Below are 72,089 nucleotides of genomic sequence, written 5' to 3' on the forward strand. Positions count from 1 at the left end.
AAGTATGTTATCATCCAATAGTTTGGCGAATTATTCGTGTGCCATTTCTAGTGAAAGGCAACAGATATTAGTCAGTGACCTAAAATTGATTCATATTATCTTACATCGAATGGACTTTTATCTACGTTCCATCTCTATTTGTTCATCTCTAAGATTTCCCTCCTATCTCAATGACAGAGACACGGTGCATGTCTCTAGAAATGTGGGAAATCACATAAGTGCATGGAGACAACTGTTTTAGCTGCAAAACCCCACCACTTTCTGTAAAGGATCATATCCACTCACCCAATGAGCTTTCCCTTGGCCTCTATCAGACAAGGTTCATTGCCATTTTAGGCTAAACCTTTCTATCTAGTAAGTGCTGACCCGTCATATCGTGGAGCCCAAGATATCGTGAAAGAGTCTTTTATTTTAGGATAGGCCTCTCCCACATCGGTCTATGATGCCCCTATCATCTCATGAAGCAATCCAACCGACTGCATTAGCAAAATGGATAGCCCAATTTTATGGTGCATCTCCACCCACCGATTCAGCCCACCTTCATGCTAATGACGAAAGGCCTTTAGAGAATTCATAATATGATATCCCTATCACTTGCACTTGTATTAATCTAGAGGGAACAAGTAAAATAGTCCCTAGGTCTGATTTAGGTCATACCAAAGTGGCTCCCATTGACTTTGGGGAGGAAACTGATTAGGGGGTCCATTGAAAAGGGAGATCATCCAATGATCTGAGGGCACCATGGCAATGATGTGCATTCAACCATGGTGTTCGCAGAGAGCCACATATGATTAAACATGGGCCAAGTACTTATGGCCCATGTACAAATCACATTCAGCACATCACAAACATTCACATAATCACAAATTGATCCAATCAATTAATGGCTTATAAAACTCTAATTAATTTAAGTTAACACACAATTAGCCCACTAAGCTTCATGAATTATCCAATAATATCATCTATGTATATGGGTTGAATTGCAAAAGGCAATTTGACTTGCAATTTGACCCATATAGCAGTTGGGCTGATGTTGCTTTAACTTAACATAAATTAGGTTTTACAAGGGAGGGCCGAATTGTATCATGTGATGGGCCATCAAACCCTTATCCCATAACTGAATTTGAGCCACCTAAGACGTGACCCATGGGGATGAGATCAGACCCCACTGAACCATGGGTTCGGTCCAGCTAGTTTGGACCAAACAAGGTCAATTCGGCCTAGGTTTTGGTGTCCAAAACATGCTACAATTCTCAAGATTTCGATATGAAATTATTAACAGCTGAATATTAACAATCAATCATAGCAAAAATAAAAAATCTTGGGCTGCAAGTGTGATGGTCCAAATTTGATCCGGACGAACTGCAAACCTGTAAGAAACTGTTAATCGCAGATTGCAGATTTTTTCTACAAAATTTCTTCTTCTCCTCCACGCATTCCAGCATGTCTTCCAATGTAAAAAAAAAATAGAAAACCCTAATTTTCAATTAACTACATCAGAATAAATCCTAATACATTTTTTCTAAAAAAAATTATTTACAAACCAATGATCAAATAAATAAATAGTAGGTTGCACAAATCTTGGTGCCAATAAAGAATTCAATCTCCATCACACATACAACCCAAAATTCAAGAAATAATAATAGAACAATTCTAATATTATAACAGAATAAAATAAAAATTATTGCAAATCAAATCGCCCAAAAATTGAGAACCGATTTCTCAGTAAACTGCAAACTACGCATATCGAGTAGAACGGTTCTATCGGTTTTAGTTTAATTTCATATCTGATTTAATTCCGATTCAAGATTGAACCTTTGGCTCTGATACCACTAAAGGAAGGAGAAATCCATCATATGGATGGCTGAACGATGCTAGATGGTTTGGCGAAATTTCAAATTTTTTTTTACCCTTCCGGGAATCGTATTCCCTAATTTAGAAAAATCATATTTTTCAAGGATCATTCTTCCATCGGAACCGAACCAAATCTGAAACCAAAAGGAAGGGAGAAGAATACCTGATACAGATTCCACATGTGTAGTTCCCAAAGTGGGTGTTCACGCCCAAAGTGGGTACCAAAACCAGCTTCCACTGAAGAAGGTGCAACCTCGGTTGAAGCTAGTTCAACAACACAATCCTTCAGCAAGAACTATAATCCAACAAATTGGGTCGAGCAAGGGAGGTGAGCATGAAATTATTCTGATTTTTCTTGCAAAATCAGAAGTGAGAATTGATCTCTATCAGTCCATGAAATGGAGAACGAACTGGGTTTGTATGGCGGCAAGAGTAGAAGGAGAGAAAGAGTTGAGAGTAGTGTTATCTAGAGCACTTCACCCTCCTCTATTTATAAACCTTAAAGATCAGCTCTCCTAATCAAATTAGGAGCTTCCTAATCCAAATCTTTATTTGGATTTGGACTCTTTAAGTTGATAAGACTTATCTTCTTATCCTAAAGGCTGATCCAAACCCATATTCACCCAAGTCACAAGACTATTTAAGTTGTCATGTGACTTCTTAATTAATCCAATTAATTATGGGCTTTAGGTCCATTAAGCAAGTAAGTCACATCCCTAGTTAGTTACTGGCCAATTTGACTCTCTTTGTATGGTGTGGGACCCCAACAATGACCTCACATAAGCCCATATGGGTTCTACCTAGCTTCTATGAAAAAGCCTGGCCGAATTCACTATTAAGCACAGTGAACCCCTGAGTCCATTAGCATGGGATCTTAATGGGCCCAACATTTACATTAAATGGTCATTGAGTCCAGCCATCCTATGAAGGCCCAAGGACAATGGAATTAAGTGAGATATAGCTCATCAGGTAAAACAACCTTAAATGGTCTCTTACACTTAACATCTCAGCCTTTATGATCAACCACTATCCAACAGGGAAAGACCTCTCCCCTAGCTGCAAGGTGAAGTGTTGCACTCTCTCCTTGGATGGGTCCTAGGAATTAAAACCTTTTGCAAACCTTTTTCTTAAAACATAACAATAATATTATCATATAAATATATTTTGCAAAAAAAATCTCAAATAAATTTGAAATCGACCGCTAGCTGTTTTGGTTTCCATCAGAGAGTGCAGTCCCGATCATTCACTTTGTCTGACAAAGGGGCTGATCCTATCACTACATGTGATCTTTTTCTTTTTTTTTTTTCAAAAATAAAGCAGCCAACTTTTCATTAAAGTAAAGATTGTTGTACAGTTGAAGATAACATTGGGTTATATGTTATCTTAACCTGGCCTTTGCATGCTAGATAGGCTAACATATGAGCAGCCTTGTTATAGTTTCTATTTATACGTACAAAAACAAGTTGTTCAAAAGTAGATAAAAGTCTTGTCAATTGTGCACAATGTAGCTGTTCAAATACTTCTTTGGCTGACTTTTATCTTGCAAAAAATCGATCACTTGCACGGAGTCATTGTGTATCATTATCTTCAGTATCTTGAGTTGATTGGCTACCTTTAAGCCTATGATTAAGGCTCAGATTTCCACATCATAACTTTCGATGGCCTAACATGGTTCTCCTTCAGCAAGACTTGTGCCTCCACCAGAACATTTGATGATGAAAGCTCATCCTACAAGACCTGAGAGTGAGTTATACGATCCATCAATGTGAAGTGAGGTAAGAGTGTTCCTTGTCATGCTCATTGAGGTGGTGGTGTGCTTTACGATTTCAATACACTGTCCTTGATTGGATTGATACTTCGACATTCGAAGTATGATATCCTTTGGGGTGATGTTTGTGTATTAAAAAACAAATTCATTTTTGGCTCTCCAAAGAATATATAAAATAATACAGCCTTTTCCAATAAGATGACTAGCCTCGTGTGATGACAAAATTTTTTATAGTCATTCCCACCAATTTTTTATGGAAACAAAAGCTTCCTCTTCCTCGTTAATGTCATCTGGGTTCAGTCCCACCTGTGCCTCACACCAAACCTCCCTTGTGAAAGTGCATATAAAGATAATATGCGGAGCTGTTTCATTGCTAGCTTTGTAGAATGGGTAGAATATTTCAGGAGGGAACCATTTCTTGCACTTATTTTGAGTAAGAAGACCATTCCACACCACTTTCTAAATAAACATTATGCATCTGTAGGGGATGTTCAACTTCCACAAGTCTTTCCAAGGGAAATGTGATTAAGGGGGTAATGGTTGTTGGCTTTCAAAGACTCTGTAGGCAAACTTCACTGTGTATACCCCCGAGGTATTACATTTCCACAAGATATTATCATGATTGGACTCCGTGTTGGGGATGATTTAGAGAATATGAGAATAGGTTAGTTCATCAAAAAGTTGGTGGTTCCAACTCTGATCTGGGTTCAATAGAGATGAAACATGTTGATTTCTATGGGTCTCAAGGGTTGGATCTTTTGGATATAGAATACCGCCTATGATAGTTGGTATCCAGGGATCCAAAAGAATTGAGATGTCCTTACCTGAATTGACTTGCCATAATATATTTGGTTTTAACTCTCTTAAAAATTTGAGTGTTGAATGCCACCATAGTGATGAGTTACGAGTGTTTTTGACCTGGAATGGGCTTTGACTTGGGAAATACATTTGTTTAATGAATTGTTTCCACAATGTGTTGGGGGAGGAGATGAGTCTCCATACCTGTTTTTCAAAAATTGTCTTATTCATATCTTTGACTTTTTCAGAAGCCTAAACCTCCAATTTGTTTTCCTTGGCTACCTTTTCTCCAATGGATTGTGTATTTTGACTTATTTTCACCTGCTTGCCACTAGAAATCCTTCATCAACTTGTTCAGTTTCGAGAGTGTTCCTTGAGGAAGAATTGTTGCCTACATGGAGTAGATTGGGATGGCTTGGAGGACTGCCTGGATCAAGGTTGTACGGCCTGCTTGAGATAAAAATTTGGAGTTCCAAGAATTGATTTTGGAGATCACCCAGTCCACTAAGGGTTGATGTGTTGATATCCTATTATCTTGCACACCTATTCGGGTGCCCAAGAATTTTGTGCCTTGTAGGGGATTTCTGACCTTTAGAATGTGAGAGATGAACTTTCTATGGTGCCTCGGAACATTGCTACTGAACATGATGGAATATTTCTCATAGTTGGCCTTTTGCCCGGAGAATTGTTCAAATGCGGATATGATTTGGCCTAAAGCTCTAATTTGTGATAGATCCACCTTGTAGAAAATAATACAATCATCTACAAATAGTAAGTGAGTGATACTCATGCCATTCCTACAAATCTTAGCTCCCTTGATGAGGCCTTCACTTTCGGCACACACTAATAACTGTGCTAGTATCTCCTTTCCATTGATAAATAGATATGGGGAGAGGGGGTCACCTTGTCTGAGGCCACATTTCAATTTGAAGTGGCCATAGCATTTACCACCTAGTTTGACAGAGAAAGTTGGAGTGGAGATAAATTGATAGATCAATTGGGTCCATTTTGTTGGAAAACCCATGTTTTGGAGTGTTCCTTGATGAAGTGCCAACCCATTTTATCAAAAGCTTTTGACATGTGTTATTTTAGTGCAATGAGTCCCTTACCCTTTTTTTTGTTTTCTCATGAAGTACAATATCTCCTTAGTTAGTATGATGTTGTCTGTTCTTTAGAAAGCCAGATGGAAAAGGAGAAATGATGTCTTCTAGAACTAGTTGCATTGTGGAAACTAACCATTTAGAGATGATTTTGTAAAGCAAATTATAGAGACTGATGGGTCTAAAATGTGAGGTATCCATAGGTCATGAGTCTTTGGTATAAACATATGGTTTGTGTTGTTGGCTTCCTTGGGAAGATATTCAGAGTGAAAGAAATGTAGTACCAATTGATGTATGTCATGACCCACAATGTCCCAAAAATGCTGATAAAAGAAGGTTGTGTACCCATCTGGGCCTGGTGCTTTATGAGGGTGCATCTGTTTCACTACCCAAGTTACTTCTTCAAAAGTTGGGGCAATAAGAGGTTATCTTTGTGTTGGTTTGTGAGGATTGGAATTAGGATTAAGGAGAGGAGGCTGGTGTTTAGGTTCTCATTGAGTGCTCCCACATCTTCCATGGAGTTGATAAAGAGTTGAGCAATTTGCTCTTTATTGCATGTCCATTCTTCTATTGGTTTTCTCAACCACTGAAAATTTCTTTGAATTGCTCTCTGGTTTGTTGTTTTGTGAAAGTATTTTGTGTTCTTGTCTCCTGCTTGGAGCTAGATTTCTATGGATTTCAGTCTCCAAATTTCCTCTTCTTTTCTTAATCAATACAAATATTGAGCTTGAAGGTCTTTGAGTTTTTGAGAATTTTTATTTTGCATTTGAAGGTCAAAGATTTCTCCTTGTAGTTTATTGAGATGATCTTGTATTTTCCCCAAAGTATGATGGTTCCAAGCTTGAAGATTTTTTTTTGCGCTCTATGAGTTTTGTGGCTATTTGAAAATGTGAGGATCCTAGTATGTGAAACTGCTAGTCTGAATTGATGATGTCTCTACAGTCTTGGTGCTTTGTCCAAAGGGTAGAAAATGAGATTGTCAGTTTGTTGTGATAGGTTTTGTGAGCAGATTGATAGGAGCATGATCCGAGGAAATGATGGGCACATGGTGCAATATGGCGTCTGTGTATAGATCTATCCAAGAGTATGTGGCACAGGCTCGATCAAGTCTTTCTTAAACCCTGGCTCGTCCATGTTGCATTATTGTTATCAAGAGTTAAGGCTATTAAAATAATTGCTTTTTAGGGTGAATAACTTTTTCAATACTTTTGAAAATAAGCTAATTTTCCCGTACCAATATCATGTGTGCATTTTGGGTTCCATGTAGCACCACATTGTGGAGGGGTCCACATATATCGGTTTATCAAGCCCTTGCTTACTTGCTACATTTTCAATTTAAGCTACTTTTTGGTTTATAAGTTTAAAATCCTTTCCACTTGTCCAAATTAAGTAATTTTAAGATTTTTTTTTATGTTTTTAAATAAATTGAACTAAATATATAGAAGGGTAAAGTTGTCAAATTCCAAATGTCATGACTCATGAGAATGTAGTTTGTATTCTATGATGATTTGCCCCTTATATCAATAATTTTAAGCCTACTCCTCCTAAGACCTAGAACCAATATTTGATAATGGACATAGGAAAATTTATGATGCGGGAAAGATATGGTATGGAAAGAGTTTTGATCAATCAAAACCCATCCACGAATTTTGATAAATAACACCTGATTTGCTATACCGTTTATGATTTTAATTGATTGGTCAGATGTTTTTTGGATATCATATCCTTTATATATCTTAAAGTATTACAACCAAGAGAAACAGTTCAAACCAATAATTTATTACTAGACAGATAAGGTCAACCTCACCAACTTTAAATTGCTAAAACCTTTTGCTAAAACTTCCCCTGAAGTTTTGCTAATTACAATAATCTCTCCTGAACTTTTTGACATAATTGCAAGTAGATTCCTTGTTGTAATTATCTAACAAGAGGTATGAAAATGTCTAAATGCTTATACAGTTATTTTTTACCAAAAATGTTTATTTTTCAAATTTTCTCTTTTCCCAAATTGATTTATTTTTCAAATTTGTCCTTTACGTCAATCGCTCAAAAGTAAAAATTGCAACTTTAAACTCTCTTTTTTTGTTCCAAATAAAGTTTGTAATGGTTGCTTGTTTTTTTATTTATTGTAGAAACTAGCCACAATAGTAACTATGTAGGTATTTTGGATACTTTCATGCATTTTGTTAAAGGAGGGGTCTACTTGCAACTGTCAGTAAGTACATGGAAGATGATTACAATTACCAAACTTCAGGGGAGGTTTCAGCAATTTATCGAAAAAAAAAGAAAATAAAAAATAAAGATAAGGTAATGAGAAAGAACTAATTGTCTTATTCAGATATTTTACTTTGATTCAAATATGCAAATTGCAAGAGAACAGAAAATCACTCAGCCATTTCAACACTTCTACACATACAATATATAGCACAGAATCATCCTATTTGTTAAGTAAAACAACCACAAATTCACAATTCAAACAACATAACTAGTATCATCAGCCACTCTATCGGTTCATGCCCTCTTGCACGACTGGAGCCATCATCAATCCCTGGTTCTGTTTCTCTACATTACCATGCCAGCCTGCAGACATCCAAAGAACAAAAACAAATCGATATCAGATCAGGCGTTTGAGATAGCTAGCCATAGCAAGGCAAAAGGGAGAATTAGCAAATTAATTAACCTAAAGTGAAAGAATGGTAGGATCCATCTAATGGATGCCATAAAGGTTGCGGAATGGGTGGGCGAATTTCAAAAATTTTCCTACCTTCTCCCAATTGGGAATCATATTCCCTAAATTTAGAATACAATATTCAAGGATCCTACTTGAACTATAATCAAACCAGATCTGTACCAAAAGACAAAAGGGAGGAATATACCTGATCCGGAGAAGCACTATCTCCCAAAGTTGGTGTTCATGCCCAAAGAATGCTCCAAGATCCGTTCCTGCTGAAGATGACACAGCTGTGGATGGAACGGAACCAGTAGGGTGCGTCCTACACACTGGATCCTTCACAAGAATCCTCTGGAAGTACTAAACACTGAATCTTTTTCAGTCTTTCTTGCAAGACTGATGTCAAGAACAGATTTCTTGACTTTCTTTTTCTGCAGAGATCTAATCTTGCAAAAACAGATGGCGGCAGCAGGAGGAGAACTCCAAAGGTGAAAAAGCTGAACTGCTTCTTCTTTCTTTTTTTGGAGTATGAGATCTGATCTCAATTCGTAGGAACCTTTCTTGCGATTTCTCTTGGTTCGAAATCTGTTGTATTTCTCTCCTTTTTGGTTAGGGTTTCTCCTCCTTTCTTCTTGATTAAGAAACCTCATAATTAGGAGTTATCCCAATCCAAATCAGTATTTGGATAGGGGATAATCTTAATCCTATCTGCAGATAAAGTTAGCTTACTCCTGATCTTATCAGGAGGTTACCAGATTCAAATCTAATTTGAATTTGGTCTCCAAGAGTGGATAAGGCTAAAGGCCCAATCATTTTACTAACATTAATCTCAGATTCACCCCAAGGATGGGTGATCATATCAGCCCACCTCGAAATGGGCTTCTGGCCCATTAAGTGTTCAGTGTCTAATTACTTTTCAATCTGCTGCCCAGTTGGGCTTCTTTGTATGGTGTGGGACCCAAGCATTGATCTACACACCAGCCACATGGGTTCGGCCCAGCATTTAATACAAGGCCCAGCCGAATTCACTGAAAAACTCAATGAACACCTTGAGTCCATCATATGGACCCTATGGGCCCAACACTTACATTAAGTGGTCCCTGGGCCAAGCCATCTTATAAAAACCCAGGGACTGTGGGCAGGTGCAAGATTAGCCCATCAGGTATTATCCTCAATGGTCTTACACTTAACCTCTCAGCCCTTAATGATCAAGCACTGCCCGACAAGAGAGGACCTCTCCCTTGGCTGCAAGGAACAGTGCCGCACTCTCCTCTCACATGGATCCCGGGAATTAAAACCATTTGCAAACAATTTGAAACCGTACATATATATATAAATATATTAATTTTGCAAAACAAAATTCCAACGATTGAAATCAACTGCCGGCAGTCTGGTTTCCATCAGAGAGAGTGCATTCCCGATCATTACCCTTTGTCCGACAAAGTGGTTGATTCTGTCACTATGATCACCCACTCAGATGAATTCTCAAACTGCCCCAACATACCTAGGTTTTGATCCCCGCTAAGGATCTCACTGATTGGCATATCAAAGGCAGCCTGATCCAACACCTAGTGAAGTGTCATAATCGAGTCTAGGGGTCAGGTGTAACTTTCCAGTTTTGCCCATCTATCTCCAAGGTCCAGGGCAAGACTGAAAATCTGGTCCAGTTCAAGGATTCAAGTAATTCTATACTGCATGTGCCTCGGGTCTTACCCTGGTGGCTAAGACAGGCCATCCCAACACTTGGTGGCACACCAGTATCAGCCTTGGCAGGATAAATCTCCCCAGACTTATCCAATGGCTGTGAACATTTAAAACTAACACGAGTCTCTATAAATGTCCAGTTTTAGGGTTTTACACAGAATTAAACCAAACAACATGAATCAAACATGCACTTTATTTATTTCCACTAAATAACAAAAGTACATCAAATCAGATTGAAGCTAAGGGCATACATAAATTGTCTAACATAAAGACATGTCGAATCCACGGTTTTTGAGCTCTCTGTACTCTTGACACAGGGCGCATGACTCGCAACAGCAATGAACCAGGCAGTCAACACAAGGGCTCTCCTTCAACAAATACTGCTGCCTCAGCTTTGAGCGATAGAAGCATGAGTACAAGAAGGGACAACCAATCACGAACGAGATAAGGGTGTAAAGTGCTCCGTTGGTTCCACAGGCTGCACTCATCCCATCTTTATTGTTAGCATCATTTCAAATTCGGAAAACCAGAAACCCAGAATTCACCACTTCATCATCATCAGACCAGTTTGATTATTATACTCACAGGAGGTTCCTTTGTCGATTATCTCCGAGATCTGGCTGAAGGTAATGCATGGGCACCAACATGTCACGCAACCTGTTAAAAATGGTGGAGAGACATCAGATTGTGAAGAATTAAATTGGACGAGTTTAGAGAGTAAAGAAGATCAGAGCTAGATAACCCAAAATTCTTACAGTTCTGAACATCGTCGAAGCAGTCGCAGAGACCAGTGAACCAATCGACTGGGGCCTGAACTTGAACTGGAACGGCAGGCGGGAGATTATTCTGACTGTATTGTTCTGCTTTTCTGAATACATCTTTCAAACAATCAAGACTCAACACTACTTCAGAGAGGTTTATTCAGCTGAAGATAGAATGGAGGAGCTTCGAATTGGGAATATATAGGAAGAAGATTGAAGCCAGGAAGGAATAGTCAAGTTTGGCGTGACCGTATGGGGTCTGTTTAAGAGAAAAGGAACAAAACCTTGCAATGCCAACAAAGAAATATATAGTTCTGCCATTAATTTACCAGGTTTATAAATACAGCAGGCAGTAGTCGATTCGTCTGGTGAAGAATAGCGGAATCTAAGCAGTAAGCAGCTTGATCTTGGCCTATAAAATTTTGGATGAATTCAAATTCCCCAAGAGAGTCATTTTTCTGCAGCATTTTCACATAAGAAATAAAGAAAAGACGGAGGGATTTCTTGGAAGTTCAGGAAGTGCACCAATGCTTGAGGGTTCAGCATGATAGTGTTGTACAAATCGAACACGCAATGGTTGGGCCCTTGGTGAAGTCTGGGTGCTCCTTGTTGTATTACGGATGGGTCCCAAGTCAAATTCAGGGGAAATCAGAAATCAAAAGATTTGGTTTTCTATTAATTAATGGGTATTATTAATTTCCTTTTTATTGGATCGATGGATGGCATGCTCATGTGTTGGATCATTTGGCTGGTTATCCAAAGAAAGCAGCTTGTTTTTATTAATCAAGACTGAATTCCCTCCTTTTGTAGGGCCAATGTGGAGCTGGGCTTTTGTTTTGTTTTTTTACCCCATGGGAATACACAATGGGGTAACTCATCCCCCAACCCTTGGTGCTAGGGATGTTTATTTGGTCGGTTTGGTTTAGAAATAGAACTTAACCGATATTTTGGTTAGATCACTTTTATAAATCGAATCAAATTGAATTAAACTTCAAACCGAATCGAACCAAACTGTATACAAATGAGTTCAGTTTGGTTTTAATTCAGTTAACTTGGTTAGTTAAAATATAAATGTATTTTATATTTATATTAATAATTATTATTAAAATATATCATTCTTTATAATTAAAATATGAATATATGTATTTATTTTAGTTAATTTAAATTTTTATTTGGTTTGATTGATTTTTTTTCTCAAACCAAACAAAAAATTGATAATTCTAATTTCATAAAACCAAATTGAACCTGATGGATGATGATTTGACCCGACCACTTGAGACAATGACATGTGGACTTGACTCAACACGAGCAACAGTTCAGTACCACAACCTGACTGCGACTAAGTAACGAGCCTACAGGACAGCTCGCTACGTCATAGCTCTCTACAATGCGAGCTCAAGGTCCCCCGAGCTACTGAAAGGGAATACTCCAAGACTATCCCAATCACGAGATAGGGTAATCAACTCGCTCCAACACTTATGCAGAAAGACTACCCCAAAGACAATCTTGATGAGGGTCACCTCAAAGTACCCCTGGGAGCTTGCTACAAAGTAGCTCGCGACAAGATAACTCGCTATGCGATAGGGTAGCTCGCGACTAAGAAACGTGATGCTCTCAGGAAGCTTCTATCTGACAAGACCGTACCCGTCAGACTGCACAACATCTCTTGACTGACGGCGCAGTCCCTGCCCATTCGACAGACTGTACCCACGTCTCTCGACAGATGGTGGCGTGCCTGTCCTCCTGGGACGTGTCACCCATCCAATTGGGTAGTACCTTGCAATGGTCACCTGTGAAGCCCTGGCAAGTAACGGCTGCGACAGAAGCCCAGTGGCGGTTATGCCCAATTTGATAAGAATGCCCCTATAAAAGCCTCTTAGTTGAAGGGGAGAGGGATCTCTGATCTAATCTGATTTTGAGTCATCTTACTTGCTCTCGAGCTAATTTTGAGAACTCAGTGATCTAGCGTGACCTACACTCTTAGCCTCTTTACGCTCTTTACTTTCTCCCCCAGCGTTCTAACTTAAGCTTCAGAGTATTCCCGCCAGGCAAATCCCCCGAGAATCCTTCACCTTCTTCTTCTTAGGTGTTGTTCGTTGCCAGCTAGGATCCAGTCAGCAGCCAGCTAGGAGTGCTCGGATCGTGTCGCATCATTTGGCGTTGTCTGTGGGAAACGCTTCAAAAAGCCTTCCTCTAAGCTTTTACAGTTTCCTTTTCTAAAAACTTAGCATTCATGGCTTCCTCCAGCAATGCCGGACGTGGTGCCAGCTAGAACGCTTCTGGGGAGCAGCCCCAACTTCCTATTGTCTGTATTGGGCAGTTCACCGTCCCCCTCTCCATGGACAGAGTTCCCAGTTTGAATGTGCCTCTCATAGTGGCACCCGCGGTCGCTCCACTCCCTTCCACAGTTGGAGCAACCTTTGTTGAACCCTCGATTGTGCCCCCAGCATCCAACCCGAACCAGTTGGAGGACTTAATGCAGTGCATGCGAGCCATGCAAGCTCAAATGCAACAATTTCAACAATTCCAACTCTATCAACAACAAGTGTTGCACAAGGTTTCCCAATACTAGTATCAACAGCAGTTTCCCTCTTTGCCTCAGGCCAAGCCGTCACTTCCCCCTCGGCATCCGGCCATGAAGCAATCTAAGCCCTCCCGCTGGAGTGAACGACCACATCGGGGAGAAGCCTCCTAATCCCAGGATCCCACCAAGAGCCAATCCTCTTCCCATAGCCAAAAGGAGAGGCCGACCACCCCCGCCTTACAGCCTATGGGCAGGTCAGGGGCCTCCCAGCCAACCAAGCCCGTATCACCCCGGCCTTCACGGTTCATGCTCCCGCTCGCAAAGAATTCACTCGAGGTCCTGGCCGTAGACGATAGGCAGGGCCCTTCAGTTCAGAGCCACCACCAGCAGTCTGAGCCCATCGAGCTCGGTGACACTAAAGCATCAAGCACCAATGCCGAGCCAACAAAGCAGCAGCGAAGACGCCAGCGAGCTCGTCGAACTGCTACCTGAGTCTCTCTCGAGCTCAAAAGAAAAGAGGAGGTATGCTCAGGTGAAGTGAAAATTACCCCTCTCCTCTCAGTTTCTTCCTCATTATCTCCAAAACTCCTTGTTGTCCCCATGCCAAGGGACTTCAAACTCCCTCCACTAGACAAGTATTATGGATCCTTGATCCAAATGATCATGTGGACGTCTTTAGTCCCAGATGCACTTGGCAAGAGCCAGTGAATCCTGCATGTGTGTGGCCTTTTCCACCACCTTCAAAGGGGTAGCCCGCACATGGTACCGTAACCTCGCGCCTAGTTTGATAAGAAGCTGGGCGCAGTTCGTGCAAGTTTTCATCTCTCACTTTGCCACTAGCAAAAGGTGCCCGATAACTCAGGAAAGCCTCCTCAACATAGTTCAAAAGAAAGGGGAGTCCATTCAAAGTTACATCAAGTGGTTTAGCGACGCTTGTTTACAGATACCTGACATGGATCCCGCAGTTCGCCTCACCACAGCCAAGCGAGGTATCATCCACAAAGAGTTCAAGTGGCATGTAGTTGTCAATCAACCCAAGACCGTGACCAAGTTCCTCAAGCTCGTAGACTGATTCATAAGGACGGAGGAGGAAATCAACTAGAAGGGCAAGCAGGTCCTTGAGAAAAGGAAGAGGGAACCAGAGCTGATAGCAGGAAGAAAAAGGACCAAGCTCGGGGGTCAAGGCCAAACCAGCCTTTCCGAGCTCTAACAATAGAAAGGGACTACACACCCCTCAACACAAAGCGGGCCGAGATCCTCATGGCGATCAAGGACGCTCCATACGTGAAGTGGCCACCTCGGCTGAAGACCGACCCTGGTGCCAAAAATAAAAATCTATGTTTTAGTTTTCATAAAGATCACGGTCATAGCACCGAAAGTTGTAAAAACCTCCGCGATGAGATAGAAGAACTCATTCATCGTAGATATATGAGAAATTTTGTACAAAATAATAATAATAATAATAAAGTAGGTCAGTAAGGGGAGCAGAGTAGAGATGCTCCCAAGTCCAACAGGCAAGTGGAACAACTGCAGAAATAGCCCCCCGAAGAGAGACCAGTTCGGGGGACCATCCACATCATAGTTGGAGGCTCGATTGTGGCGGGCTGTACCTCAGCTGCAGCTCGCAGATCAGCTCACGAAGCCGCCAGGGAAGAGTAGAACCCCTCAAACAGCCAAGGTTGGAAGATCCCATCTTCTTTACAGAAGATGACAAGCACGGGGTCCACTACCCCCATGATGACACGCTCATCATAAAGGTGAAGATCAACGACTTCGAAGTCAGGCGCATCCTCGTTGACTCAGGCAGCTCAGCAGACATCCTCTTCAAAGCAGCCTTTGACCAACTATAGCTCCAAGAGAGCGACCAAAAGCCTGCGAACACTCCCCTGGTAGGCTTCAGCGGAGAGGAAGTCAGGCCCCTGGGAAGGATTACAGTACTCGTGGAGGTCGGTACTTGGCCTAGCATAGTGAGGCTCAACCACGATTTCCTAGTGGTCGCAACCCCCTCCCTGTATAATGCCATAGTAGGTCAACCGATTACCCATGCCTTATGGGCTGTGGTTTCCACCTACTACTTGGCCATGAAGTTCCCCACGGACTTCGGAATCGGGATAGCGTGAGGTGACCAGCTTGAGTCTTGCAAATGCTACGTCGCCGCCCTCAAGGGAAAAGCCAATGTGGCCAATGACCTTGAGTTGGAGTGACCTACGGAGCAGAGCGAGGAGCGAGCTATGCCCATAGAAGAGACCGTCTCCATCCCAGCCTCGGCGGAGGACCCTATCCGGACGCTTCAAATTGGTGCTTCCATTGAGGAGCCTCTGCGATCTAAATTGATACGCTTTTTACTTGAGAACTTAGATGTTTTTGACTGGTCCGCGGCAAAAATGTCTGGCATAGACCCTAGCATCATCTCATAAGCTTAATACTGATCCTGTAGTTAGGCCCGTTAGACAGAAGAAATGCAACATAGCCCCAGAACGGTGAAGGGCAGTCGACAAGGAGGTCGGGAAGCTCCTTGCAACCAAATTTATCAGGGAAGTCCATTACCCGAGATGGGTCACCAACCCCGTTCTGGTGAAAAAGGCTAACGGTAAATGGCGCATGTGCGTCGACTACACCATCCTAAACCGAGCTTGCCCAAAGGACTGCTTCCCACTTCCCACTTCCCAAGATCAACTGTCTGGTGGACGTGACTTTGGGGCATGAGTTGCTGAGCTTTCTGGACGCCTACTAGGGCTACAACTAGATCAGGATGGACCCGACAGATGAAGAAAAGACTGCCTTCGTAATTGAGCTCGGCCTGTACTGTTACAAGGTCATGTGCCCTTCGGGCTAAAAAATGCTGGGGCGACCTTTCAAAGACTTGTAAATAAATTGATGAGCCATTGATTGGCCAAAAAGTAGAATTCTATGTAGACGACATGGTCGTCGAAACCCAGTTCTCATGCGACTTAGTACAAGACTTGAATTTAGTTTTTGAAATCCTGCGTAGATTCAATATGAAGCTAAACCCGAATAAGTGTGTCTTTGGTGTCACCTCGGGTAAATTCTTGGGATACATCGTAAACCGGCACGTCATTGAAGCCAACCCAGACAAAATAATGGCTATCCTAGATATGAGACCACCCTGAAAATTGAAGGAGGTTCAGAGGCTGAATGGCCGAATAGCCGCTCTAAGTTGCTTCATGTCCGAGTCGGCAGATCGCTGCCTACCTTTCTTTAAAGCAATTAAAAGCAAAGGGTTTGAATGGACCCAAGATTGTCAGCTTGCGTTTGACGAGCTCAACATGTACCTCGCAGCATACCGGTCTTAACCCGGTCTAAAGAGGGCAATGTTTTAGAGCTGTACCTCTCGGCAAGTGACGAAGTGGTCAGCTCGGTACTGATAAAAGAAGTAGATCGGGTCCAATGATCTATTTACTATGTTAGTAAAGTGTTGTAGGGAGTAGAGACAAGATATCCGAAGATAGAAAAATCGGTCTATAAACTGGTTATTGCAACCCGAAAGCTCTGTTCGTACTTTCAAGCTCATAATGTTATCGTCCTCACCAACAAACCTCTGAGGCAAGTCCTACTCGAGCCCGAGGTCTCTGGTCGACTGACGAAGTCGACCGTTGAGCTCAACAAGTATGACCTCCAATACAAGCCACGAATTGCTATTAAGTCCCAAGCCTTAGCAGACTTCATCCCTAGGCTGGTTGAGCACGAGCCCTTAGTTTGGGTGAGCCCGAAGCTCCCAGGCCAGTTGAGTCCGAGCACCGTGAGGTAGCAGCCAGTGCAACATCTCTCCTAGTTAGGCCAAGTGCGAACTGGGATGAGGAGCCATGAATCCTTCTTGTAGATGGCTCCTAGAACCAACAGGGCATCGGAGCCGGAATAATTCTGCACGGCCTAAGTGGCACAAAACTAGAGTGCGCACTATGCTTCGAGTTCGCAGCATCCAACATTGAAGCGGAGTACAAAATGTTGATAGCCGGGCTAGCCCTAGCCAAAGAAGCGAAAGCCAAGCATATCATCATCTGTAGTGATTTCCATCTCGTGGTCAATCAGGTCACAGGAGAATACGAAGCTCGCAAACCGACTATGATTGCCTACTTAGCCAAAGTAAGAGAGGCTCTGCTCAACTTCCAATCATACTTCATCAGGCAAGTCCCGAGGTCGGAGAACGCTGAGGCTGATGCTCTATCCTGGTTAGCCAGCACCATGATAACACCATGAGAACAGTGTACATAGAGAACCTGCCTCGACCTAACATTCTCGAGGGGGCAGAGGAGGTCTCTCCTGTCGTTCAAGTAGAGCTGAGCTGGATTGACACGCTCGCAAGCTTCCTGCTACACGGGACCCTCCCTACAGATCGCAATGCCGCCAGAAGGGTAGAGCATCAGGCGGCCAAATACATCATGATAGATGTATGGCTGTACCAAAGATCCTATGTGCTCCCCTACCTACGCTACTTGCGACCTTCCGAAGCCGAGCTCGTACTCCACAACACTCATGAGGGCCTGTGTGGCAGACACTTCGGGGGCAAAGCCCTCACCCAAAAAGCACTACGACAGGGGTACTACTGGACAATATCCACCATCAGCCTACTGCCGACCTCAAGTATCTCACCAGCCCATGGCCTTTTGCACAATGGGGCATCAATATACTCGGACCGTTTCCCCCAGCGACAGGCCAGGGAAAGTTTCTGGTGGTAGCAGTGGATTATTTCACCAAGTTGGTAGAAGTTGAACCTCTCGTAACGATTACAACCTGAAACGTCCAGAACTTTTTTTAGAAGAACATAATGTGCCGCTTCGGGTTACCTCAGGTACTAATTTCTGACAATGGTAAGCAGTTCAAGGACATTAGATTCTAGAACTGGTGCCAAGACATGGGGATCCGACAGAACTTCATTTCATTCGCACACCCTCAAGCAAACGGTCAAGCAGAGGTCACGAACAGAGCTATCCTCCGTGGACTGAAGGCACGGTGAGACCGAGCTATAGGACTATGGGCAGACGAGTTACCCAGTGTTCTATGGGCTTACCGAACCACAGAGAAGACCGCCACAGGAGAGACTCCCTTCAACCTCACCTATGGCACTGAAGCAGACATCCCAGCTGAGGTTGAGGTTCCCTCGCTACGACTGGAAGCATATGATGACAAGACAAACGAAGACGAGCTATGTACCAACCTCAACCTACTCGACGAAGTAAGGAACCTCGCATATATCAGGGCTGCAGCTTACCAGCAAAGAGTAGATCAGTACTATAATGCCAGGGTCAAGAAGCGGAACCTCTGCATCAGCGACTTGGTCCTTCACAAAGTTATGGTACCTGACCCCGGTGTTGGCAAGCTCGGACCGAATTGGGAAGGACCTTACCGAGTGAAACGGGTGCTCAGGGAAGGAACGTACGAGCTCGAGACCCTTGAATGGAAACAAGTACCTTGGGCATGGAATATTGTCAACTTAAGGCAGTATTACCTGTAACTACTAAGTAGACCATGAGTCACTCTTAAAGCCTAAGGGCCAAAATGCCGAGCTAACACGACATCAGCACAATAAGACCCAGTTGCCTTTATGGCATGGGCGAACTACTGAGTAGACCATGAGTCACTCTCAAAACCTAAGGGCCAAAATTCCGAGCTAACTGACGGGTTTGTCGAAGCCCTCAAAATTAGTACTAGTCCCACAATAAAATATTTGCAGTAAAAGTGGTACTAGGTCGAATCCCACAAGGAGTAAATCAGTAACCTCTTAGCCGAATGGATACTATAATTGAGTGGGGAAATTTAATAACTAGAATTAAAAGAATAAGAAAGCACTTAAACAAACAAGAGAAAATTCAGTCTTACCAAATTCTGGTTCAAGGGTTCGGGTTGAATCGATTGGCCATCGATCCTAGGCACAATTCAGCATTCTTGAAATTCAAGCATTTAACTAGATTTACTAGGATAGCCATAATAAACCTTGTGTTTTCCTAATTCAGTTGACCAAACCTAGCATTCGATCAACACTTATCACCACTCAACTGGGTACGACAGCATTCCATGTTAAACAATGATAGCATTAAGATTTGTCAAAACAGTTAAACCAAAATAACAATAATTGAGATAGCTGCAATTATTGAATTTTGTTCCATCGATTCCTTTAAGTTGAACCATGATAAAACGTTGGACAAAGGCTGTCACAAACAATTGACCCAAAAAGATATCAACCTAATTTCTACTTGTACCATTATTCGTGACAATTGCGGATCACCAAAATCATTGATAGCAATAGGAAAATCAACATTAATTCAGTTTGTCAAACTAATTAACATCAACATCCAATAAAAATATGCACAAGAATCAATGAATACTTGAATTAGAAAGCAAGAAAATAAAGTAACTACAAAACCTCACAATGACACAATCGAACCTCCCCCGCTTTAACCAGAAAAAGAAGCTTAGCTACCCATGATTTGCGCAATCTCCATGATTTTCTTCTCCATAGCCGAACTGCTTCCTTGAGCTTCTTGGCCTCTTGATGATCTCTTGGATCTTGGAATGAGTGATGCTAGAGCTGGTTCGCCCCCCTCTTTATATAGTCAAAGGAGAGGGCTATTTTCCAACTCCTTCTAGGAGATCATCTTATCTTTATGGAGTCTTGATCTTCTTTGAACTAATCCTATCCTATCTCTTATCTAATCCCCAACCTTCTTATCCTTATAGGATTACATTCAAAGTTTAGATCTAATAAGACTCTCTCCCTCTTGGGAGATTACATTCGAATTAGGACTCTAGACTCTTGTATCCGAGTTGGGCATCTATGCTACTTGGGCTGCTTCCAGGTTCTTCTGCGAGTTGGGCTTCAGCGGTTAAATGGGCTTGGCTACGAATTTGCTCCGACTTCGGGCCCGATTTTGTACTCGATGCGGACTGAACCAGTCAATTCCCAAAACATAAAAGTTGTGGCCTTTCGTTCTTCTTTCTAATGCTTCTTGAATTGCCCAATTCGGAGTCCAGAATTGTGAGTTAGGCCCAGATCATTGACTATCGCCAAAACTGTGCAAAATCACCCGAATTGGCATGTTTCCTTCCAATTGCCTTCTTTGTTGCCCTGAATCGAAATACAAGAGTAATGAGTGCATTTAAGTGTTAAAATAATAAAAAAAATGAAAATTAGGGGACAAAAATAGGGTTCTTTTCAGTCTCATCACTAACATGACCTCGGTGCAATAAGGCCCAGTTGCCTCCATGGCATGGGAAGACTCCAAGGGCAGACCATAAATCACCCCCTCAGCCTAAGGGCTAAAACCCCGAGCTAATTAAGACCTCGGCACTATGAAAGACATAGCCAATTCATTGATAAAGGCAAGGTATGAAATATCAAAGGCGTAAGCAGCTCGGGTCTGAACCCTACGAAGCATAGCTCATCTCAGTACATCGGTTGGACCAAGTAAGGAACAACCTACAAACATATAGTTCAGGCATACATGGTAATTACTTCGCGTTATACTATAAAGATGCCTCAAACACTAAGGGATAGCTCGGGATAACGATTACCGAAAAATCATACTTTGGGTATGCAACTCTAATAGCTCGAGTGATGAGATCGCTTTGGCAAAAAAAAATAATAATAAAAAGAGCACATACCCGGACTCAGGCCAGCCTGTGCGAGCTTCTCCTCGGTCAAATCCACCCGTCATACTTCATGAACTCCTCACGCTAAGGTAGCACTCTTAGCTCGAGGAGTAGGGGGCAATTGATGGAGGATGATTTGACCCGACCCCTTGAGACAATGACATGTGGATCTGACTCAGCACAAGCAAAAGTTCAGCACCACAGCCTAACTGTGACTAAGTAACGAGCCTGCAGGACAGCTCGCTACGTCATAGCTCGCTATAAGGGGAGCTCGCTACAACGTGAGCTCGAGGTCCCCCAAGCTACTGAAAGGGAATACTCCAAGACTATCCCAACTCGTGAGATAGGGTAACCAGCTTGCTTCAACACTTAGGCAGAAAGACTGCCCCAAAGACAATCTCGATGAGGGTCACCTCAAAGTACCCCTGGGAGCTCGCTACAAAGTAGCTCGCGACAAGATAACTCGATGTGTGACAGGGTAGCTCACTACAAGGTAGCTCGCGACTAAGCAACGCGATGCTCTCAGGAAGCTTCTATCTGACAAGACCGTACCCGTCAGACTGCGCCACGTCTCTTGACTGATGGCGCAATCCCTGCCCATTCGACAGAATGTACCCACGTCTCTTGACAGATGGTGGTGTGCCTATCCTCCTAGGACGTGTCGCTCATTCAATTGGGTAGTACCCTGCAACAGTCACCTACGCAGCCCTGGAAGGTAACTGCTGCGACAGAAGCCCAGTGGCGGTTACACCCGATTTGACAAGAATGCCCCTATAAAAGCCCCTTAGTCGAAGGGGAGAGGGATCTCCGATCTAATCTGATTTTGAGTCATCTTACTTGCTCTCGAGCTAATCTTGAAAGCTCAGTGATCTAGCGCAACCTACACTCTTAGCCTCTTTACACTCTTTACTTTCTCCCCCAGCGTTCTAACTAAAGCTTCGGAGTATTCCTGTCGGGCAAATCCCCTGGGAATCCTTCACCTTCTTCTTCTCAGATGTCATCCATTGCCAGATAGGAGCCAATCAGCAACCAGGTAGGAGTGCCCGAATCGTGCCACATCAGAACGAAACCAAACACCAAACTAATTATTCCGAATTGAGTTATTTGATTTAATGTAGTTCAATTTTCAGTTAAATAAGAAAATTTGAACATCCCTACCTAGTGTAGGCCACACCAGTAATGTTACCACAATCTATTCCCACATCCCTACCTTACATGATCCGGACATGTCCCATGAATGAGGAGGAGATACTTCTCTATTACAATTTACACAGCTGTAATGTTCCGTGAGAATGTGGAAACAGATTGTGTGTAGCAAATATTCAGAGGAATACAATTACAACTCGCAGGAAACCTAACCAACCAGCAAGTTGGCACCTTAATTGTTATTGTAGCAAAACCTGGCCTTTATCCAGAATGAAAACTGTGAGTCTGATCCTACTGCTTTGTGGGTCCAAGTCCAATCACTGGTTTAATTATCTATGCATGTCTCCGTTGACCATTGTTGATGATGGGTAAGATCTGGGATGGGACTCTTTTCATTCCCGCTTAGAGAAATCATAGTATGAAACGAAACCCATTTACCCCAAAAAACGCAGCAACTACGTCCAAGTAACCTGATACAGAGGTATTATGAACCTCTTTGCTTAAAGTCGTCGGCCTGAAAATTTACTGTTGCCCATAATAATAATAAAAAAAAGTTGCAATCCGAAAAAAAAAAAGTTCAACTTTGGCAGATGTACTCTTATACCCGGATGCAACCCGGGTTCATCCAAACCGAGAATTAACCCGAACACAGCCTTGAGGATATTACCCCAAGCATATCTTGGGATGAGTCCCGTTAGATTGGCCTGAATAGGATTTGGTTCAACAATTACAGGCAATGGTTAAAAATAAAAGAAAAAAGAATCTTTAAATGAGATTGGAGGGTTTGAAACAAGGATCTTTGAATGTTAAATGAACTTCACATGATACAATGATTCAAAATCCAGACAAGATGCCTCACCATTTTTTTGTGATTGGTTGATGGTTTTAGTGACTCATCATCATCCAGTCAATTTGGGCGAACTGACCATTAAATTATTGGGTCGTAAATTATTTAATTTAGGGCAGCTATTTGATAACAGCTGAAATGACTGAAGTGAATGACTTATTGTTTTTATTTTTAGTGTGTAAAATAAATAAATAAATAAATAAATAAATAAATAAATATTTGAAAGATATAGCAATAAATTAATTCAATTTCAATTTTAGCCATTAAAAAGCTTGCAATAAACCTTTTAATAAGCCTTTTGAATAGACTTCTATTTTTGTATTTTTAGAAATACTAAAGTATAAAGTATATAAAATATTTTTACTTTGTATTTTTGCTTTAAAAACCGTTTGAGTAAAAATTTTTAAAAAATATGTTTTTCAAAACAAACTACTATTTTTTGTTTGGAAAAAACACATCCATTCATGCTTCCGATGGTTTGGTTGTCTTAGACCGGCAACAATGGTCTGGCTCCAGCAGCGGCGAGGAGAGGTAGGGTTGAAAGTATTATCGAAGGGTGGTTACACGTAACCCACTGTTCACACAAAACGAAAGCATTGTTTTGTCAAAAGCACGAAATATCTAAAGCCAATTTCTTACTTTTGGTGTTTTTCATGCTTTTAAAAAGCATGAAAGCAAAAGTATAGAGTATGTGAAACAAATGCTATATGGTGTTTTTCATATTTTCATACTTTCAAAAGTACGAAAATATTTTATACATAAAGGTCTATCCAAAAAGCCTTAACTTATTCACTAAAAGACAAAATAATAAATCATTCTCCCTTCAGCTGTTACCAATCAGCCTCTTAGCAGCTGATCAGACCTTAATCTTACAATAAGTTTTGGTCTGAGTAAAACCATCCGGTTCTCTGATCTGTTCAATGAGTTCAGTGGGTCGAACCGTATGATGGTTAAACCAATAAATTAGAATGGTTTTAACAAATAATGGTTCAAAGTCTCAAAGACCCCAACAATTGAGCCACAATCAGTTTGATTATAAATTTTTTAGTTTACGAAGGACAGAGTTGTAAACTTGTAACCTCTCTGTCTAAATGTTTTCTTATGCGCAGATTGTTCAGATCATCTGGTCCATCCCCCGGCCCCACCCCTTGGTAGAAATAAACGACAGTCAACAGGTTACGTAGGGAAGACCTCTACTTTGATGGAACTGGATATGCTCTAACAAACTCTTCTAACAAGCCTCACAACAAAAAACTATTAGCTGCACATCAGGACTATCTACCTAACGGAGATGCTCCTAATGTGTAGAGGTGAGAAAAAAAAAATTAAAAAATCGAACTGACTGAAATCGAATTGAAAACATACCCCATGGACTTGAAAACATAGTTAATTTGATATAAACTATCACTTAGTTCTTTGATGAAAAACAAAATAAAATCCAAAACAGAAAATAAATGATTGTCTCTGAAAATCATACCCCATGGAGTTGAAAACAAAACAACTCAAGAGAATTGACAAAACTAAAAAATGAAGCTTCATTTTAGCGATATAAATGGATCGGATCAGATCCAATAGAAAATCTATATGATCCGAATTCAAATTTAAATTTATAGGATTTTCTAAACCTTGATTCAAATCCAAATCGGACCATTTTATCGGATATTGGATAAATATCGGATTCAAATCAATATATGCAATATAAATGTATTTATATATATCGGATCGGATTAGATAGGGGTGATTTGAATTCGATCCGATTCCTAAATAGATCCTATTTTGCAATCCTATCCGATTAAAAAATCTGACAGGAGGGTATCCAAACCCGGTAAAATCAGATCAGATTGGAATTTGGATTGGAACATGATCCAGTCCGTTGCACCTCCACTCAACTTGATAACGGTATAGAGGATAACTTCTATCATGAATGATTCCCTTAGCAAACAACCATCTCTGGATCTTACAAAACCATCTGTAGATGTTTCAGTTTTCAATTTTTCTTAATGCGAGTTTTAAGATCATCTGAGAACCCACCTTCCTTTAAGATTTTTGCTATATCACCGTTAGTGATTATTAATAGAAATTTCCCACACAAGCATTTGAGTAATTTACATGACTAGATTATTCATGAATGTATAATAAAGCTCATTGAATATTTTTCATGATAAAATTATGCCTGAAAAGAGCTCAGGCCCATACTAGGTTCATTGTACTAGTCAAGGGTAATTTTTTCATAAAAATATTTAATAAGGTTTATTGATCATTCAGGGTGAGTTTGGTCATGTAAAATACTCAAATACTTGCATGAATAATTTCATTTAGTGATCACTAACAGTGATCTAACGGAAATCTTAATGGAAGGTGAGTTTTGGACAATAAAACTCATTGACAAGGGGCTCTCTCAAGGTTTTAAAAAGTCATGATAAGTTTAAAAGAAATGCAAAAAAAGATAAAGTGATTATGAACCCATGGGTATTTATTCACTAAATGTTTGCACTTGATTTGTTTGCAAAACCGAGAAAAGCAATAACGAATCCATTTATTGACCATCATAAATGTGAACGATCAACGGGGTCATTGCATGGGATTGATCGTTCACATTTTTGATGATCATGAACAAGAATCAATGGTATTGAATGTTATATTGATCAAATCAAAGTATTTGTTGAAGGAAAAAAATAAAAATCCTCTGACAAATTTGCATTCAGTAACACCAAACATTGTAGGCAGAAAGTAGCAATGGTACCAAACACAACTGATGTAGGACAATCCGGTCACTCCTACCTGGCGGTGGCTTGGCTCTTAGTTGGCGAAGGAGGAGAAGACAATGAAGGATTCCCGGGGAGTTTGCCTGACGGGAACACTCTGACGATCAAGTTAGAACTCTGAGAGAGAATTACAAAGAATACAAGGAGAGCTAAGAGTGCAAATAGCACGAAATCAAATACCCTTTCTCTCAGGGGGTTGGAGTCCTTATATAATGGTGTTCTGTCAAATCTGATATAACCACCTATGATTCTCTGCCGTAGCCATTACTTGCCAGGGCTGCACAGGTCACTGTTGCAGGGTACGACTCTGTCATACGGGGGACACCTCTCAAGCTTGGCAGGCACGACGCCGCCCGTCGAGAGACGTGGGTGTAGGGCCCCAGGTTTGGCAAGTACGGTTGTTAGGGAAGATCTTCCTATGATACTCCGAGCTGTCTTCCTTCGAACTACCTTGCACCGAGCTTCCCTATGCTGAGTTGGAGGAGCCATACTGATGTTATCCTACCCGAGGCGGCCTACATAGGCTTGTCGGAACAAATATTAGGAGGCTCTCGAGCTCACCCTGAAGTGCCTTGAGCTCGGGAGATCCCTGTCTTGCAGTACCATGGCTTGGGATGCCTGTGGAAGAATCTTAGCTCGGGGTGTTCCCTTCTTGAGGAGGAGCTCGGGGACTCTCTTACCGTGGAGGAGCTCGGGGGCTCCTTTACTTGGGAGTGTTAGACAGTTTTGTATGCCCTTAGCTTCAATCTGATTTGATGTAGTTTTGACATTTAGTGTAAAAAAAATAAAGTGCATGTTTGATTCATGTTGTATGTGTTAGACAATTTTGTATGCCCTTAGCTTCAATCAAAATTGATGTACTTTATGAGTTTATTGTAAATGAAAAAAAGTGCATATTTGATTCATGTTCCCTTGGTATGTTTCTATGTAATACCCTTAAACTGGACACTTATTAAGACTCGTGTTAGTTTAGAAAGTTCACAGCCAGTGGGTCGGTCTGGGGAGACCTATCCTGACAAGGCTAACACTGTGGTGCCATCAAGTCGGTTGAGGTGGCTTGTCTCAGCTACCGGGGTGAGACCCCAGGCACATACAGTGTGGGATTAATTGAATCTTTGAACTGGACCAGATTTCCAGTATTGCCCTGGACCTTGGAGATTGATGGGCAAAACTGGAAAGTTACACCCGACCCCTAGACTCGATTATGATACTGCACTAGGTGTCGGATCGGGGTGTCTTTGATGTACCAATCAGTGAGATCCTTAGCGGGGGTCAAAACCTGGGTATGTTGGGACAATCCGAGAATTCATCTGAGTAGGTGATTGAGAAAGGATTGAAACAAGAAACACATCAGATCCTCTTTAGTTATGAAATCAAGAAGAGAGAATTCTTCAGCCTGCGAATACTCTCTTGCCGCCTCCCTGCTCTTGCCGCCCTGTTTGCCAGTTCGATCTCCAGCTGTGGGAGAAGTCAAGATTGGATCTTGACATCAGTTCTTTGAGAAAGGATTGAAAAAGAAGCTATGCTCACGTTCCATCCTACTGTTTCTTGCGAAGGACAGAGTTCTTGGGGAAGAACACTATTGATTCAACTCCATCCTGCACTGTGCCATCTTCAGTGGGAGCAGTCTTTGGATCCTTCCTTGGGTGTGAACACCTTCGTTGGGAGATATTACTTCTCCGTATCAGGTTCAAGTCTTGAACCATTCTGTTTCAGATCTGAACCTGCGCAATTAGGGAGAAGGAGTTCTACCCAATTTGCGTAGATTTGGTTTTCGGGAAATTTGTTCCCAAAACAAATGGGCAAATAATCTGAAATTAATTTTAAATAAATCTGATTATTATTTAGAATTGTTCTTTATAATTTTCTTGATTTATGGGCTATTCGTACAAGAGGAGATCGAATTCTTGGTTTGCGCAGGGAACCTGCGATTTTGCAGTTCTTGATTTATTTTGGGTCTGTAAATAATTTTTTTTTCTAGACTCAATGTATAGGTATTCGATCTGGTGTAATTATTAATAGAAATAGGATTTCTATTTATTTTTATTTTGGATTGAAGTTGGCGGCGCAGAAAAGGAGATTTCGCAGATGAAAGAAATGCTATCTGCGATTTGCAGTTTGTGAAACTGCATTCTATGATCTAACCTCTATTTTGCAGGAAGGATTGTGCGAACAGCCCAGTTTGACTGATTCTTGTATTTCCTTTTATCAGTATTTAATTTCAGATTATTTTCTTGAATTAAGGATTTAATTAAAAATCAAACCCTAGACCCATTCGAACCAAGATTGGTTCAAAACTGTTTGGACCAATTCTAGGGTTTAATCAAGTCTGAATGTCAGCCCTAATTTCCCACTAATGGGCCTAAGGATTGATATTTAATTAAATGGTTAATTCGGCCCAGCCTGTAAAGGCCCAGTTTTAAATAGTTAAAACTGCAAAAGCCCATTTTAAAGGATAAAGCTATATGGGCCGAACTGGGTAAACCTAATTCAACCCATATACCTAGATAATATTAATGGTTAATATTATGGAATTTTAACGTGCTTCCAACGGGCCTTACAGATAATTAATTGATTGGATCAATTTATCCCTGCATGTGATGTATGGATGTGTGATGTGCTGCGTACATGGGCCATAAGTACTTGGCCCATGCTCATTCGACAGTGGCTCTTGCGCACACCATGGCTGAATGCACATCATTGCCATGGTGTCCCTTTTGGTCATTGGATGACTTCCCTCAGTGGTGGGCCCCACACATCATCAAGAGGTTGCGTGCGGAATCCTAGTCGATTCAAGGCCCACTGAAATCTGGCTTTATGAAAGTCAGTGGGAGCCACTTTGGTTTGACCTAAATCAAACTAGGGCGTAATTTTGTTCCCTCCAGCTAATATGAGTGCATGTGATAGGGAGATTCATATGATGAACTCTCTAAAGGCCTTCCATCATTAACATGAGGATGGGTCCTTTAGTAATGAGGAAACGCACCAGAAAATGGGCTATCCATTTGCTGTTGGGCTTGTCTGAGTGTTTCATAAGATGATAGGGGCGTCATAGACCGATGTGGGAGGGGCTTCACCAGAAAATGGGAACTCTCTCACGGTACCTTGGCGTTCACGAATATGATGGGTAAGCACTCACTGGACAGAAAGGTTTACCTCAAAAAGGCTCTGAACCTTGTCTGGCAGAGGCCAAAGGGAAAACTCATATGATGAGTGGATGTGATCCTTCATAGAAAGGTGGTGGGGTTATGCAGCTGAAACAGTTGGCTCCATGTATGTGATTTCCCACATTTCCAGAGACAATCCGTAGTCTCCCTCACTGAGAAAGGAGGGAAATCTCAGAGACGAATAAATGGAAATGGATCATAGATTAAAATCCATATCTATGAAATGAACATGAATCAAATTAGGTTGTGGACTGATGTTTGCTCTTTTATCAGAAAATGGCAAACGGATCTTTTGCAAAACTGCTTGATGACAACAAGTTGAAGGGCCCAAACTATGTTGACTGGTACAGGAACCTTATGCTAGTCCTAGCTTCTGAAAAGCTGGACAAAGTTGCAAAGAATCCTGCCCCGGAGCGTCCGGGTGATAGGGCTTCTGAGGCCCGAAGGAGAGACTATCAAGAATGGGAGGAGAAAAACTCCCTTGCCCGGTGTTACATCATTGCCTCCTTAGACAACCCGATACAAAGGCAGTTCGATCAGATCGAACATGCCAAAGACATATTGGACAGTCTCAGGACAATGTATGAAGAGCAGAATCGTTCTACTCGACAAAAGGTCTTGAAACAGTTCATGACCGCACAAATGTCCAAGGGTCAACAAGTTCACGACCATTGTCTTCGGATGATGGGATACATCAACGAACTAGAGGCTCTTGGATCCGGGCTGGACCTTGCAACCCAGATAGATGCTATCCATAACTCTTTGCCTCCTTCCTTTAATCCGTTCATCATGAACTATAACATGAACAAGCTGAATGTCAGCTTACAAGAGCTCAGCAATATGTTGCAAAGAGCTGAAGAACTTATTAGAAAGGATGAGCCTATAGCCATGCTTGTTGAAGCTGGCAAGACAAGCAAGAGAAAGAGGAAGGCAAAGAATCCTCAGAAGAAAGCCACTAAGAGCAAGAAGCAGAAGAAAGACAAAGCATCGGATGCCTGTAACTTCTGCAAGAAGACCGGCCACTGGAAAAGGAACTGTCCTGCGTACCTAGAATCCAAGAAAGGTAACTTCGAAACTTGTGTTATAGAATCCAATTTGTTGGTAGCTTCTGCATCCTGGTGTATTGACTTTGGGGCTTCAACTCATGCTTGTAACTCACTGCAGGGGTTCAAGGTAAGTAGAAGGCTGAGTGAAGGAGAAGTCACACTCTTCTTGGGGACTACTGCAACTGTTGCAGCCGCGGCCATAGGAACCGTGGAATTAATTTTTAGAGAATGAACAATTGTACTGAAACACTGTCTTTATGTGCAAAATTTAAGGAGAAATTTGATTTATGTCTCAAAACTGTGTGCAGATGGTTATTCTGTATTTTTTAGTAATACGATTACTATTAAAAGAAACAATAGATTCATCGCATACGGGGAACTAGAGAACGGTCTCTATGTTCTACATCCTTCTCTAGAAGCTAACATAACCGAAACTACGTCGGCTGAAATCCCTAAGAAGAGAGCTCGTGATACAGTTAATCCCACGTGTCTGTGGCATTATCGACTTGGCCACATCGGTGTTGACTGAATCACACGGTTGGTAAAGGTTGGTCATTTGGATTTTCTAACTGTAGAAGATCTTCCCACTTGTGAGCCTTGCCTACAAGGCAAGATGACGAAACAGCCATTTAACGGTAAGCCTGAAAGATGTACAGGCACACTTGACCTAATACATACTGATGTATGTGGTCCCCTGAGTGTTAGGACACGAAATCAACACATGTATTTCATCACCTTCACAGTTGATTTTTTATGATACGGTTACGTATACCTAATGAGACACAAGTCTGAATCCTTTGAAAGGTTCAAAGAGTTTAGACAAGAGGTTGAGAAACAGTTAGGGAGAGAAATTAAGGCCCTTCGATTAGATCGAGGTGGCGAGTATCTCTTTGACGAATTCAGGGACTACTTAAAGGACAATGGGATAATATCACAATTAGCTCCTCCTGCTACACCACAACTTAACGGTGTTTCGGAGAGGAGGAATAGGACCTTATTGGATATGGTCCGGTCGCTTCTCATACACTCAGAGTTACCCACATCCTTTTGGGGTTACGCATTAGAGGCTGTGATTTATGTGCTGAATCGGGTTCCAACCAAATCGGTTCTGAATACTCCATATGAACTTTGAACCGGAAAGAAACCAAGTGTTAGACACTTGAAGATTTGGGGTTGTCCAGCACACGTTAAAAGAATGAGTGTAGACAAGTTGGAATCCAAGACCAGCCGTTGCCTATTTGTAGGCTACCCAAAAGGCTCTGTAGGCTACCTATTCTATGACCCAAGTGAGCAGAAAGTGTTCTGCAGTCGTAATGCGCAATTCTTGGAAACCGACTATATCCTGGACACCCATCGTTAGGAAGTTGTTCTTGATGAGGAAAGCTCAGGAGCAGTGGGAGATGTCCCACAAGTTCCAGGTAGTGACCAACCTAGAAGATCCACTCGGGTATCCAAGCCACCAGTCCGTTATGGTTATGACCAGGATAGTTACCTGGTGGAAACCTTGACTAGTGAGGAGGATCCCGTGAGTTACACGGAAGCTATGTTGGACATAGATTCCCAGAAGTGGGTGGAGGCCATGAGAGCAGAGATGGACTCAATGGAGACCAATGGAGTCTGGACTCTAGTAGATCCACCCTCCGGGGTAAAAGCAATCGGTTGCAAATGGATTTACAAGAGGAAGAAGGGCCCCGATGGTAAGGTTGAGACCTTCAAGGCTCGTCTGGTGGTGAAAGGGTACACTCAGAAAGAGGGCATCGATTATGAGGAAACCTTTTCGCCTGTGGCCATGCTTAAATCCATTAGGATCCTGCTAGCTGTAGCAGCATACCATGATTATGAGATTTGGCAAATGGATGTCAAAACTGCATTCCTGAATGGAAATCTTACTGAAGATATCTATATGCAGCAGCCGCAAGGCTTCATTGCTGCAGGTCAAGAAAACATGGTATGTAAACTTAATAGATCCATTTATGGACTTAAGCAAGCTTCTAGAAGTTGGAACATCCGTTTTGACTGCCGTCAAATCGTTTGACTTTGAGTAGAATCCGGATGAACCCTGTGTCTACAAGAAGTACAGTGGAGATAAGGTTACCTTCTTGGTTCTGTATGTAGATGACATTCTACTCATTGGGAATGATGTAGGTATGTTAACTACGGTGAAAGTATGGTTATCACAGCAATTCTCCATGAAAGATCTTGGAGAAGCCTCCTATATACTGGGTCTTCGACTCTATAGAGATAGATCGAAGTGGATAATAGGATTATCCCAATCTGCTTATATTGACAAAATAGTCAAGAGATACAGCATGGAAAACTCCAAGAAAGGAAATGTTCCTTTCAGGCACGGAGTCACTCTCTCCAAGAAGATGTCTCCCAAGACTTCTAAGGAGATTGATGGCATGAAAGACGTTCCCTATTCCTCTGCCGTGGGGAGTATCATGTATGCCATGCTGTGCACTCGTCCTGACATAGCTCAGGCAGTGAGTGTAGTAAGCAGATTTCAGGCCAACCCAGGGCAGGAGCATTGGACTGTTGTGAAAAACATACTTAAATACCTTCGAAGGACAAAAGAGTTTTGTCTAGTATTCGACGGTAGCTCACTACAGAACCAAGGGTATACAGATGTCGATTTCCAGTCAGACCTAGATGATAGAAAGTCTACATCTGGATATGTTTTCATAATAGGATTGTGTGTTGTTTGCTGGAAAAGCAGCAAACAGGGGTCCACTGCAGACTCCACGACCGAGGCCGAGTACATTACCGCAAGTGAGGTTGCCAAAGAAGCCGTATGGATGAAGAAGTTCATTCATGAGTTGGGAGTAGTTCCGTTCGACACATCACCCATCCCATTGTTGTGTGACAACAATGGAGCCATTGCTCAGGCTAAGGAGCCACGAGCCCACTCGAAGTCGAAGCACATCAAGAGGAAGTACCACGTACTGAGGGAGATTGTTGGTAGAGGGGACATCTTGATTCAGAAGGTAGCGTCAGCGGAAAATGTAGCAAACCCATTGACAAAGCCCCTATCACAGAAAGTGTTTGAGAAACACGTGGAAAGCATGGGACTCCGACCAGTACCTGATTGGACCTAAGTGCAAGTGGGAGCTGTTAGACAGTTTTGTATGCCCTTAGCTTCAATCAAAATTGATGTACTTTATGAGTTTATTGTAAATGAAAAAAAGTGCATATTTGATTCATGTTCCCTTGGTATGTTTCTGTGTAATACCTCTCAAGCCATAATGATCAAACACTGCCCAACAAGAGAGGACCTCTCCCTCGTCTGCAAGGAATAGTGTTGCACTCTCTTCTTATATCGATCCCGGGAATTAAAACCTTTTGCAAACATTTTTGAAACCATAATATATATATATACTTTTATATCTCATATAAAATAAATTTTTCAAAACAAATCTCAATGATTGAAATCGGCTGCCGAAAGTCTTGGTTTCCCTCAGAGAGAGTTCATCCCCGATCATTACCTTTGTCCGACAAAGGGGCTGATCCTATCACTATGATCACCCACTCAGATTAATACTCAAACTGTCCCAACATACCTAGGTTTTGACCCCCACTAAGGATCTCACTGATTGATACATCAAAGACAACCCAATCCAACACCTAGTGCAATATCATAATCGAGTCTAGGGGTCGTGCGTAACTTTCCAGTTTTGTCTATTAATCTCCAAGGTCCAGGGCAATACTAGAAATCTGGTCCGGTTCAAAGAATCAATTAATCCTACACTGCATGTGCCTTGTGTCTCACCCTGGCGGCTGAGACAAGCCACCCCAACTGACTTGGTGGCACATCAGTGTCAGCCTTATCAGGATAGGTCTTCCCAGACTGACCCACTGGCTATGAACATTCTAAACTAAAACGAGTCTCATTAAGTGTCCAATTTAAGGGTATTACACAGAAACATACCAAAGGAACATGAATCAAATATGTACTTTATTTGTTTATAATAAACTCATAATGTACATCATTCTGATTGAAGCTAAGGGCATACAAAAATTGTCTAACACTTGTGGTCCAATCAGCTTGGTAATTATAGGTAATATTGTCTCAAATTGACAATATTCCAAGCTTGAGGTACTTGTTTCCCTTATAGGGTTTCGAGCTCAAATGTTCCTTCCCTGAGCACCTGCTTCACTCGGTAGGGTCCTTCCCAAATTGGCCCGAGCTTACCAAAACCGGGCTCAGGTACCATGACTTTACGCAGAACTAGGTCTCCGACATGGAGGTTCTGCTTCTTGACCCTAGCGTTGTAGTACCAAGCTACCCTCTGCTGGTAGGTTACGGTCCTAATGTATGCGAGGTCCCATACCTGGTCAAGTATGTCGAGGTTGGTATGTATCTCATCTTCGTTTTCTTTGTCATCGCACACTTCTAGACGTAGGGTGGGAACCTCGATCTCGTCTGGGATAACTGCCTTTGTTCCATAAGTGAGGTTGAAGGTGGTCTCGCCTGTTGTGGTCTTCATCTTGGTCCAGTAAGCCCATAGTACACTGGGTAGCTCATCTACCCAGAGTCCCTTAGCTCATCTAGGCGTGCCTTTAGCCCGTGAAGAATGGCTTTGTTTGTGACTTCCGCTTGGCTGTTTGCTTGAGGGTGCACTACCGAGGTGAAGTTTTGTTGAATTCCCATATCTATGCACTAGTTCTGGAATTTAATATCCTCGAACTACTTGCCATTATCGGAGATCAACACTTGGGGTAATCCAAAATGACATACTATATTCCTCCAGAAAATGTTTTGTACATTCCGGGCTGTGATCGTGGTGAGAGGTTCAGCTTCTACCCACTTAGTAAAATAATCGACCACCACCACCAAGAACCTCCTCTGCTCCATTGTTGGCAGAAATGGTCCGAGTATATCAATCCCCCACTGTGCGAAAGGCCACGGGCTGAAGAGATACTTCAGGTCAGCGGCGGGCTGGTGGTGGATGTTGGCGTGCTTCTAGCATTTGTTACATCTTCTAACGAGCTTTATCGCATTTGCCTTCATCATTGGCTAGTAGTATCCCTATCATAGCGCTTTCTGGGCAAGGGCCCTGCCCTACAAGTGTTCGCTACACAGACCCTCATGAGTGTTGTGGAGCATGAGCTCGGCTTTGGAAGGTCGCAAGCAGTGCAGATAGGGGAGCATGTAAGATCTTTGGTACAACCGTTTGTCTATTATGACGTATTTGGCCGCTTGATGCTCTACACTTCTGGTAGCATTGCAATCTGTAGGGAGGGTCCCATGTAGTAGGAAGCTCGTGAGCATGTCAATCCAGCTAGGCTCTGCTTGAACGACAAGAGCGACCTCCTCTGCCCCCCCGAGAATGCTATGCCGAGGCAAGTTCTCTATATACATGGTTCTCATGGTATTATCACTGGTGCTGGCTAATCGGGACAGGGCACTGGCCTCAGCATTCTCTGATCTCGAGATTTGCTTGATGAAGTGTGATTGGAAGTTGAGCAGAGCCTCTCTTACTTTGGCTAAGTAGGCGATCATGGTTGGCTCGCGAGCTTCATATTCACCTGTAACTTGGTTGACCATGAGCTGAGAATCACTATGGATGACAATGTACTTAACTTTCACTTCATTTTCTAGAGATAGCTCGGCTATTAATGCCTCGTACTCTACTTCATTGTTAGATGTCGTGAACTCAAAGCGTAGCGCATACTCCAGGTTCCCAGCTCAGGTTCAATCTAACTAGGAGAGAAGACACATTGGTTGCTGCCTCATGGTGATCACGCTCAATCGGCCTAAGAACCTCGGGCTGATCCGACCTGGGGGCCTTGGGCTCGATTGGCCTGGGGACTTTGGTACTGAAAGTGCATTCCACAACAAAGTCAACTAAGGCTTGGGTCTTGATACCAGTTCGTGGCTTGTACTGGAGTTCGTATTCATTGAGCTCGATGGCCCACTTTGTCAGCTTACCGGAGACCTTGGGTTTGAGTAAGACTTGCCTCAGAGGTTTGTTGGTGAGGACGACGTCAGTATGAGCCTGAAAATACCAGCAAATCTTTTGAGCTGCAATAACTAGAGCACATGCCAAATTTTCGATCTTTGGATACCTTGTCTTTGCACCCTGCAACACTTTGCTAACATAGTATATAAGTCATTGGACCCGATCTACTTTTCTTATCAGTACCAAGTTGACCACATCGTCACTCACTGAGAGGTACAACTCCAAAACATCACCCACCTCGGGTCGGGTCAAGACCGGGATACTGGCGAAGTACTTTTTGAGCTTGTTGAATGCGAGCTGGCACTCTTCAGTCCATTCAAAGCCTTTGCTTTTAATTGCCTTAAAGAAAGGAAGGCAGCGATCTACCGATTTGGACATGAAGTGGCTCAGGGCGGCTATACGACCATTCAACATCTGAACCTCCTTCAATATCCCGTGTGGTCTCATATCTAGGATAGCCTTAATTTTATCTAGGTTGGCCTTAATACCACGCCGGTTGATGATGTACCATAGGAATTTACCCGATGTGACACCAGGCACACTTATTTGGGTTTAGTTTCATGTTAAACTTACACAAAATTTCAAAAACAGAGTGCAAATCTTTTATTAAATCATTTGAAAACTGAGTTTGGATGACCATGTTGTCTACATAACATTCTATTTTCTTGCCAAAGGTAGCCCCAACATTTTTCTGTCCGAAGGGCATAACCTTGTAGCAGTATAGGCCAAGCTTAGTTATGAAGGTTGTCTTTTCTTCATCAGCAGGGTCCATCTTGATCTAGTTGTAGCCCGAATAGGCATCTAAGAAACTCAACAACTCATGCCCTGAGGTCACGTCCACCAGATGGTTGATCTTGGGGAGTGGGAAGTAGTCCTTTGGGCAAGCTTGATTCAGGTCGGTATAATTGATGCACATGTGCCACTTACCGTTTGCCTTTTTTACCAGAATGGGGTTGGCCACCCAGCTCGGGTAATGGACTTCCTTGATAAAGTCGGCTGCGAGGAGCTTCCTGACCTCCTCATTAACTGCTCTCCAGCACTCTAGGGCTAAGTTGCGTTTCTTCTGTCTAACAGGCTTAACCACAGGATCAGTATTCAACTTGTGAGTGATGATGCTAGGGTCTATGTCGGGCATCTCTACTATGGACCATGCAAAAACATCTAAATTTTCAAGTAAAAAACTTACCAGTTGGAGCCGTAGAGGCTCCTTGATTGAAGCGCTGATCTAGAGTGTCTGAGTTGGGTCTTCTATTGAAGTTAGGATGGAGATGGTCTTTTCTGAGGGTGCAGCTTACTCCTCACACTGCTCTGTAGGTCGCACCAGCTCGAGGTCGTCTATCACCTTGGCTTTCCCTTTGAGGGTAGCGATGTAGCACTTGCGAGACTCGAGCTAATCGCCTCGCGCCACTCCAACTCTGAAGTCTGTAGAGAACTTCATCGCTAGATAGTAGGTGGAGACCACTGCACGCAGGGTGTGGGTGATGGGCCAACCTATTATGGTGTTGTATGGAGAGGAAGTTGCGACCACCAAGAAGTCATGGTTGAGCCTCACCATGCTAGGACAGGTTCTGACCTCCACAGGTACAGTGATTCTCCCCAAGGGCCTGACTTCTTCTCCGCTGAATCCCACCAAGGGGGTGCTTGTGGGCTTTAGGTCATTCTCTTGAAGCTAAAGTTTGTCGAATGCTGCCTTGAAGAGGATATCTACAAACTGCCGGAGTCGATGAGGACGCGCTTGACTTCGAAGTCGTTGATCCTTATTTTCACGATGAGTACATCATCGTGGGGGTAGTGGACCCCGCACGCATTGTCCTCTATGAAGAAGATGGGGTCTTCAGTCATTAGCCGCTTCGGGGGGTTCTGGTCTTCCCTTCCGATCTCGTGGGCTGGTGTTTGAGCTGCAGCCGAGGTGCAGCCCACGATGATCGATCCTCCAACGATCACATTGATGGTCCCCCGAACTGGTCTCTCTTCCGGGGGCTGCCTCTACGGCTGTTTTGTTTGCCTGCTATTGGGTTTAGGAGCATCTCTACTTTGCTCCCCCTGCCAACTTGCTTTATTATTATTATTCTGTACAAAATTTCTTAAGTATCCACGATGTATGAGCTCTTCTATCTCGTCGCGGAGGTTTTTACAACTCTCGGTACTATGACTGTGATTTTTATGGAAGCTACAATACAAGTTATTGTTCCTTACATTAGGGTCCCCCCTCAGCCGCGGTAGCCACTTCACATACGGGGCGTCCTTGATCGCCATGAGGATCTCAGCCTGCTTTGTGTTCAGGGGCGTGTAGTTTGTCCTCTTTGCTGGTGGAGCTTGGAAATGCTGACCTGGCCTTGCCCCCGAGCTGGGTCTTTCTTCTTCTTGTTGTCCCCTGGGCTGAGGACTCGACTTCCCTTTTCCTCTTTTCAGCAACCTACTCTCCCTTTTGGTTGATTTCCTCCTCCATGCCTATAAACTGGTTTGCAAGCTTAAGGAACTCGGTTACAGTCTTTGGCTGATTAACCACCACGTGCCACTTGAATTCTTTGTGCGTGATGCCTCTCTTGGCCATTGTAAGCCAAACTGCGGGGTCGATTCTCCTTCCCTCTAGACTATGCCAAGGAGGCTCTCCTGGGTCCTCGGGCACCGCTTGCTAGTGACGAAGTGAGAAGTAAAGACTTGCACGAACTATGCCCAACTTCTTATTGATTTGGGCGTGAGGTTCCGGTACCATGTATGGGCCACTCCTTTGAAAGTGGTGGAGAAAGCCACACACATGCAGTACTCACTGGCCCTTGTTATGTGCATCTGTTACTGATAGGCATCTACATGATATTCGGGCTGGACGATCCATCATATTTGTCCAGAGGAGGTAGTTTGAAGTCCTTGGGCATTGGGACGACCAAGAATTCAAGAGATAAAGGGGTTGGTATAGAGAGGGGCGGAGTGGCTTTTATTTCACCCGAGCTTACCTCTTTCTTACTCTCGAGCTTAGGCAGGTTATGCGTTGCAGCTCAGCGAGCTTGGCAACATCTCCACTGCTTTTTTGTGGGCTCTGCATTAGTGTTGCTAGCCTCAATATTGTCGGGTACAGTTTTCATAGGAGGGCGGTGGACTATTGGTGATGGCTGTGGATAGAGGGATCTTTCTTGGAGTCTATAGCCAAGACCTCAAACCTGTTCTCCACAAGCAGGGCCATGAACTTGGAAAGCTGAGGTGATGCGGGCCTATGCGGGTCTAGTAGGCTGGGATCCTCCTGACCTGATTGCGCGCGGCGAGGCAGGGGTGATTGGTCTTTGCTTCCTCTCGTGGGATGAGACTTGACTCTTGAGAGGATTCTGAGTCAGAGAGGTCTCTCCCCGGCAAGGACACTCGCTTTGACGGCGAGGCCAGACTTGTTACATGGCCGGATGTCGAGGAGGAAGGGGCTACTGGGTCTGAGGCAGTGGAGGAAACTGCTGCTGATAGTGATGTTGAGAAACTTGGTGTAGCACTTGTTGCTGATATAGTTTGAACTGCTGGACCTGTTGAAACTGAGCTTGCATGGCTCGCATGCATTACATTAGGTCTTCAAGCTAGGTTTGGGCTGTCACAGGGGGAACAAGGGAGGGTTCAGTGAAGGTTGTTCCCATCGTGAAAGGGAGTGGAGCATTCACGGGTGCCATCATCTGAGCCACGTTCAGAATGGGAACTCCGTCCGCGGAGAGCAGAACGGTGAACTGTCCAATACACACCGTTGGGACCTAGAGTTGCTCCTCGGCGATGCTCATTTCTACATTGCATGCTGCTTTGCTAGAAGAAGCCATAAGAATTGAAGTTTACATAGTTTTGGTGGAAGGCTTTTTGAAGCGTTCCCACAAACGACACCAAATGATGTAGCACAATCTAGTAACTCCTAGCTGTTGGTGGCTTGGCTCTTAGCTGGTGAAGGAGAGCACCTGGAATGGGGAAGACAGTGAAGGATTCCCATGGAGTTTGCCTAGCGGGAACACTCCGATGATCAAGCTAGAAATCTGAGAAAGAATTATAGAGAATACAAGCAGAGCTAAGAGTGCAGATAGCGTGAAATCAATTACCCTTTCTCTCAGGGGGTTGGAGTCCTTATATAATGGTGTTTTGTCAAATCTGACATAACCACCTCTGATTCTCTGTCGCAGACGTTACTTGGCAGGGCTGCATAGGTCACTATTGCAGGGTATGCCTCTGTCATATGGGGGACATCTCTCAGGCTTGGCAGGCACGACATCGCCTGGCGAGAGATGTGGGTGCAGGGCCCCAGGTTTGGAAGGTACAGTTGTTAGGGAAGATCTTCCTGTGATACGCCGAACTGTCTTCCTTTGAGCTACCTTGCACCGAGCTACCCTATACCGAGCTGGAGGTGCCATACTGAGGTTATCCTACCCGAGGCGGCCTACTTAGGCTTGTTGGAACAAATGTTAGGAGGCTCCCGAGCTCACCCCAAAGTGCCTTGAGCTTGGGAGATCCCTGTCTTGCAGTACCTTGGCTTGGGATGCCTGTGGAAGAATCTTACCTCGGGGTGTTCCCTTCTTGAGGAGGAGCTCGGGGACTTCCTTACCATGGAGGAGCTCAGGGGATCCTTTACTTGGGAGGACCTCGGGATAATCGGAGTATTACCCGGTGCTGAGCTGCCACGTAGGATCTTGGCAGACTGGTCACGCTGAGCTGTCGCTTATGCTGAGTCACTTCCACATGCCCCCCTAAGATGAGGTCGGGGCAAATCACCCTCCATCAACAACCTTAACCAATGAGGGTTGTCCATTTGTAGCTTGCTTAGAACTTTAAGCAAGAAGTCTATTACACCAAGTATTTTTTTGTAAAGTACCAGATTTTGGTCAAAAATAATAAAAACAAAATAAAAAGTAAACTTCTAAAAAATTGGAGAGGTCAGATTAGGTTAGAGCTTTAGGAATATTAGATGAGATGAGGTGGACTTGAGCCATTACTTGGTGTAATAGTAAAATCTTGGGCTAATAAGTGTGAGAACACAAGTTTGAGCCTAAGGTGGTCACTTAATGTGAAAAAATGCCAAGGGCAAGGATCATACTGAGTTTACCCTTCCCAAAACCTAAATAAGTGGGACTAACATTGTGTAATGGCTTTTTAATGAGCTCGGCTAGGTTTAGGTACTCAAAATCATTCCTAGGTTGGGCTCAAGTTTAATGCTAGTGTCACAACGTTGGATTGAGATAGGTTGGGCTCACAATCATTGATGAGGGGTGATGAAGGGTGACTTGACCCGACCTCCTAACTAGGTGACACTTGGACATGACTCAGCGTAAGTGACAACTCAGCATGATAGCTTGGCCAAAACTCAATGTAATGAGCTCACTGAAACCCCAACAGAATAACTCACTATAAGACAGCTCGCTACAGCTCCAGGCAGCTCGCTATTGGAGCTTGGTATAAAGAAGTTCGCTACAAGGGAGCTTGCTACAAAGGAGCTCACTATTGAATAAATCAGAGCCTTTGGGAAACTTCCTACTCGACAGGACCGTGCTTGTCAGACTGCTCCCACGTCTCTTGTCTAATGGTGCAGCACCTGCCAGTCCATAAGACTGCACCACATCTCATGCCAGGCGGCATGGTACACGCCGACTCTGAATAACATCTCTCAACTGACAGGACAATACACTATGATGGATACCTGCCCCAATCGAATCAGCTTGGCAAATAATGGCTGTAGCAGAGGATCAAAGGCAGTTACACCTGATTTGACAGAACATCAGTATATAAAGGTCCCGATCCCCAAGGGACAGAGGTAACTTGAACAAGGTGATTTCACACTATCTGTACTCTTAGCCCTCTTATTGTTCTCTATAGTTCTCTCTCAGAGTTCTAACTTAAGCGTCGGAGTGTTCCCACCGGGCGAACTCCCCAGGAATCCTTCACTGTCTTGTCCATCTCAGGTACCATCCGCTGCTAGCTAGGAGTCAGGCCACTGCCAGCTAGGAGTGACCAGATCGCTCTACATCATTTGGCACCATCTATGGGAACGCTTCTAAAAGCCTTCACCAAAACTTTGCAAACTTCAGTTCTCATGGCTTCCTCTAGCAACGAAACACGTAGTGCAGAAATGAGCACCGCCAGAGAGCAACTCTAGGTCCCAGTGGTGTGTATTGGACAGTTCACCATCCTCCTCTCTATGGATGGAGTTCCCATCCTAACCGTGCCTCAGACAATGGCACCCGTGAACGCTCCACTCCCTTCCATGATTGGAACGACCTTCACTGAACCCTCTCTTGTTCCTCCTGTGACTGCCCAAAACTAGCTTGAAGACCTGGTGCAATGCATGCGAGCCATGCAAGCTCAGATGCAACAGGTCCAGCAGTTCTAACTATATTAGTAGCTAGTGCTACACCAAGTTTCTCAGTGTCACTATCAGCAGTAGTTTCCTCTGCTGCCTCAGACCCAACAACCGCTTCCTCCTCGACATCCGGCTGGGCAACAAGTCCGGCCTTGCTGTTAGAACGAGCGTTCTTCTCACCATGGAGAGAAATCTCAGACCCAGAATCCTCTCAAGAGTCAAGTCTCATCCCACGGGAGGAAGGAAAGACCAGTTACCTCTGTCACGCTGTGTGTAGTCAAGTTGGGAGGGTCCCAGCCTACCAGGCCTGCATCACCTCAACTTTTCGAGTTCGTGGCCTCGCTCATGGAGAACCGGTTCGAGATCTTGGCTACAGACTCCAGGAAATACCGAGGCCAGCAACACCAATGCGGAGCCCACAAAAAAGCAGCAGAGACATTGCCGAGCTCAATGAATTACAACACACAACCTGCCCGAGCTCAATGGTAAGGTAGAGGTAAGCTCGGTTGAAATAAAAGCCACTCCGCTCTCCTTTGTACCATCCCCTCTATCTTCGGAACTCTTGGTCATCTAATGACAAGAGCAAAAGTATTTGTTCAGAGAAAATTAATTTCAATGAAGAACATAATGATCTATTCTTACAAGCTATCCAATAATGACAATATATCAAACTGACAGTATTGTAGTGAAGGATTAACCCATAAAATAAGTCTACCCAATCAATTATTTTCTAACAAATTGCACATAAAAAGAACATGACTAATCTTATATGGAAATTGAAGAATATAATTTCTGGGTTTATCAAATCTAAAAAGAATAAAAGAAGTCTCTCAAGAACAAAATTAAACATTGAAAGACTGAGAAAATAATGCCAAAATAGCCTCTGGAAGTCGTCCCCCTTTTAGGTAAGAATTTTCCTTTTTATTGTGATACCAGGCTCCTCAATCTACTCAGCCCAGATCCACGTCTTATCCTATTAAATAGTTATGCCCTTAGCTCCAATCAGATTGATGTATCTATTGACATTTATTGTAAATGAATAAAGTACATAATTGATCCATGTCATTTTAGTGTGTTTCTATGTAATACCCTTAAACTAAACACTTATGAGACTCGTGTTACTTTAGAATCTTCACAATCATTGGATAGATCTGGAGAGATTTATCCTGCTAAGGCTGACACTGATGTGCCGCCAAGTTGGTTGGGGTGGCTTGTCTTAGCTGCCAGGGTGAGACTTGAGGTACATGCAGTGTGTGTTTTCTTGAAACCCTGAAATGGACCAAAATTCCAGTATTGCCCTAGACATTGGAGATAGATGGGCAAAACTAGAATGTTACACCTGACCCCTAGACTTGATTATGGTATTGCATTAGGTGTCGGATCAGGTTGTATTTGATATGCCAATCACTGAGATCCTTAGAGGGGGTCAAAACCTGGGTATGTTGGGACAGTCTGAGAATTCATCTGAGTGGGTGATCATAGTGATAGGATCAACCCCTTTGTCGGACAAAGTGAGTGATCTGGGATGCACTCTATTTAATGGAAACCTAAACTACTGGTAGTTGATTTCAACTGTTGAAATTTGTTTTTGCAAAATATATTTATATAAAGATATACATATATATATATATATATATATATATATATTATGGTTTCAAAATGTTTGCAAAAGGTTTTAATTCCCAGAATCCATGTAAGTAGAGAGTGCAACACTATTCCTTGTAGCCGAGGGAGAGGTCTTTTCTTGTCGGGTAGTGTTTGTTCATTATGGGCTAAGAGGTTAAGTGTAAAACCATTGAGGGTAATACTTGATGGGCTAATCTTCCATCTACCCACAGTCCTTGGGATTTCATAAGGTGGCTGGACCCAAGGACCATTTTGTGTAAATGTTGGGCCCATTAAGAGCCCATAGTGATGTACTCAGGGGTTCACTGTCTCCTATAGTGAATTCGCCCAGGTTTTGTAATAAAGGCTGGGCTGAACCCATGTGCCTGATGTGTAGATCAATGTTTGGGTCCCACGCCATACAAAGAGAGCCAACTGGGTAGCAGGTTAAGAGGTTAAATGAACACATAAACTTAATGGGCCTAAAGCCCAATTTTGAATTGGGTTACTTAGATTAATTAAATAGGGGCGGATCTGGGTTTGGATCAGCAGATAAGGATAAGAGGATAAGTCTTATCCACTTAAAGAGTTCATATCCAAATAAAGATTTGAAATAGGAAACTCCTAATTTGATTAGGATTAAGCTGATCTTGAATGCAAATAAGATAAGGGATTATCCTTATCACTTAAAGAGTCCAAATCCAAATAAAGATTTGGATAAGGAAACTCCTAATCAGATTAGAAGGTTTCCTCTTTAAGGCTATAAATAAGAGAGCAGGGCGGACATGACAAAGGCACTAGACAAGACACAACAAACTGCAAAGTTCTTTCCTGTTCTTTCCGCCCCTACTCAGTTTAATCTCCACTTGTGGGAGTGATCAAGAATTGTTCTTGATATTTCTTCTTGGTAGAAAAAGCAATCTGAAGCTGTGCTCACCAGACCTTTACTCCATTCTTGTTGAAGAATTCGGTTCTTATTGCAAAGCCATCTTGCTGGCTCTACTTCACCCCACACTGTGTCATCTTCAATGGAAGCAAGTTTTGGTTTTCTCCTTGGAAGTGAACACCTTCATTGGGAGTTACTACTACTTCGTATCAAGTATATCCCTCTCCTCCCTTTTGGTTTTAGATCTGGTCCGGTTTGGTTCAAGATTGATCCTTGAAAATGTAGCTTACTAAAATAGGGAATGTGATTCCCAAATGGGAGAGAGTGAAATTTTTAAAAATTTGCCCAACCTTCTTACAGGGTTTGGCCATCCATATGATAGATCTCACATCCCTTCATATCCCTTAACTTTTGCCTAGATAGAGATTTATTTAGAGAAAGTTATCATAGATGAATTGTAGCCCTATCTCTTAGCTATCCATAGCCTCAAGAGCTATCGAATTTAGACATTTGTAGAGAAAGATACTCCCAAAATGCCGGACCCTATTCAGAGTAAAATGGGAAACGAATTAGCACTCATACTTAGGTCATGGAACTTGGGCTTGGATTTCTTGGACAAACTTGGTACTTAGTTGGGAGAAGAGTCACTTCATGGTCCAAGAGGGTATCGTCTTAGGCCACATAGTTTCCAAATGAGGGATTGAGGTATATAAGGCGAAAGTTGACCGAATCTATAAACTCTCACCTTCCACCTCTATCAAGAAAATCCGCTCATTTCTCGGACACACTGGTTTCTATTGTAGGTTTATTAAGGACTTTTCCAAGATTTCTAGGCCTCTATGCAATTTTTTGGCGAAGGATGTCCCATTTGTTAGACAATGTATGCCCTTAGCTCCAATCAGAATGATGTACATTATGATATTTAAGGTAAATGAATAAAGTACATATTTGATTCATGTTATTATGGTGTATTTCTGTGTAATACCCTTAAACATGACACATATGAGACTCGTGTTAGTTTAGAATCTACATAGCCATTGGATAGATCTGGGGAGATTTATCCTGCTAAGGTTGACATTGATGTGCCACCAAGTTGCTTGGGGTGGCTTGTCTCAGCTGCCAGTGTGAGACCTGAGGTACATGCAGTGTGGGTTTTCCTGAAACCCTGAATCGGAACAAAATTCCAGTATTGCCCTAGACCTTGGAGATAGAAGGGAAAAACTGGAATGTTACACCTGACCCCTAGACTCAATTACGATACTGCACTAGGTGTTAGATTAGGCTGTCTTTGATATGCCAATCAGTGAGATCCTTAGAGGGGGTCAAAACCTAGGTATGTAGGGACAATCCTAGAATTCATCTGAGTGGGTGATCATATTGATAGGATCAGCCCATTTGTCGGACAAAGTGAATGATCGGGGATGCACTCTCTCTAATGGAAACCTATACTGCCGATAGTTGATTTCAACCGTTGAAGTTTATTTTGCAAAATATATTTATATAAAGATATACATATATATATATATATATATATATATATATGGTTTCAAAATGTTTGCAAAAGGTTTTAATTCCTGGATCCATGTGAGTAGAGAATGCAACACTGTGCCTTGCAGCCGAGGGAGAGGTCCTCTCTTTTCGGGCAGTGTTTGATCATTATGGGCTGAGAGGTTAAGTGTAAGACCATTGAGGATAATGCTTGGTGGCCTAGTCTTGTATCTACCCACAGTCCTTGGGTTTTTATTAGGTGGCATGACCCAAGGACCATTTAGTGTAAATGTTGGGCCCATTAAGAACCCATGGTGATGGACTCAGGGGTTCACTATCTCCTACAGTGAATTCGGCCAGGTCTTGTAACATAGGCTAGACTGAACCAATGTGGTTGATGTGTAGATCAATGTTTGGGTCCCACACCATACAAGGATAACCAAATCGAGAACAGTTAGGAGGCTAAGTGAGCAGATGGACTTAATGTGCCTAAAACCTAATTCGAACTAGCTTAATGAGATTAATTAAAAGAGGGCAGTTCTGGGATTTAGATTAGCAAATAGGATAAGGGATTATTCCTATCCACTCAAAGAGTCCAAATCCAAATAAAGATTTGAATCAGGAAACTCCTAATTTAATTAGGAAGGCTGATCTCTATCTATAGATAAAATAAGGGATTATCCTTATCTCTTAAAGAGAGTAAGATTTGGATCCAAATAAAAGATTTGGATTAGTAAACTCCTAATGGGATTAGGAGAACTTCTCTTTAAGGCTATAAATGGAAGAGATCTAATAAACTACTAATTTCCAGAGAGAGACAACATAGTTTGACTGCACTGTCTTCTTCTCTCCTACTCTTGCCGCCATACTAGTTCGGTGTCCACCTGTGGGAGTGATCAAGAAGGGTTCTTGATATTACCTTTCAGCAGAAAAGGTAATATGAAATCGTGCTCACCATCCCTTCATTAAATTCTTGTTGAAGAATTCAGTTCTTGCTGAAGAGTCATCCTACTAATTCTACTTCATCCTACACTGTCATCTTCGGTGGAAGTAGTCCTTGGATTTTTCCTTGGGTGTGAACACCTTCATTGGAGGTTATTGTTACATTGTATCAGGTATATCCCTCCACTCCCTTTTGGTTTCAGATTTGGTTTGGTTTGGGTTCAAGATTGATCATTGAAAAAACAGTTTTGAAAAATAGGGAATGTAATTCCCACATGAGAGAGAGAGAAATTTTTGAAATTTTGCCCAACCTTCCTGCAAGGTTTGGCCATCCATATAATGGATCTCTTGTGCATTCATTAGTATTAGAGCCTAGGTTCAAATCTTGAACCAAAATTAACCAAATCTAGATTTGTACATATTAGTGTTTTCTAGGAAATTTGTTCCCATATTTTCGGCGATTGATCTGAAATTAAATATTTATTAATCTGATTTATATTTAGAAAAGTTCTATATATTTTTCTTGATTTTTGAATTGTTCGTACGGTGGAGATCGAAATCTTTAATGGCGCAAGAAATCTACGCACCTGTTGTCCTTTCATTCTTGGTCTGTAGTTACTTTTTTTTTAGATGGAATGTATAGGAATTCAATTTTGATGTATATTAATAGAAAATAGGTTTTTGTAGATTAGGATTCGGCCATCTGCGATTTGCCATTTTGGAAACTGCATATTGCGAACTAACTTTTGTTTTGTAGGGTAGCAGCCCTACGAACATCCTTCCTACTAATTCTTGATTGTCTTGCATCAGTAATTTAATTTCAGATCATGTTCTTGAATTAAATTTTGAATTAATAATCAAACCCTAAACCCATTCAAACTAGATTGGAACAAACTGGTTGGACCAAATCTGTGGTTCGATGGGGGTTGTTCTCAGCCCTAATTTTTCACATATGGGTCTAGGAGTTGATGGTTAATTGCAAGATGCAATTCAACCCACATCTATAAAACCCTGTTTTAATTTGTTAAAATTTCTTTAGCCCATTACAGCATAAAAGCTATATGGGCCAAACTGCTCTTTGCAATTCAGCCCATATACCTAGATAATATTAATCATTAATATTATGAATGTTTACAGGCTTTAATTATGGGTTTTACAGTTATTCAATTGATTGGATCAATTATGTTGTTCATGCATGTGATGTATGAATGTGTGGTGTGCAACATAGATGGGCCATAAGTACTTGGCCCATGCTGATTCGATAGTGGCTCTTGCGCCCACAATGGCTGAATGCACATCATTGCCATGGTGTCCTTAAGATTATTGGATGATCTCCCTTTGTGGTGGGCCCCACACCAGCTTCCTCCCCAAGAGGAATCGTGCGGAACCCTAGCCGTTTAGGCCCCATCTAAATCTGACTTTATGAAAGTCAGTGGGAGTCACTTTGGTTTGACCTAAATTAAACTAAGTCATAAAATTTCATTCCCTCCACTGGAATATGAGTGCATGTGATAGGGCGATTCATATGATGAACCCTCTAAAGGCCTTCCATCATTAACATGAAGATGGGTCCTTCAATAATGAGGAAATGCACCATAAAATTGGGCTATCCGTTTGCTGTTGGATCTATTGGATTGGTTCAAAAGATGATAGGGGCATCATAGACCGATGTGGGAGGGGCCTATCCTAAAATGGAAAACTCTCTCACAGTACCTTGGCATTTACGAATATGATGGGTGAGCACTCACTGGACATAAAGGTTTAACCTAAAATTACAATGAACCTTGTCTGATAGAGGCGAAAGGGAAACCTCATAAGATGAGTGGATATGATCCTTCATAGAAAGGTGGTGGGGTTATGCAACTGAAACAGTTGGCTCCATGCACCCTATGTGATTTCCCACATTTCCAAAGACATAATTCGTAATCTCCATCACTAAGATAGGAGGGAAATCTCAGAGATGAATAAATGGAAAAGGAACATAGATTGAAAGACATATCTATGTAGATAACATGAATCAAATAAGGTTGTGGACTAATATTTACTTTTCCCTTTATAAAAAATGGCAAATGGACAATTCGCTAAATTGTTGGTTGACAATAAGCTTAAGGGCCTCAAATTACGTTGACTGGTATCGTAACCTTATGCTGGTCCTGATGTTTGAGAAATTGGACAAGGTAGCTAAAAACCCTGCTCCAGAATGTCCGGGTGATAAGGATTTTGAGGCCCGTAGGAGGGACTACCAAAAGTGGGAAGAGAAAAATTCTCTTGCCCGGTGCTACATCATAGCCTCCTTGGATAATCCAATACAGTGATAGTTCAATCAGATAAAATTGTCCAAGGATATCTTGGATAGTCTAATGACAATGTATGAGGAGCAGAATCGTTCTACTCATCAGAATGTCTCGAAACAGTTCATGACCGCACAAATGTCCAAGGCCCAGCAAGTTCATGACCATTGTCTTAAGATGATGGGATACTAATGAGAATAAAATATGTCATATCTTTATCCCTCCACATTCAGTATTTTACACTTAATTGGTACCTATTTGGACTCATTACTCTTTCATTTTGATTCAGGGCAAGCAAGAAGGCAATTGGAAGAAAACAATGCTAATCGGATGATTTTGCACAATTTCGGCACTGATCAGTGATCTAGGAATAACTCTCAATTCCAGATTCAGATTTGGATAATTCAAGAAGCACTGGAAAGATAAGGAGAAGGCCCAAAACTTTATTTGGCAGAATTGGTCTGCATCGGAGATGAATTTGGGCCTAAAGTCGGAGAAAATTCACATCAAGGCCCATTTCACAACTAAAGCCCATTTTGCAAAAGAGCCTTGAAACGGCCCAAATTGTTAAAGAAGCCTAGTTCGAATTCAAGATCCACGAGTCCCATTAGAATAGAAGTTGAATGTAATCTCAATAAAAGAGTTTTATCAAATTTAAATTTTCATATTATAATCCTAGAAAGATAAGAGATAAGAGTTAGGTAGGATAAGCTCAAATTAGACTAGGACTTTCCAGTTTGAGGATAATCTCCTTAAGGGAGTTGGAGAGCAGCCCTCTCCCCAAATCTATATAAAGGGTGGGCGGACCAGCACCCAAGGCATCAATTCCTCCAAGAGAGCTTCTGTCTTCAAAGAGAGAAATCGACAACCAAGGAGGAAGAAGTGAGAGTTCGCTCCCCTTTCTCATCTGGAAGCTGCGATTTTATCATGAAGTGTCTGTAAGTTTTTATTTCTGGTTGAAGGGTTAGGAAAGCCTTGATTCTGTAACATTGTGAGATCTAATTGATTTTTATTTCAGCTCATTGTTCATGGGTATTCATATGTTTTCTGCGATTAACTGTGAGGATTATTTTCGTTGATTAAGCAAGAAGGGCCCCTTGCTCATTCAATGGAAATAATCTATGGCCGATTGAACCTCTAGTTTCGTATATGATTGGTAGGTTCAATCAGGGTGGCAACTAATAGAAATTGATTGCAAAAATGTTTTCGATCTATGTTAGGAAAAGGTATGATCTGGTTTAAATGGTCCAAGCTTGTGAGATCGCTGACTAGAATTGGGTCTCTCCACTCTTAATGCTAGTAATAGGTTAAATCCTAAGAGCTTGTTTAGGACTGCCTATTAATAAGGGAAGCAATCAAAGAGCTTGTTTTGGTTGCTGAATAATAAGAGTAGATGCTGGCTGTTAGAGCTTGTTAATAGCTATAACCAATTTAATCATAAACATATGAATCTATCTTGCATCAAGGATTAATTCTACGAATCAAAGTTGAACTTGTTCCTTTAATTGGAAGTTCTCTCCTATCGATTTAATCTTTTGCTTTTTGTTATTTTCTGCTATTTACTAGTTTTCCTTAGCTTTACAACCCCCCTTAATCCATCTACTTGGAAATAAATCCACCCAATCCCTATGGAGAATGACCTTGCTCATCACTATTTGCAAATTATTAACCCAAAGCAATACTATTTATCTTTGGTTTGGTTCGGCACCCACCAAATTTTGGCGCCATTGCCGGGGATTGTTATCTTAAGTAGTTTTATTTCCTTTTGTTTGGTTTATGCCTCGCTCTTCTCGTATAGGTGAACTCCACTACAACCCTGAGATCGAGAACACAATTCGCCGCTTGAGGAAAGAAGCCAAGCAACGCCGTAACCAATCAACATCACTCCCAACTTCCGGGGTGAAGTCGGCTACAGAAATCATTGAGCCATCCAACTATCCTGAAGAGGAAGTCATGGCCAATAATTAAGAGAGAACCCTTAGAGAACTAGCCGCACCAGATCTGCACCAACAACCTCTCTGCATCAAATATGCAGATCTAGTAGTAACCTTCGAACTCAAATCTGGTCTTATACACTCACTCCCTACTTTTCGTGGACTTAAAGGCAAAGACCCTCACAAACACCTAAAAGAATTCCATGTAGTATGCTCAAGCATGAAGCCTCAAGGTGTTATCGAGGAACAAATCAAACTGCGTGCCTTTCCTTTCTTGTTAGCTGATAAAGCTAAGGATTGGCTTTACTACCTACCCTCCAGTTCCATCACTACATGGAATGACATGAAAAGGCAATTCCTTGAGAAGTTCTTCCCTACTTCCTGAGCTGCTAAATCAGAAAGGAGATCTGTGGTATAAGACAATTCAATGGGGAAACTCTCTACGAATACTGGGAGAGATTCAAGCAACTATGTACCAGCTGTCCGCAACATCAAATTCTAGACCAGCTCCTTATCCAATATTTTTACGAATGGTTACTACCAATGGATAGGAGTATGGTCGATGCAGCAATGGATAGGAGTATGATCGATGTGCCAACTGTTCTCTATAGTAATATGATTACTATTAAAACAAATAACAAATTCGTTGCATACGGAGAACTAGAGAATGGTCTCTATGTTCTCCATCCTTCTCTAGAAACAAACATAACCGAAACTACATTGGATAGTAACCCAGTTAAAAGAACCCTGATACAGTCAATCCCACGTGCTTGTGGCATTACTAACTTGGCCACATTAAAATAGATCATATCACAAGGTTGGTAAAAGATGGTCCTTCAGGGTAAGATGACAAAACAACCATTTAATGATAAGCCTAAAAGATCAACAGACACACTTGACCTTATACATATTGATGTATGTGGTCCCATGAATGTTAGGGCACGTAACTAGCACGTTTATTCATAATATTTACCGATGATTACTCACAGTATGGTTACGTGTACCTAATGAGACATAAGTCTGAATCTTTTGAATAGTTCAAAAAATTTAGACAAGGGGTCGAGAAACATTTAGGGAGAGAAATTAAGACCCTTCAAGGACTACTTAAAGGACAATGGGATAGTATGACAACTAGATCCTCCTGCTACACCATAGCTAAATGGTGTATCAGATAGGAGGAACTGGACTTTATTGGATATGATCTAATCACTTCTGTACACTCAGACTTACCCACATCCTTTTGGGGTTACACATTAGAGACTGCGATATACGTGCTGAACCGGGTTCCAACCAAATCAGTTCCGAAGACTCCCTATGAGCTTTGGACCGTAAAGAAACCAAGTGTGAGACACTTGAAGATTTGGGGTTGTCTGGCACATGTTTAAAGAATGGGTGCTGACAAATTAGAATCCATGACCAGCCGTTGCTTATTCATAGGCTACCCCAAAGGCTCTATGGGTTACTTATTCTTTGACCCAGGAGAACAGAAGGTGTTCTATAGTTGAAATGCCCATTTCTTGGAAGATGATTACATCCTGAACAATCATCGTCAGGAAGTTGTTCTTGATGAGGAGAGCTCGGGGGTAGTGGGAGATGTCCCACAAACTCCACTTAATGACCAACCTAGGAGATCTACCCAGGTTTCCAGACCTCCAGTCCATTTGGCTATGACCAAGAAAGTTACTTGGTGGAAGCCACGACCAGTGAGGAGGATCCCATGACTTATATGAAAGCTATGTTGGACAAAGATTCCTTGAAGTGGGTAGATGCCATGAGAGCTGAGATGGACTCAATGGAGACCAATGGAGTCTGGACTCTGGTAGATTCGCCCCCTGCGGTAAAAGCAATTGGTTACAAATGGATCTATAAGAGGAAGAAGGGCCCTGATGGTAAGGTTGAGACATACAAGGCTCGTCTTCTGGTGAAAGGGTACACTCAGAAAGAAGGAATCGATTATGAGAAAACCTTTTTGCCAGTGGCCATGCTTAAATCCATTAAGATCCTGCTAGCTATAGCAGCGTACCATGATTACGAGATTTGGAAAATGGATGTCAAAATTGCGTTCCTGAATGGAGATCTTAGTGAAGATATCTATATCCAGCAACCGCAAGGTTTCATAGCTATGGGTCAAGAACACATGGTAATGTAAACTAAATTGATCCATATATGGACTTAAGCAAGCTTATAGGAGTTGGAACATCCGGTTTAACTCTACTGTCAAACAGTTTGACTTTGAGAAAAATCCGGATGAGCCCTGTATTGATAGGAAATCTAGTGGAGATAAGGTTACATTCCCAGTTCTGTATGTAGATGACATTCTACTCATTGGGAATGATGTAGGAATATTGACTATGGTGAAAAAGTGGCTTTCACAGTAATTCTCCATGGAAGATCTTGGAGAAGCCTCTTACATACTAGGTCTTCGGCTTTATAGAGATAGATCGAAGAGGATAATAAGATTGTCCCAATCTACTTACATTGACAAAATAGTCAAGAGATATAGCATGGAGAACTCCAAGAAAAGAAATGTAACTTTTAGTTATAGAGTCACTCTCTCCAAGGGTATGTCTCCCAAGACTCCCAAAGAGATTAAGAGAATGAAAGATGTTCCCTATGCCTCAGCCATAGGAAACATCATGTATGCCATGCTGTGCACTCATCCTGACATCTCTCAGGCAGTAAATGTGGTAAGTAGTTTCCAGTCAAACCTAGGGCAGGAACATTGGACTATTGTGAAAAACATACTAAAATACCTTCGAAGGACAAAAGAGTTTTGTCTGGTGTTCGATGGTAGTTCACTACAAATCCAAGGGTACACAGATGCTGACTTCCAGTCAGATCCAGATGATAAAAAGCCCACATCTAGTTATATCTTCACGATAGGATTGTGTACTATTTGCTGGAAAAGTAGCAAATAGGGGTCCACGGCGAATTTCACAACCGGAGCCAAATACATTGCCGCAAGTGAAGCTATCAAAGAAGCCATGTGGATGAAGAAGTTCATTCACAAATTGGGAGTAGTTCCATCCAACACATCACCTATTCCATTATTGTGTGACAACACTGGAGCCATTGCTCAACCTAAGGAGCCACGAGCCCACTTGAAGTCGAAGCACATCAAGAGGAAGTACCATGTACTACGGGAGATAGTTAGAAGAGGGGACGTCCTAATTCAGAAGGTAGCATCAGTGGAAAATGTAGCAGACCCATTGACTAAGCAACTGACATAGAAAGTGTTTGAGAAACACGTAGAAAGCATGGAACTCTGACTTATACTAGATTGGACCTAAGTGCAAGTGGGAGATGTTAGACAGTGTATGCCCTTAGCTCCAATCAGAGTGATGCATATTATGAAATTTAGTGTAAATGAATAATGTACATATTTAATTCATGTTATTATGGTGTGTTTCTATGTAATACTCTTAAACTGGACACATATGAGACTCGTGTTAGTTTAGAATCTTCACAGTCGTTGGATAGATCTGGGGAAATTTATCATGCCAAGGTTAACATTGATGTGCTGCCAAGTTGGTTGGGGTGGCTTGTCTCAGCTGCTGGGATGAGACCTAAGGTACATGCAGTGTGAGTTTTCTTGAAACCCTGAACTGGACTAGAATTCTAGTATTGCCTTGGACCTTGGAGATAGATGGGAAAAACTGGAATGTTACACCTAATCCCTAGACTCGATTATGATACTGCACTAGGTGTCGAATTGGGCTATCTTTGATATGCCAATCAGTGGGATCCTTAGAGGGGGTCAAAACTTGGGTATGTTGGGACAGTCTGAGTATTCATCTGAGTGGGTGATCAAAGTAACAGGATCAGCCCCTTTGTCGGACAAAGTGAATGGTCAGGGATGCACTCTCTTTGATGGAAACCTAAACTGCCGGTAGTTGATTTCAACTGTTGAAATTTGTTTTGCAAAATATATTTATATAGAGATATACGTATATATATGGTTTCATAATGTTTGCAAAAGGTTTTAATTCTTGGGGTCCATGTGAGTAAAGAGTGCAGCACTGTGCCTTGCAGCCGAGGCAGAGGTCCTCTCTTGTTGGGTAGTGTTTGATAATTAAGGGTTGAGAGGTTAAGTGTATGCCCACAATCCTTGGGTTTTTATTAGGTGGCTTGACCCAAGGACCATTTAGTGTAAATGTTGGGCCCATTAAAAGCCCATGGTGATGGACTCAAGGGTTCACTATCTCCTACAGTGAATTTGGCCAGGCCTTGTAACAGAGGCTGGGTTGAACCCATGTGGCTGATGTATAGATGTTTGGGTCCCACGCCATACAAGGATAACCAAATTGGTAGCAGTTAGGAGGCTAAGTGAGCAAATGAACTTGATGGGCCTAAAACCTAATTTGAACTAGCTTAGTGAGATTAATTAAAAGAGGGAGGTTCTAGGATTTAGATTAGCAGATAGGATAAGGGGTTATCCCTATCCACTCAAAGAGTCCAGATCCAAATAAAGATCTGGATCAGAAAACTCCTAATTAGATTAGGAAGGCTGATCTTTATCTACAGATAAGATAAATGATTATCCTTGTATCTTAAAGAGAGTCCATATCCAAATAAAATATTGGATTAGGAATCTCCTAATGGGATTAGGATAACCTCTCTTTAAGGCTATAAATGGAAGAGTAGGGCAAACCTCCAAATTATCTATCAGACTGCGGCTTTCTAGAGAGAGACAACACAATTTGACTGTAGTGTTTTCTTCTCTCCTGCTCTTGTTGCTATACTGGTTTGATCTCCACCTGTGGAAGTGATCAAGAAGGGTTCTTGATATTACCTTTTGGTAGAAAGGTAATCTGAAGTCGTGCTCACTAGCCCTCCATCAAATTCTTGCTGAAGAATTCGGTTCTTGCTGAATAGTCATCCTACTGATTCTGCTTCATCCTACACCATGCCATTTTCAGTGGAAGCAATCTTTGGATTTTTCCTTGGGCATGAACACCTTAATTTGAGGTTATTATTACTTTGTATCAGGTATATCCCTCCACTCCCTTTTGGTTTCAGATCTGGTCTGTTTTGGGTTGATCATTGAAAATGCAATTTTCTAAAATAGGGAATGCGATTCCCACATGGGAGAGAGATAAATTTTTGAAATCTCGCCCAAACTTCCTGCAGGGTTCGGCCATCCATATGATGGATCTCTCATCCCTTCACCATTTAATTTCGATGAGGCTTGTGTTAAGGATTTCGATTATCTGAAAGAGTTATTGACCAAAGCCCCAATTCTTTAACCTCCCAACTGGTCATTGCCCTTTGAAATAATGTGTGATGCCTCTAACTATGCCATCAAAGAAGTTTTGGGACAAAAGTTAAATAAATGTCCTATGGTAGTATATTATGATAGCCGCACCCTATCTGAGGCCCATTTGAATTACACCACTACCGATAAATAATTGTTAGCTATAGTATTGGCTCTGGAAAATTTTCACCCGTACCTATTGGGCACCAAAGTTTTTGTATATTCTGATCACTCAGCCTTAAGACATTTGTTATCTAAGAAAGAGGCCAAACCTAGGCTCATCAAATGGATCATTCTTTTGCAATTATTTGACCTTGATATTCAGAATAAAAAGGGCTCTGAAAATGTAGTAGTTGATCATCTGTCCAAAATTCAAATTGAACAAAGTGAGCCTGTGCATGACTATTCCTTTCCAGATGAACACCTCTTGGTTGTTTCCCATCGTACACCCTTGTGGTTTTCTCATATTGACAACTATTTAGCGATGGGTAAAATTCATGAAGGGTGGTCCAAGAATGAGAAGGATAGATTCTTCTCACAACTCAAATATTATTTCTTGGAAGACCATATGTTTGGATCAAGTAATTCGAAGATGCGTCCCCGAGTTTGAACACCAAAGTATCCTTAATTCTTGTCACACTCTTGCTTGTGGGGGGAACTTTTCAGGGAAGAAAACAACGGCCAAAATACTACGAAGTGGCTTTTATTGGCCATGTTTATTTAAGGATGCCCATGCTTTTAGTAAAAATTGTCAAAGATGCCCAGCTTTCGGGAATATGTTCCATAGAGACATGATGCAACTTAATCCGATTCTAACTGTAGAAATCTTTGATGTTTGGGGTATTGATTTCATGGGACCTTTTCTACCATCATCCAGTCACGAATACATCTCGGTGGTCATTGATTATGTGTTGAAATGGATTGAGGTGGTAGCAACCCAGACTAATGACCAAAAAGTTGTAATGAAATTTGTTCAAAAGAACATTTTCTCTAGGTTTAGGTGTTTGCGAGCAATCATTAGTGATGGGGGGTCAAATTTTACTAATACGCAATACTGAGCTTCACTCCGCAAATATGAAATCATTCATAAGATAACAACCCCCTACCCCAAATGAATGGTCAAGTGGAACTTTCCAATCGGGAACTTAAGAGTATTCTGCAAAAATCCGTTAGGCCTGACCGAAAAGATTGGCTCGACAGATTGGATGGTGCAATTTGGGCTTATTGGACGGCATATAAAACTCCCATTGTCATCTTCCCGTAGAATTAGAGCATCAGGCTTATTGGGCCATCAAAAAGTTTAATTCGATCTAACCCAAGCTAGATCCCATCGGGCTCTACAATTAAGTGAGCTGAAAGAACTTCACAATGAATCTTATGAAAGCTCTCGCATTTATAAAGCCAAAATGAAAGTGTTCCATGATAAAAAAAAATTCAAGAAAAACATTTTAACCTAGTCAAAAAGTTTGGCTATTTAATTCTAGGCTGTAGTTGTTTCTGGGAAAATTAAAGTCCAGATGGGATGGGTCATTTGTTGTTGATAAAGTGTTCAAGCATGGTGCGGTTAGAATAGTTGATTCTAAGAATGGAATCATGTTCAAGGTCAATGGTCAAAGGCTTAAACCGTACATAGAAGGAGTATCTAAGAGTAGAGGAGTTGAGAACTTTAGTTTGAGTGATCCAATTGCGTCTAGTTGAAGACGTTAAACTTAGTGCTGGCTGGGAGGCAACCCAATGTAGTTTCCAGTTGCTTTTGCTTTTAGGATTAGAGTTTTTGTTTTCTTGATTCAAGACCAGCTGGCAAACCTTGAACCCCTTGGGAAAAACCCTCTTTTATGTTCTCTTTGGCCCAAGTCCCTTTGTTTCATTCTAGTCATGCCATTGGGGACAATGGCATTTAAGTTGGGGAGTAAGGAAAAAAATAATAATAATAATAATAACAATAATAACAATAATAAGAGCATAGCCTTTAGAAATGCAGAACTAAAATTTTCACTAAAAATTTTAAAATTTTTTCCATTAAAAGAGATTTCTGAACAGAAAATGTTGAGGAAACTGATAAAAGAATATGAATTTTGTAGAGATTGAGAGCATGTGGCAGGAGTTAAATTGGTCTTGTTTGAGTGTTTTCGAAACCATTTAGAAATTTAAAATTCTCCCAAGTTTGCCCCTATGAAGATAAGAAGAGAAAGATTGAGAAATCAGACGAAAAATTCCTCAAATTAATAAAGATAGTGGACTACCCTGAACAGTGCAAAATTTTACACATAGCAAAAAATAAAAGAAAAAGAGAGAATAAAAGGTCAATGGACATCCTACACTTAGTAATCGGGTCTCTTCACCTAACTTAAGTGTCGAGATTTGCGTCAAACGAGAAAGGAAATGCCAAAGACACTTACCTAACACTTAATAACTGGGTCTCTTCACCCAACTCAAGTGTCGAGATTCATGTCAAACGGTGGAAGGTAGCAATAAAATTATGTCTGCATATCAAGTTCAGGGGTAGAAATCCACTGTCAGAAATGATACGAAGAATACCAACCTAATTTTAAAAGTCAATCTCAGCTTATTGAGACAGTCGGCAAATGAAAGGGAATATAAGATTTTTAAGCCAAGTTTCTGTAATGTTCAAAGTAAGACAGTTTTACCCCTTAAACCCAATATTGATCTATACAAAGTTTGAGAATTTTGGAATCAATATACTTGGCTAATTTTGTCAGGGATGATCTTGCAATGTGATTCATTTATTTACTTAGTGTAATTTTAAGGCTACATTGCTAAGGGACTAGCAAGGGTTAAGTTGGGGGTTGTAATAACTCTCTATTTTGATGCCTTAAGGGCATCATTTTAGGGGTATTTTAGACCTTAGACTCAATAATCTGTACCCCTTTTCTGGTTAAATTCAATGTTGTGACCTCTAAGGGTTCCTATGCAAATTTTGGATAAAAACTGGGAAACTTACAAAGTTTTATGCAAATTTTGGGAAGCTAATGAGAATTCCAACTGAGAGAGGGGGTGTTTCTGTGAAAAACTAAGCACAGGAGGGTGCTTTTTATCTGCTAAACCCAGAAAGGAGCCACTCCTATTGTATTAGCTTACTCCCCTCTACTTAGCAAACCCTAGGCTGCCTCCCCACTCATTCTTTTCACCTTTAACAAACCCAAGCCGCCCCTAATTGCTAAATCTTTACCTTTCACTCCTCCCTAACATCTAATCTCAACCATCCAAGCCTTAGCAACCTCTCATACACTTAGATCTTCACCTTGCTATTAGACAGTCTTGTATGCCCTTAGCTTCAATTGGATTTAATGTACTTTTATTATTTAGTGGAAATAAATTAAAGTACATGTTTGATTCATGTTGTTTGGTATAATTCTATGTAAGACCAAAAAACTGGACACTTATAGAAACTTGTGTTAGTTTTAAATGTTCACAGCCATTGGATAAGTCTGGGGAGATTTATCCTGCCAAGGCTGATACTGATGTGCCACCAAGTGTTGGGATGGCTTGTTTCGGCCATCAGGGTAAGACCCAAGGCACATGCAGTATGGGATTGCTTGAACCCTTGAACCAGACCAGATTTCCAGTATTGCCCTAGACCTTGGAGACAGATGGGCAAAACTGGAAAATTACACCTGACCCCTGGACTCGATTATGACACATCACTAGGTGTCGGATCGGGCTGTCTTTGATGTGTCATTCAGTGAGATCCTTAGTGGGGGTCAAAACCTGGACATGTTGGGGCAGTCTGAGAATTCATCTGAGTGAGTGGTCATAGTGACAAGATTAGCCCCTTTGTCGGACAATGGTAATGATCGGGAATGCACTCTCTCTGATGGAAACCAAATAGCCAGCAGTTGATTTCAATCATTGGAATTTTGTTTTTGCAAAATTAATATATATAAATATGTATATGTACGGTTTCAAAAGATTTTCAAAAGGTTTTAATTCCTAGGATCCATGTGAGTGGAGAGTGCGGCACTGTTCCTTGTAGCCGAGGGAGAGGTCTTCTCTTGTTAGGCAGTGCTTGATCATTAAGGGTTGAGAGGTTAAGTGTAAGACCATTTAGGATAATACCTGATGGGCTAATCTTGCACCTGCCCACAGTCCCTGGGTTTTTATAAGATGGCTTGGCCTAGGGACCACTTAATGTAAGTGTTGGGCTCATAGGGTCCATATGATGGGCTCAAGGGGGTCACTGAGTCTTTCAATGTATTTGACTGGGCCTTGTAATAAAGGTTGGGCCGAACCCATGTGGCTGGTGTGTAGATCAATGCTTGGGTCTCACGCCATACAAAGAAGCCCAACTGGGCAGCAGATTGGAAACTCGTTAAACACTTAACACTTAATGGCCCATTTCGAACTAGGCTGATATGATCACCTGTTCATGGGGCGAATCTGAGATTAATGTTAGTAAAAGGATTGGGTCTTTAACCTTATCCACTCTAAGAGACCAAATTCAAATTAGATTTGAATCTGGCAACCTCCTGATAACTGATTTGGATTGGGATAACTCCCAAAAATATTGGGAGGTTTCTTAATCAAGAAGAAAGAGGAGAAAACCCTAGCAGAAATATCAGATTTTGAACTAGGGGGTTTAAGTAAGCAAGAAACACATCCTGCGAATTGAGATAAGATCTCTAACAGACTCTAGAGAGAAGAGACAGTTCTACCCTTTTCATCCCTGGACTTCTCCTCCTTTAGCCACCGCTACTCCCTATTGGAAGATTGGATCTTTGCAGCAACAGGAAGTCAAGAAATTAGTTCTTGACAACAGTCTTGCATCAAAGATAAAAGGATTTGGTGTTCAAGGTTTCTAGAGGGTTCTTATGAAGAATCAAGTGTGTAGGACGCACCCTGCTGGTTCCGTTCCATCCACAGCTATGTCATCTTCAGCAGAAGCGGATCTTGGTTTCTTCTTTGGGCATGAACACCAACTTTGGGAGATATTGTTTCTCCGGATCAAGTATAATCCTTCCTGTTTCCTTTTGGTTCAGATCTGGTTGATTATGGTTCAAGTAGAATCCTTGAATAATATATTCTAAATTTAGGGAATATGATTCCTAGTTGGAAGAAGGTAGGAAATTTTTTGAAATTCGCCCACCAATTCCGCACTCTTCATTGCATCCATTAGATGGATCCTACCATTCCTTCAGTAGTATCAGATCCACAGGTTCGAATCTTGAACCAAAAGAAAATCAGATCTGACCCTGCGCAGATGGACAGAAGATGTTCTGCCAAGATCTGCACAGATTGCGTTTTTTTTTCAAGAAATGGTTTCTTGTTAAGGGCGTTTGATCTGAAATTAATTTTGTTAAATCCAAAAATTTATTTAGAATTGTACTTTATTTATTTTTTATTTAATGGACTGTTCGAACCTGGAGATCGCAGTGCAGTTTTGGCGTAGATGGTCTGCGCACCCTTTTTCATTTATTTTATTCAATTCGGTCTGTAAATAATTTTTTTATTTTTATAGACTGAATGTATAGGATTTGATCAAGAATGTAATTAATTAATAGAAATAGGATTTCTGTTTTTATTTATTTTCTTGATTAAAGAAGAAGGAAGAAGATGGCGGTGCTGGAGATTTGCAGATGGAGAAATCACCTACTGCAATTTACAGTTTATGAAACTGTAACATTTGTGATTAACCTCTGTTTTGCAGGTGGTACAAACAGTTCATATTTTATTTGTGATTGTCTAAAATCAAAATTATTAATTTCATATCTCTCATGAATTAATTCTTGAATTGAAAATCAGTTTTGGACCATTTCGGACTAGGTTGGACCAAAACTGTTTGGACCGAATCTGAGATTCGAAGGGGGCTGGTTTTCAGTCCATATTTCTCACACTGGTTATTCCAAATTTGATATTCAATTATAGGGATTAATTCAGCCCACCTGTAAAGCCCAGTTTTAAAGGGTTAAAACTGCAAAAGCCCATTAATGTGACAAAAGCTGTATGGGCCGAACTGGTAACTGCTATTCAGCCCATACACCTAGTAGACATTAATTGTTAATGCTTTAGGTTTTTAAATGGGATATTCGATGGCTTTACAGTAGTTAATTGATTGGATCAATTCCTCCTTTACATGTGATGTTTGGATGTTTGATGTGCTGCGACCATGGGCCATAAGCACTTGGCCCATGTTGACTCGTTAGTGGCTCTTGCGCACACCATGGCTGAATGCACATCATTGCCATGGTGTCCCTTAAGGTCATTGGATGACCCCCTCTCTACTTGGTGAGCCCAACAACCCTGAAAAATGATGCGTACGGAACCCCTAGCCGATTGAGGCCCACCAGAAATCTAACTTTATGAAAGTCAGTGGGAGCCACTTTGGTTTGACATAAATTAGAACTAGGGCATAATTTTGTTCCCTCCAAGCAAATATGAGTGCATGTGATAGGGAGATCCATTTGATGGACTCTCTAAAGGCCTTCCGTCATTAGCACAATGATGGGTCCATCAGTAATGAGGAAACGCACCATAAAATTGGGCTATCCATTTGCTGTTGGATCTGTTAGAGTATTTCATTAGATGATAGGGGCGTCATAGACCGATGTGGGAGGGGCTTCACCAGAAAATGGGAACTCTCTCATGGTACCTTGGTGTAACCTGAATATGATGGGTGTGCACTCACTAGACAGAAAGGTTTACCTGAAAACGGCTCTGAACCTTGTCTGACAGAGGCCAAAGGGAAACTCATATGATGAGTGGATACGATCCATCACAGAAAGGTGGAGGGGTTTTTGTAGTTGAAACAGTTGACTTCACGCACCCTATGTGATTTCCCACATTTCTAGAGACATTTTGTCGTCTCCGTTACTGAGAAAGGAGGGAAAATCTCAGAGATGAATAAATGGGAATGGAACATAGATTAAAAGCCATATCTATGTAGGTAACATGAATCAAACTAAGGTTGTGGACTAATGTTTTTGCTGTTTTATCAGAAAAAGGCAAATGATCAATTTGCAAAGCTTCTAGACGATAATAAGCTTAAGGGCCCAAACTATGCCGACTGGTACAGAAATCTTATGCTAGTCCTAACTTTTGAAAAGTTAGATAAGGTGGTGAAAAATCCTACCCTGGAACGTCAGGGTGATAGGGCTTCTGAGGCCCACAAGAGGGATTACCAAGATTGGGAGGATAAGAACTCCCTAGCCCGCTACTTTGTCATTGCCTCATTAGACAACTCGATACAGAGGAAGTTCGATCAGATCGAACTAGCCAAAGACATATTGGATAGTCTAAGAACAATGTATGAAGAGCAGAACCGTTCTACTCGACAGAAGGTCCTGAAATTGTTCATGACCGTGCAGATGTCCAAGGGGCAGAAAGTTCATGACCATTGTCTTCAAATGATGGGATACATTAACGAACTCGAAGCTCTTGGATCCAGGCTAGATCTTGGCACGCAAGTGGATGCCATCCTGAGTTCTTTGCCCTCTTCCTTCAATGCATTCACTATGAACTACAATATGAATAAGATGAATGTCAGTGTCCAGGAACTCAACAATATGTTGTAGAGGGCCGAGGATCTTTTAAAGAAGGATGAACCTATGGTTATGCTTGTTGAAGCTAACAAATCGGGCAAGAAAAAGAGAAAGGCAAAGAAGCCCCAAAAGAAAGCTGCCAAACCCAAGAAGAAGAAGAAGAAGAACAAGGCATCTGATGTCTGTCACTTCTGCAAACAGATCGACCACTGGAAGAGGAACTGTCCTGCCTACCTGGAATCTAAGAAAGGTAACATCGAAACTTGTGTCATAGAAACTAATATGATAGTTACTTCTGTGTCCTGGTGTGTTGACTCCGGGGCTTCAACTCATGCGTGTAACTCACTACAAGGGTTCAAAATTAGCAGAAGATTGAGTGATGGCAAAGTGACACTATTCTTGGGAATGACTGCAAGTGTTGCAGCTACGGTGATAGGAATCGTAGAACTTGAGAAGAAATTTAATTTTTGTTTCTAAATTGTGTGCTGATGAATATACTGTTTATTTTAGTAATATGATTACTGTTAAATGGAATAACAAATTCATCACATGCGGGGAACTAGAGAATGGTCTCTATGTTCTATATCCTTCTCTAAAAATTAACCTAATCGAAACTACATCGATCAAAAATCCCAAGAAAAGGAATCGTGATATAGTTAATCCCATGTACCTCTGGCATTACCAACTTGGCCATATCGGTGTTGACTGAATCACAAGACTAGTAAAGGATGGTCCTTTGGATTTTCTAACCATAGAAAATCTTCCCACTTGTGAGCCATGCCTTCAAGGTAAGATGACTAAGCGGCCATTTGATGGTAAGCCTGAAAGATCTGGAGGCACACTTGACCTAATACATACTGATGTATGTGGTCCCCTAAGTGTTAAGACACGGAATCAACATGTGTACTTCATCACCTTTACAGATGATTTTTCACGATATGGTTACATGTACCTAATGAGACACAAGTCTAAATCCTTTGAAAAGTTCAAAGAGTTCAAACAAGAAGTCGAGAAATAGTTAGGGAGAGAAGTTAAGGCCCTTCAATCAGATCGAGGTGGCGAGTATCTCTCTGACGAATTCAGGGACTGCTTAAAGGACAATGGGATAGTGTCACAACTAGCTCCTCCTGCTACACCTCAACTCGACGATGCTTCAGAGAGGAGGAATAGGACCTTGTTGGACATGGTCCGGTCACTTCTTGTACGCTCAGAATTATCCACATCCTTTTGGGGATATGCATTAGAGACTACTATCTATGTGCTGAATCGGGTTTCAACCAAATCAGTTCCGAAAACTCCATATGAACTATGGACCGGAAGAAAGCCAAGTGTAAGACACTTGAAGATTTGGGGTTGTCCTGCACACGTTAAAAGAACAAGTGCGGACAAGTTGGAATCCAAAACCAGTCGTTGCTTATTTATAGGCTACCCAAAGGATTCAGTGGGTTATCTATTCTATGACCCAAGTGAGCAGAAAGTGTTCTGCAGTCGAAACGCCCAATTCTTAGAATCAGAATACATCATGGACACTCACCGTCAGGAAATAGTTCTTGGTGAGGAGAGCTCAGGAGCAGTGGGAGATGTCCCACAAGTTCCAGGTAGTGACCAGCCTAGAAGGTCCACCTGGGTATCCAGACCACCAGTCTGATATGGTTATGACCAGGATACCTACCTGGTGGAAGCCTTGACTAGTGAAGAGGATCCCATAACTTACGCGGAAGCTATGTTAGACATAGATTCCCAGAAGTGGGTGGAGGCCATGAGAGCTGAGATGGACTCGATAGAGACCAATGGAGTCTAGACTCTAGTAGATCCACCCTCCGGGGTAAAAGCAATTGGTTGCAAATGGATCTACAAGAGGAAGAAGGGCTCCGATGGCAGGATTGAGACCTACAAAGCTCGCTTGGTGACGAAAGGGTATACTCAGAAAGAAGGCATCGATTATGAGTAAACCTTTTCGCCCGTGGCCATGCTTAAATCCATTAGGATCCTACTAGCTGTAACAGCATACCATAACTACGAGATTTGGCAAATGGATGTCAAAACCGCGTTCCTGAATGGAAATCTTAGTGAATATATCTACATGCAACAGCCGCAAGGCTTCATTGTTGCTGGTCAGGAACACATGGTATGTAAACTCAATAAATTCATATATGGACTTAAGTAGGCTTCTAGGAGTTGAAACATCCGTTTTGACTCTACCGTCAAAACGTTTGACTTTGGTCAAGGTATGGCTGTCACAGCAGTTCTCCCTGAAAGATAATGGAGAAGCTTCATACATACTAGGTCTTCGACTCTATAGAGATAGATCGAAGAGGATAATTGGATTATCCCAGGTTGCTTACAATGACAAAATTGTCAAAAGGTATAGCATGGAAAACTCCAAGAAAGGAAATGTTCCTTTCAGACATGGAGTAACTCTCTCCAAGAAGATGTCTCCCAAGACTTCTGAGGAGATTGAGGGCATGAGAGATGTTCCCTATGCCTCAGCCATAGGGAGCATCATGTATGCTATGCTGTGCACTCACCTGGACATAGCTCAGGCGGTGAGTGTGGTAAGCAGATTCCAGGCTAACCCAAGGCAGGAGTATTGGACTACTATGAAGAACATACTCAAATACCTTCAAAGGACAAAAGAGTTTTGTCACATATTAGATGGTAGTTCACTACAAGTTCTGGGTATACCGATGTCGATTTCCAGTCAGATCCAGATGATAGAAAGTCTACATCTGGGTATGTTTTCACGATAGGATCATGTGCAGTTTGCTGGAAAAGTAGCAAATAGGGGTCCACTGCAGACTCCACAACAAAGGAAGCCGTATGGATGAAGAAATTCATACATGAATTGGGAGTAATTCCATCCAGCACAACACCCATCCCGTTGTTGTGTGACAACAATGGAGTGATCGCCCAGGCTAAAGAGCCTCGTGCCCACTCAAAGTCAAATCACATCGAGAGAAAGTACCATGTACTGTGGGAGATCGTTGGTAGAGAGGACATCCTAATTCAGAAGGTAGCATCAGTGGATAATGTGGCAGACCCATTGACTAAGCCACTAACACAGAAGGTGTTTGAGAAATGTGTGGAAAGTATGGGACTCCGGCTTGTACCAGATTGGACCTAACTGCAAGTGAGAGCTGTTAGACAGTCTTGTATGCCCTTAGCTTCAATCGGACTTGATGTACTTTTATTATTTAGTGGAAATAAATTAAAGTACATGTTTTATTCATGTTGTTTGGTATAATTCTATGTAAGACCCTAAAACTGGACACTTATAGAAACTTGTGTTAGTTTTAAATGTTCATAGCCATTGGATAAGTCTGGGGAGATTTATCCTGCCAAGGCTGATACTGATGTGCCACCAAGTGTTGGGATGGCTTGTTTCAGCCATCAGGGTAAGACCCAAGGCACATGTAGTATGGGATTGCTTGAACCCTTGAACCGGACCAGATTTGTAATATTGCCCTAGACCTTGGAGACAGATGGGAAAAACTGAAAAATTACACCTGACCCCTAGACTCGATTATGACACATCACTAGGTGCCGGATCGGGCTGCCTTTGATGTGTCATTCAGTGAGATCCTTAGTGGGGGTCAAAACCTAGACATGTTGGGGCAGTCTGAGAATTCATCTGAGTGAGTGGTCATAGTGAAAGGATCAGCCCCTTTGTCGGACAATGGTAATGATCGGGAATGCACTCTCTCTGATGGAAACCAAACTGCTGGTAGTTGATTTCAATCGGAATTTTATTTTTGCAAAATTAATATATATATATATGTATATGTACGGTTTCAAAAGATTTGCAAAAGGTTTTAATTCTCGGGATCCATGTGAGTGGAGAGTGCGACACTATTCCTTGTAGCCGAGGGAGAGGTCTTCTCCTGTTGGGCAGTGCTTGATCATTAAGGGCTGAGAGGTTAAGTGTAAGACCATTTAGGATAATATCTGATGGGCTAATCTTGCACTTGCCCACAGTCCCTGGGTTTTTATAAGATGGCTTGGCCCAGGGACCACTTAATGTAAGTGTTGGGCCCATAGGCTCCATATGATGGGCTCAAGGGGGTCACTATCTCTTTCAGTGAATTCGGTTGGGCCTTGTAATAAAGGTTGGGCCGAACCCATGTGGCTGGTGTGTAGATCAATGCTTGGGTCCCACGCCATACAAAGAAGCCCAACTGGGCAGCAGATTGGAAACTGGTTAAACATTGAACACTTGATGGGCCAAAAGCCCATTTCGAACTGGGCTGATATGATCACCTGTTCATGGGGTGAATTTGAGATTAATGTTAGTAAAAGGATTGGGTCTTTAACCTTAACCACTCTAAGAGAGCATATTCAAATTAGATTTGAATCTGGTAACCTCCTGATAAGATCAGGAATTAACTAACTTAATCTGCAGATAGGATTAAGATTAACCCCTATCCAAATACTAATTTGGATTGGGATAACTCCCAAAAATATTGGGAGGTTTCTTAATCAAGAAGAAAGAGGAGAAAACCCTAGCAGAAATTACAAATTTTGAACTAGGGGGTTTGAGTAAGCAAGAAACACATCCTGTGAATTGATATTAGATCTCTAATAGACTCAAGAGAGAAGAGACAGTTTTGCCCTCTTCGTCCCTGAACTTCTCCTCCTTCATCTGCCGCCACTCCCTGTTGGAAGATTGGATCTTTGCAGCAACAGGAAGTCAAGAATTTAGTTCTTGACAACAGTCTTGCAAGAAAGATAAAAGGATTCAGTGTTAAAGGTTTCCAGAGGGTTCTTGTGAAGAATCCAGTGTGTAGGACACACCCTACTGGTTCCGTTCCATCCACAACTGTGTCATCTTTAGTAGGAGCGGATCTTGGTTTTTTCTTTGGGCGTGAACACCAACTTTGGGAGATATTGTTTCTCCGGATCAGGTATAATCCTTCCTGTTTCCTTTTGGTTCAGATCTGGTTTGGTTATGGTTCAAGTAGAATCCTTGAATAATGTATTCTAAATTTAGGGAATATGATTCCCAGTTGGAAGAAGGTAGGAAATTTTTTGAAATTCGCCCACCAATTCCACACCCTTCATGGCGTCCATTAGATGGATCCTACCATTCTTTCACTTGCAATTTCCACGCTCCATTCTAGGGTGCCATCTTTTTAGCATTCTTAACCTAGGGCACCACCTAAACCCTAATCTCCACCATTCAATCCTAGGAGCTTAAATCCCAACCCTCCATACTTATAGGTGCCCTCTCCTTTTCACTCTAGTTGTAGGATCCCTCTAGTTTAATCCTAACCCTCCATTACTAAACCCTAGGGGCACCCATTTTCTAAATAACCCACTAGCCACCCCTCTCTTTCTCTCTAATCCCAGTTTTGTCCACCCTTCGATATAAGAAGGACCCTAAGGGCCCGGGAGAAGGGATTGGTCAATTCACCCAGTTCACAAGGCTATGGTTTCTTGAGGAGTTTAAGGGTTGTGGAAGGGAAGGACACCCAAATCTTGTCAGGAGGGATTCCTACAAGCAGTCCAACCAATCTACAACTACAAGCACTAGATTTGATCAGCCATCCCTTTCACTTTCTTTATTTTTTTAATGTTATTTTTATTCTAGCAATCTTTTAGATTTAATTTATGTTTGTTTGTGTGTTTTGTAGATCTGAATTCACCAGGTTCAAGGGTTAGGTGTCCTAAGGGGTTTAAGGGTTCAACGGAGGGTGAAAGCATGTATTTCGTCTTCTAAACAGCTACCGCCACTGGATCAGAATTTTGGATCATTTTTATTTATGTTTTTGTTGATTCCAATGTTCTTTAATTTCTGAATTTTAATTATTGCCTTGTTCAATTCAGAACATTTAAATTCAGCATTAATAAATTTTATGTTCTTATGAGCACATAATTTACCTATAATTTATGAGGTTTTTGCATAAAGTTTTATTATGGTTTAATTGAATTTTACCCAATTTTAGCTTGATTGCAAAAAAGATTTCAGGGGCAATCAACTCAAGAAAAAGAAGGCAAAAAGCAAGAAAAGAAAGCCCAATTTTAATCAAATTCAGCCCGGCCCAGCCATGAGAGCAAAGGAGTATCATTCAGCCTAAGTAGTGCAAGCTACACTCTTTGAGAAAACCCAAAAAAAGAGCCTAGCAAGAAGGAAAATTTCAGCCCAGTAAAGAGGAGTCCCATTTCAGCCCAAGAACAGCCTAGAGTGCAACCAAAATATACTTAAAACTAAGCTAAGTTGCAGCCCAAAGGGAGCTAGGTGTGGCAACTTCTAGAGGATTCTTGAAGAGGAGAGAGCACTCTAGAATGTAATGCACCCAATTCTAGAGGCTTCAAGAAGAGGCTAGAGATTCCTTAAAAGCCTATATAAGGAGGTCTCCAGAGGGGGGAGAGTGTTCATTTTCCCAACTTCAAGGCTCTCCATTCCCTTGGGGTTCGAATTCCTTGAAGAGAAGAAGAGAGAAGAAGGATCTAGGCGCAAGAAGGAGAAGGGCTAAAGAGATTCAAGCAAGAAAAGAAGAAGGTGAATTCGAATTTGTGGAAATTTTGATTAAGAGATCATTTGTTCTATTTCTACTTAGTTTTTATTTTCTTGAGTTTGAATTCAGCTTCAATCTATGTAATTTTCTCTTCTTCTCCTTCATTCTTTCTTGTTGTAATCAATGCTGTAAAATTTCAGATTATGTAATCAAATTTCTTTATCATTCAAGTAGACCAGATCTCTTCTTGTTGTTTCTTGAATAGAGTTTGAATTCTAGATCAAATTGGCCAATTTTATCTCTCACAATTTCAGATCTGAGATTTGTAAGATCTGAATTGCTTGAGAAAGAATTCAGACATTCAATTCTCAGGTTGGCCGATTTGATCTAATGCTTGGAATTTCTAGAGTGCTTGTGAGAGACTCTAGGAATTCAGATCTACTATTCAAGAACTGAATTGCATGCAAAGTTAGAGATAACTTACATAATTCAGTTGGTGATCAATTCAGATTTGAATTGATGCCCTTGATATGTTTGAATTAATGCATGCATGAATAATTAGATCCTTGATAGAGATATGAGGATCATCATTAATGCATACGATGAACAAGCTCTTGAAAGAGGCTGCTCATGGCCTTGGGGTTTCACCAAACCAAGGCTGAATCATGGCCTATTCGATTGAGTTAAGTAGTTTGATTGTTGAATCATGAGATTGGATTTTTAGCTTACTCGTTCATCTTGAATGTAAGGTATTTGAACCAATGCTTATTAGGTAGTTTGTAGTTTAAAATTTAAGATTTGATTAGATTGTAGTGTTTTGTTAATCAGATAAGAGTTGGTTGGTTTACTATTAGTAATTGCTTCCTAAATTCTCGTGGGAAAGATACTCTATTCACTTCTTTACTACTTGAATGGCTACTACACTTGCTGGTTTTCAATTTTTCATCTTACATTTCAGCTTTGGATGCAATGGCTGCATTGATGGAGCTATGTTTCTTCTCTTGATACTTGATTGTTCCATCATTTGTTTCAGTTTTAGTGTAGCTTATGTAGATCCGATTTCTCTTATTTTTTGTTCTATTATCTCCAAAAAGAAAAAAAAAATTGTATAAACCTCAAAAGAGTTCAGATCTGATTGCATTACTTGTTGTCTCTTGAATTCAGCAATTGGATCTGCAATCATCCAAAAAGATTTTGATTGTATTGCTTTCTTTTTAATTTTCTTCCATCTTGAAAGAAAAACAAAAAAATGGTATTTGTGCCTTCAATTCTGAGCCTCAGATCTGAAATCAGATCTGAATTTCAGATCTGAAATGGTGGGTATACAGGTCTGATTTCAGATCTGTAACTCACCTCCATTCAGAGATACATCAAGGCTGATGAGAAGCAAGCTGAAACAACCGATGTACAGACCGAAGATCAATGATTTTGCATGATTTTAGACCTGATCTACTAGTCTCAGATCTGTATGTACCAATTTACCTTGCTGAACTCTCATATCAGCCTTGATAACTGAGGTGCTAGCTGTTGAAGAACTTCGGATCTGAATTCAAGCATATACTCTCATAAACCCTCAGATCCCAAGGTATGGGAATTATGTACAATATCTCTATCCTATTCGGATGGTGGTCTGAACTCAGATTGCAAGTCTGAATTCATCTGAGTTCAGATTTGAGTTCATCTGAACTCAGACCTGAACCCATTCAAATCTG

The 72,089-nt window shown here is 41.7% G+C and overlaps 1 protein-coding gene across 1 annotated transcript; it reads right to left on the bottom strand.

Moving 5' to 3' along the window:
- Nucleotides 1–8,023: 8,023 nt before the first annotated feature.
- Nucleotides 8,024–36,854, bottom strand: LOC148852817 (protein PLANT CADMIUM RESISTANCE 2-like). The gene is made up of 6 exons (XM_088945857.1): nt 36,735–36,854; nt 35,689–35,755; nt 10,651–10,800; nt 10,481–10,552; nt 10,161–10,373; nt 8,024–8,100 (listed from the first exon to the last, which is right to left on the bottom strand). Exons 1-6 carry the CDS (start codon nt 36,852–36,854, stop codon nt 8,024–8,026), a joined length of 699 nt encoding a protein of 232 aa, XP_088801983.1.
- Between the last annotated feature and the right edge of the window lie 35,235 nt (nt 36,855–72,089).

Source organism: Nelumbo lutea, chromosome 5 (assembly GCF_056320005.1).
Source record: "Nelumbo lutea isolate HS-2025 chromosome 5, American lotus-T2T, whole genome shotgun sequence".
In the NCBI taxonomy this organism is placed as follows: domain Eukaryota; kingdom Viridiplantae; phylum Streptophyta; class Magnoliopsida; order Proteales; family Nelumbonaceae; genus Nelumbo; species Nelumbo lutea.

What these genes read in the sequence shown, in the direction of transcription:
- LOC148852817 (XM_088945857.1), bottom strand. Translation starts at nt 36,854, where the DNA reads ATGCCCGACATAGACCCTAGCATCATCACTCACAAGTTGAATACTGAT. An exon ending in CTTCGACGATGTTCAGAACT is followed by an intron (nt 10,553 to 10,650) that starts GTAAGAATTTTG and finishes CATTTTTAACAG; the next exon opens with GTTGCGTGACATGTTGGTGC. An exon ending in TGGATTCGACATGTCTTTAT is followed by an intron (nt 8,101 to 10,160) that starts GTTAGACAATTT and finishes GGATGTCTGCAG; the next exon opens with GCTGGCATGGTAATGTAGAG.